Source organism: Drosophila virilis, chromosome 2, assembly GCF_030788295.1.
Source record: "Drosophila virilis strain 15010-1051.87 chromosome 2, Dvir_AGI_RSII-ME, whole genome shotgun sequence".
Taxonomy (NCBI): domain Eukaryota; kingdom Metazoa; phylum Arthropoda; class Insecta; order Diptera; family Drosophilidae; genus Drosophila; species Drosophila virilis.
The window spans coordinates 34,143,881-34,215,969 of NC_091544.1; the positions used below are offsets into that span (position 1 = coordinate 34,143,881).

Sequence of the window (72,089 nt, forward strand, 5' to 3'; positions counted from 1 at the left end):
GGGCGATCTGTCCTCAGGTTAGCCGAATGTAAGATCGACAACCATCCGAATGTAGATTTAAATATAATCAATGTGACCATTTAGTGGAATTTCCCGACACTACGTCTTAACATGCACCAACATCACATGAGGTAACTACAGTGAAAATTCCAGCGTTTTAGCTCTTACGGTTTGGGCCGTGCCTTAATCACCATCAGTCAGGACTGTTGCACGCAGCATAATGTCAAAACTATCTGGATCGGACCACTATATCATATACTTAGCTGCCATAGGAACGATCGGTCGAAAATTAAGTTTTTGTATGAAAAAACATTTTGTTTTTCAAGATATCTTGACCAAGTTTAGTTTTAGTTTACTCCTCATATGTATGCAAAATCCTATCAATATCGGAACACTGAACCAAATAACTGCCATAGGAACGATCGGTCGTAAATTAAGGTTTTGTATGACAAGACATTTTGTTTATCAAGATATCTTTACCAATCTTGGCATTTATTAGTTTTACTACACTTCTCATATATATGCAAAATCCTATTAAGATCGGACCACTATATCAAATAGCTGCCATAGGAACGATCGGTCGTAAATTAAGGTTTTGTATAAAAAGACACATTGTTTATCAAGATATCTTTACCAAACACGGCACTTATTAGTTTTACTATGCTCCTCTTATGTAAGCTAAGTCCTATGAATATCGGACCACTATATCATATAGCTGCCGTAGAAACGATCGGTAGAAATTTTAGTTGTTGTATGAAAAACATTTTTTTTCTAGATATCTTGATCAAACTCGGCATTTATTAGTTTTACTATACTCCCCATATGTATGCAAAATCCTATTAAGATCGGACCACTATATCAAATAGCTGCCATAGGAACGTTCGGTCAAAAACTTAGTTTTTGTAATAAAAACATTTTGTTTTTCAAGATATCTTGACCAAATTCGACATTTATTAGTTTTACTTTACTCCTCATATACAAGCAAAATCCTATTAAGATCGGACAACTACATCGTATAGCTGCCATAGGAACGATCGGTAGAAATTTTAGTTGTATGAAAAACATTTTGTTTTGTTTAAGATATCTTGATCAAACTCGAGATTTATTAGTTTTACTATACTCCTCATATGTATGCAAAATCATATTAGGATAGGACCACTATATCATATAGCTGCCATAGGAACGATCGGTCGAAAACTAAGTTGATGATTGAAAAAACATTTTTTTTCAAGATATCTTGATCAAACTCGGCATTTATTAGTTTTACTATATTCCTCATATATACGCAAAATCCTATCAAGATCCGATACCTATATCATATATCTGCTATGGGAACGATCGGTCCAAAATTAAGTTGTATTAAAAAACATTTTGATTTTCAAGATATTTTCACCACACTCGACAATTGTTAGTTTTACTATACTCCTCATATGTATGCAAAATTCTATTATGATCGGACCACTATATCATACATCTGCCATAGGAACAATCGGTCGAAAATTCAGTTGTTGCATGAAAAAACATTTTGATTTTCAAGATATCTTGACCAAGTTTAGTTTTAGTTTACTCCTCATATGTATGCAAAATCCTATCAATATCGGACCACTGAACCAAATAACTGCCATAGGAACGATCGGTCGTAAATTAAGGTTTTGTATGACAAGACATTTTGTTTATCAAGATATCTTTACCAAACTCGGCACTTATTAGTTTTACTATGCTCCTCATATATATGCTAAGTTCTATGAATATCGTACCACTATATCATATATCGCGTCTGACGCGAGCCCTTCTTTTTAATGATTTTGAATGAAATTTGAGTAAAAATAAATATCTTTAAAATATTAAAATATACCAAATTAAAAAAATAGAGGAGCGATTAGATATTTAAAGTTTTAATAATTTTGGTGATCAGTCACTTGACCTCCATATGCAGGTGCTTGCCAAAAGTTGACCCATTCGACCCAACGAACTGCTGCAGGTAATAAGGGGTCAACATTCATTCATCAAAATCTCAAAAAATAAGGCGCGCGTCAGACGCGTGCCAATAATGTATTTTCTTTTGCGCCCATGATCAGCCCATTCACAGACATTTGTATGTGTGTGTCTGTGTGTAGAGGTCCAAAATCACAAATCCCAAAATCTTGTTAAATTTGCGTCGGGGACAGGCAGGCAGGCAAGCAACAGGCACACAAGCGCATAAATGCTTCTATTCATACACAAAATATGCAAGTATGCGTGTATAGCGAGTCCAAAATATTCTAAATGCACACATGGCAACGCTTGGGTACCCTTACCAACGATAGCGAGCTAAAATGCAAGAATTTCGCATCGAAACCCTTTCTCTATTTCATATTAGCCGTGCCTTTAAAAGGGTAGAAATGCCTTAGCATTTGGGAAAAAATGAATTTGTGCGCAGTTTTGCTGGTCGGACAAATACACACACACACATTGAAACGATCCCTAAACATAGAGAGAGCATTGAGAGCTGAGAGTAAGTGCGAGCGAGATAAAAGTTAACAGCGTTGCCGTTCTATCACACAAATCATATGGAAGAGATTGCGCCAAGCAATTTCCTGTAGAGTAAGCGGTTCAAAAATACATCATATGTATATCTTACTCCCTTACTCGCGAGTTTGGACCAGATGCCACCGATACATTTTGTGTCTACTTCTGGTACTGTCTAGTCTATATGTTGTTTGGTTAGTGGTAGTACCAAAGACAATATCAGCACTAAGATGAATACCGCCCATACATTTGAATGAGACGCAAAATTGCTTGATGATGCTGACACGAGCTACGAAGTTGATCGCCAGCTTGCCTTCAGCAAAGCTGGTCGATGCTGCTTTGCGTCGCTTCGTTTTCGAAGAACATTGAGCGAAAAAGTTTAGAACTTACGATCGACGCAAAGTGTTTGTGCTTTATCCATGAAATACATGCTTTATTTAAATGATATATTACCCTAGATTTTTACGAATAATTTTACAGGAAAATTTAACAACTTATATAATTTTTACACAAGGCGCTTCTTGCGCAATAACTATGTTAAGAAAATAGCACACATTTCACTTGTATGCTTGAGAAAAGTTCATGTCTCAGCCAATTGCGTGAGTGCACCTTTTGTTGTATGCGTGAATTATGCATGCAAAAGTACATCAAAATATGTATATATGTGTTGTTATTCACTGCTCTGGCTTTAGCAGGCAAGAAATTAATTTTGTTAGTTTTCCAGCGCAGATCATGACCTATTCCAAATTTGTGTGGATATATGAATGCATTTTTTGTACTGAGGTTGGCTCCGTACAAAATATGTATTTTTAAATCGATGCAAATATTTACATAATTTCTTTAAATTAAATTAATATTATTTGTATTCTCCAATTAAGAAACAAAAGAATGCTAAAGACTACAATTACATAGTTATTTGTATAAATAAATATGACTTTTGATTCAATATTTGGGGTAGGTCGTGATCTGCGCTAAAAATCTAAGAAAATTTTTTGATTGCCAGCCAGAGACTTTTCCAGGGCAGTGGATAACAACACATTAAAATATGCTGTTATGTATGTATATTCACATGCATACAAACATAATTGCTTGCACGGCCCTCATAGAGCTGAAGCTGAGAGCAAATTCTATTTTTAGTTTTTTCGTTCTCTCGGCTGTGAGAGCGTAACGCTACAGATTTCGTTTTCGTTCTCAATTTTCAAGAAATCAAGCTACATTGTAGCATTTTGTTGTATGGCGTTACTCATCTTAGTGTTTATATTGTCTCTTGTGGAGGGGTCGACCAGATTGGAGACATGAATAAAAATGGATTCGCAGAGAGTAGGGAAAATTAGAAGAAATATAATATAAATTATAGAAAGAATATAAATTCGAATTGAAGTGGTTGGTGTTACCCCAGATGGTGTGCACTCAATCTTACAATCAAATGCTAGATCAAGAGGTAGAAAAAGTTAGAGAAGTAATAGAGGAAGGTCGCACTTTAGAATTGGATATTATAGATGAAATAATATACAAAGGAGATAGTGATGTCAAGTTAGGTATATATGTTCCAAAGTGAATGGAAGAGCAGGAAGGACAACTAGCGGCGGACAAGTGTGTTAATGACCTAAAAATAATATAGTGGTTCTCGTTAATGCGTAGTAAAGTATCACAGTTTATTAGAAATTGTGCATATTACACGCAATGCCCAAAACCATACATAATAAAACATTATATAGCATACCGAAATCAGAAGTATCCTTTTATACGTTACACATAGACCATCTAAGCCCTTTACCCAGTATCACATCAAGAAGAAAATATATTTTGGTAATCGTAGGTGCCTTCACAAAATTTGTGAAATTATTTCCAGTAAATAGTACCAGTACACGCGAAGCCAAAGACGCCTTAAGTAAATAATAATTCGAATTTTACTTGAATATGAATAATCTCGGACCGAGGCACAAATTGCGAATTTCTAGCAAGAACGCGGTATAGAGCATATCAAAGTTACCACTGGGGCACCACAGGCAAATATAATGTTGACAAATGTAATGTTGACACCGCAATAGGAGCTAATAAGAAATTCGCACCAAAATATCGTGGCCCATATAAGATAAGCAGAGCCATTGACAACGAAAATAAAAGAAGCAAGGGTAAGGCAAGGACTATTCCTATAATGGAATGTAATCTTTAATCGCATTTTGGATTCTTCACACAAACGTTATTCTCAATTTTTCGACACTTGCGAGTGGAATTTCCTAACACTCCGTCTTAACATGCACCAACCTCACATAAGGTAAGTACAATGAAAATTGCAGCGTTTTAGCTCTTACGGTTTGGGCCGTGCCTTAATCACGAAACAGTCAGTCAGTCAGGACAAACAGTTTTATATATAGAGATTTCCATTAACATAAAATTTGTATTAATTTTTTAATTTTACCAGTGAACGTTTGCTTCCAGCCAACTTGTTCTTAAACTGTATTAGAATACGACTGTAGTTGTTGGTTTGACTGAATTCTCCACTAGCGTGAAGTCATTACTGTCTAGTGTTCCTGTCTTAATTTAAGATAGGACCCTCTGGCTCTTCACAAATGACTAGACTAAACTTTTCTAAGTACTTCGTACTCTCCAATATGTTTTTTAACAATAAACAGCGTGGATGCAAAAACACTAAGAACGCTTCAAACAAACAAGCGACGTATGTCTATCGTTGCAAATTATGATAGGATACTAGGTCGGATTTAAATAATCTTAATATTTAAAAACGTCATTCATGTTTAGATCTCGTGCCTTTTAATGCAAGCTTTTTTGACAGCTAAAATTTGGATAGGATAATAGGTCGGATTTAAATAATCTAAATAGGGTCGTAACGGGGTTTCATTTCCTACTCATTTTCAGTTTCACGAATTCTATAGAGACGATTTTCACTTTTTAGCCATTTTGATTCAAAATGTATAAGTTTTTGGTAATTATTAGAAAGAGTCTAACAATTTAAATTTTACCACCCTTAATTACCTACAATTTTTTTGTATATTAACGAATTAAAAATTGCCCTTTCTTTCTTCCATAGTTTGGAACTTAATCGGCCCACATTATAGTATTAAATGTTAAACTTCGATGTGTTTATTGAAAAATGTACATTTATTGTGAAATATGTATAACATCATTCATAAGCTTAAAATATTTGTTCTTTTTAACTCGAGTTTTACCAAGGAATTAAGTACAGCCTTCAAAAGCTTGAGCGATTCTTTTGATTATTATAAAATAATCGCTTAATGCACGTGCTTCCAGCCAACTTGTTCCCAAACTGTGGAAGAAAGAGAGGGCAATTATTGATTTGTTAATATACAGAAAAATTTACTGTAATTAAGGGAGGTAAAATATAAATTTTAAGACTCTTTCTGACAAATGTAAATAAATAAACAAGAGGTTCTAGTCGGGAGCTCCTGACTAGGGAATACATTAAATCCTCTTACTCCAATACCAAGGACAGCTCGCGCAACGCGCTCGTATAAAGTAAGAAAGATAAATTAAAAACAAAAGCAGGGTTCGAACTTGCAACTGACTGTATTACTTGCTGACGACTCTATTCAACAGCCACAATAGCTAGAAAAGCAAAAAATTGTTTCTCCGGTAGGGCTCAAACTCGCAACAGAGCGCACCACTTGCTATGCCTCTACTCAACAGCCACACCAATAATTAAGTATTATTAAAATAACAGCACAGAAAACAGTCGCAATTACTATGCTGTTAGTATACGATAGAATGCAAAGAAGACGCGCATGAATGTGTGTATGTACATGTGTACAAAAAATCTTGAAGTATTCGCTAACTGTCCCATCCAATTGCGCAGTTACATATAACTTTGGTTTTTTCTTAGCCGAAGAATATTTGAGTAATCCCAAAAAGTCAATTGCATTTAAATTTTGGCTTAAATCGGTTGGTAATAAAAGTTGGGTTATTAGCTTGATTTAAAGCTGTGGGGTGGTAGCGGGGAGGTGGCGAACGGTATAAAACGAAAGATACTTGATATATATATAATATATAGCAAGATATTACCTTTGGTGGCTCTAGCTCTTAATATTTACCCACTTTGTTCACTAGGAGGACCCATATCTGAAATGTCATCTCTTGTCTCTAGCTCTTATAGGTTTTGATATCCTTGCGTTTATACATACGGACTGATGGACACACGGACGGACACGCCATTCATGTTTAGAGCTCGTGCGTTCTAATGCAAGCTCTTTTCGTTTATTTTTTTTTTTTCTATCAGACTAATTTTTGAACAATCGTACTAACATGCGTGCTTCATTATTTTTCAGAATCTTTTTACGCCCGATTGGTACTCATATTCATGATGACAATTTTAGCAATTTTAGTTGATTATGTCATGCCCGCTAACTAATTAATGCCAAGTTTGTTCAAGATATCTTGATAAACAAAATGTTTTTTCATACAAAAACTTAATTTTCGACCGATCGTTCATATAACAGCTATATGATATAGCGGTCCGATCTTAATAGGATTTTAAATTTATATGAGGAGTATAGTACAACTAATAAATGCCGTTTTTGATCAAGATATCTTGATAAACAAAATGTTTTTTATACAAATCCTTAATTTTCGACAGATCGTTCCTAAGGCAGCTATGTGATATAGTGGTCCGATCTTATGGGGATCTTGCATATATATGAGGAGTATAGTAAAAGTAATCAATGCCGAGTACGATCAAGATATCTTGATAAACAAAATGTTTTTTCATACAAAAACTTAATTTTGATCGATCGCTCCTATTATAGCTATATGATATAGTACTCCGAACCAGCTGGTTTAGACATATGTGCTGCGTGCAACACAAAGAGGGATTTCGGCAAAGTTTCATTAAGATAGCTTTAAGACTAAGAGACTAGTTCGCATAGAAACAGACAGACGGGCAGACAGTATGGCTATATCGATTCGGCTGATGAAAAATATATATACTATATGGGGTCGGAGATGCGTGCCAGTAATGATATGTATGTATTTTATTTTGCGCCCATGATCAGCCCATTCACAGACATTTGTATGTGTGTGTCTATGTGTAGAGGTCCAAAATCAGAAATCCTAAATCTTGTTAAATTTGCATCGGGGACAGGCAGGCAGGCAAGCAACAGGCACACAAGTGCATAAACGCTTCTATTCATACACAAAATATGGAAGTATGCGTGCATAGCGAGTCCAAAATATTTTAAATGCACACATGGCAACGCTTGGGTAAGTGCGTTGCCGTTCTATCGCACAAATCATATGGAAGAGAGTGCGCCAAGCACTTTCCTGTAGAGTAAGCGGTTCAAAAATACATCATATGTATATCTTACTCCCTTACTCGAGAGTTTGGACCAGATGCCTCCGATACATTCTGTGCCTACTTTCCGGTACTCATGTCCAGTCTATATGTTGTTTGGTTACTGCCATTACCCAGTAACACATCAGGAAGAAAATATATTTCGGTAACCGTAGGTGCCTTCACAAAATTTGTGAAATTATTTCCAGTAAATAGTACCAGTACACGCGAAGCCAAAGACGCCTTAAGTAAATAATAATTCGAATTTTACTTGAATATGAATAATCTCGGACCGAGGCACAAATTGCGAATTTCTAGCAAGAACGCGGTATAGAGCATATCAAAGTTACCACTGGGGCACCACAGGCAAATGGCCATGTTCATAGAGTTAATCGTGCTCTCACCCCCATGTTAATTAAACTCTCAGAGCCCATTCAGCAGGCAAATTGATATAGTTGATGAGCATGTCGAGCATGCCAAAAATAACGCTATTCATAGCAGCACGCAGAAAACACCCAGCATCCAATAGTTGATTTTAATTAACTGAATATTTAGAGGATAAAGTAAACATGGATAGAGAAATCTTAGTGCGGGGCGAGAGCAAGCTAGTGAAATTATTTTATGGTCACAATGTTGACACTGCAATAGGAGCTAATAAGAAATTCGCACCAAAATATCGTGGCCCATATAAGATAAGCAGAGCCATTGAAGACCGTTATGAAGTGGTTGATATTGAAGATTGCGGGAATGACTCAGATGGCATACTGTAGTATATTAGAGCCAGCTGGGCACAAGCCATGGGTTCAGTGTGTATTCGATACGATAGATGTATGTCGTTAACCTACATATATAGATATCCTAAGATCATGTAAATAAATTATACGTATTGGTACCCCAAATTTGTAAGATCGTGGGCGATCTGTCCTCAGGTTAGCCGAATGTAAGATCGACAACCATCCGAATGTAGATTTAAATATAATCAATGTGACCATTTAGTGGAATTTCCCGACACTACGTCTTAACATGCACCAACATCACATGAGGTAACTACAGTGAAAATTCCAGCGTTTTAGCTCTTACGGTTTGGGCCGTGCCTTAATCACCATCAGTCAGGACTGTTGCACGCAGCATAATGTCAAAACTATCTGGATCGGACCACTATATCATATACTTAGCTGCCATAGGAACGATCGGTCGAAAATTAAGTTTTTGTATGAAAAAACATTTTGTTTTTCAAGATATCTTGACCAAACTCGACATTTATTAGTTTTACTATACTGCTCATATATATGCAATATCCTATTAATATAGGTCCTCTATATCATATAACTGCCATAGAAACGATCGGTCGAAAATTAAGTTGTATGAAAAAACATTTTGTTTTCAAGATATTGATATCTTTGGCGCTCCGAAGATAGCCTTTCTTTCTCGTTTTATATGTACTAATTTTTAATCAATCGTTCTAGCATGCGTGCTCCTTTATTTTTCAGCAGCCAGGTTGGGACTTGAAATATTCATGATGACAATTTTAGTTGATTATGCCATGCCCGCTTGATTTTATGAAAGCAAAAGCAGAAATGTTTAAAGTATTGAATTTAAAGTATGAATTAAAATAAGATCGGTTAATGATGATTTTTGCAATTAATTTGGATTGATTCGTGGGTCTTACAAAACTGATTTACAATAATGTCTTAAGCGGTCTCGAAGCCAAAGCAAATCGCTGATTCCGCGCCTCGTGCCGTTATTCAGTGGCCATTCAGCGCTTGCTTGTGCGTGATCGGATTTTCAATGTAGGCTTGCCGTTGACCGGATGGCACTGTAGGGTCAGCGTCTTCCGCGGCAACTGTCGCAATATTGTTGCGATGCCATCCGGTTGCCCAATCGAATTAGCTGGAGATAGCTCCTCCCTCAGCTAAGTGAAGGGCGTCCTCTACAGCCTGAGTTTAAGTCGTTGACGAACCATGTAAATGGGAACCAGTCTTATGAGGATTAGGGCCAGTACTTATGATTGGTCTTGAGAGAAATGGCGAACTAGGATGTTCCCGGTACTCAGTAACATTATTCTGCGTGACGGCGAACATAACAGGCTTCTTTCTTATGACACCATAGCTACTGATAAAAATGGTCTTGGTAATCTCGATTTTGTAATGTAATTCCCAGATATGGATTGTTGTGGCCCAGCACTGTCAGTGATGGTGACGGTCGCATCAGTTTTGTATATATCACTATCTATTAATTGCGTTTGGCTAAAATTTATTTGTTAACCAAGGAGTGTAGTCAGTACTTCCCTGTAGTGTACCCAGGTAACTGTTATAGGTATGTAGTCGGAGAGTGTTCATGCATTACACCGAGTCTCAATTAGACTCTCAGTCAAATTTTATATTGTAAAAATCTGTAGACGGCTGCATAAAAAAGATAGCACAAACGTGGTCGCTCAAGATTTAATCTGACCTCGGCAAGGAAATATAATGTTAAAAATAAAAGGAGCAAGGGTAAGAAAAATAACATTTATGACTGCAGTCATCCGAGCAGTGCCGGAATTTCGGCACGCCAGGAACTAAGACCTTCGAGCAGTTCCGGAATAATGGCACGCCGAATTGCAATATGCCTAAACATTTAAGCGTCGAGTTGCCTCTAACAAATCACTCGTAACCTGAATCTAAAAAGGTCGCCAAATCAAACAAAAAGGGCAAGACGCACCTAAAATAATAACTTAAGGGTGGTATTCTGCGTTATTCCAAAGCCTAAGTGTACAAGCGGCACGCGCTGTGAAACCTTAAAACAAGAGCATCTAAATAACACTTACTTGCATCGTCTGAAGGCCAAGAAGCAGAAGAAGTCTAGCAAAGCCGAACAGAATCTAAGCACACAAACAGGAACACCATCAGGGCCCAGTCAATAAACCGGCTTGATAGTGTTAAAGTCGTTTAGAAACAATCTTTCGGTAATAATGGGACTTAAGATGCAGTTTGAGCTCTGTTATTGATAAGGATAAAGCTAATTTTTATTGTACGTTGAGGAGGAGTGTTTACTCAGTCTTCGCGCTATTATATGCAAACTTAACCGAAAAAGCCAAAAAAAAAAATGTCTTTCGTTTAAAATTTACAAAATTAAATAGTTGCTTAGGATTATGTGAAAATTGAAGGCATTTATTAGTTTTACTTTGCTCCTCATATATATAAGAAATCCTATTAAGATCGGACCACTATATCATATAGCTACCATAGGAACGATCGGTCGAAAATGAAATTGTTGTATAAAAAACAATTTTGTTTATCAAGATATCTGACCAAAATCGGCATTTATTGGTAATACTATGCTCTTCACATAAATTCAAAATCTTATAAAGATCGGTACACTATATCATGTAGCTGCCGTAGGAACGATCAGTTGAAAATTAAGCTGTTGTATTGAAAACTTTTTTGTCATTCAAGATATTTTGATTAAACACTGCATTTCAATAGTTCACTATGCTCCCTTCATATTTGACAGAAATCTTGTTTACATCGGACTACTATGTCATATATCTGCGATAGGAACAATCGGTAAAAAACTAGGCTTTTGATTAAAAACCTTTTTTGTTTATCAAGATATCTTGACCAAGATCGGCATTTACTATATTCCCTGTGCTTCTCAGATAAGGGCAAAGCATTATGAGCATTATGAAAAGGTTAGATCTGCAAGGGTATTTGACCTTTGGCGCGCCAAAGATATCCTTTCTTTTTCGTTAATCTCATAAGTTCACTTGAGAACCAGGCAGCCAGGCATGACATCAAAAATCGAGTACAGGGTATTATTAAATAGCTTAATGGCAACATCAATGTCTGCACAATTGTACAGGAGGGACCAGTCGACTTGAAGAATAAGATCATTCAGTTTATGAAAATCAGCCTTTCGGAAACAACGGGCACGTTCAGCCAATTCCGATTCCTTGTAAAGGGACTTTTGCTGGTAGATAAATGACCAGAGTTGGATAATAAGGGTCTTCAGGAAGTGTAAGCGGATTAATTCTGTGCTCAACACTGTCGAACTAATTCAACATGAAAATTACATCAAGAAATCTGTTTCTTGAATTGTGCATACGATTAACCAGCCGTAAGGACCATCAATAAATTCATTTGACGAAGACGGCAACAGAAAGTTTGAATCTGATGGCGGTGACAGTCGACATCAGGAAGATTAAAGGTAGATTCAATAGTATTAAGATGGGTTTGGTAAGTGTACACGTTAGATAGAAAAGGTAAACATGAACACGAAATAAAGATAGAAATACTTCAAAATACAACTCTTACAGCCACCAACTAATGTCAGGTGGGACCGCAATTTCGAAATCTGGGGAATGCGCAGCAAGGAGCACATCTGTCAGGATTTACCTAAGGAAAGTTAATTTGTACTGCAAAAGGAAAAAGTACGTTGAGAATTTCTCTAGCTCTTATACGTTTTGACGCTTTCATTTATACGGACAGACGGAGCAAGCGAGCTGTTTCTTGTTTAAGTAGAAGATTTTTTTTCCAAAACGGTTGCCCTCGACTACAGCACTCTTATTTGTTTCTAAGATATATCTGCAAAACTGGATTTGCAAATATCACTACGTAAACTATGGGGCTTTTACACAAAATAAAACTACTCACCTGTAAAGTATAAACCACATTCTTTGATAATTTTTTAATTTCGTGTTATCAATACCATATCCGCATAGAAGATGGAAATAATATTTATTATTGTTATTTTTCTTTTCACTTATGTATATGTTATCAAGTGTCTTTAACACAGTTTCAGTAAGTCGATTTACCTGAAAATACGTAAGTATATTTTATTATAAATATGTATACAGTACAATTTTTGTACGGACATTAGAAGCAGCTATCCTAAAAAGGCAGTTAAATTAATTTTGTGTTTTTTTTTTCCTAAAAGTGAATTGATTTCATATTAACCTCTACTTTTTTAGGTTGCACGGAGATCTATTTAACAGTACTATGTTTATTATTTTGTAGTTTTTATAAACTTTATGTATTAAAATTACATTTACATCAATTTCAGTACAGTTAATTGCACACATAAAAACAAATCAAAAATCAACACATCTGTATTCTTGAAAAGAATATCTCTTACATAAAGATTATTAATTAAGTAGTCATATTTTTCTAGCGACCATCGCATCACCATTCGTTGGCGAATTACCTTACGAAAGGTGTTGCATCAAGTCGTTGGTATAGGCTCGCCGCTTGACTTCAGCAGAACTACAGGGAAAGCATGGATGACTAGCCAACATTAGGAAGAAATAATCACCACACTTATTGTAAAAATGAGAAACCAAAAGCGGAAAATATTGTTCTTTATTATTGTTGCTCTGAACTAATCAATGCGTTTAGGCGAGAGTTAACCGAAGTTTGGAAGGGGGAAATTCGGTCAAAGAAAATGAGCCCAATCTGAAGAGGTGGGGTACGAACCACATATTAAATGGGACGAATATGTCAATGTCTGGATTGAGTAAATCGAATGAATATCTAATTGATTCTTTTTATACCCTGAACCCACTTAAAACGGGTTAAAAAGGTCATCAAGTATTTGTGCAAATGTATGTGACAGGCAGAAGGTAGCATCTCCGACCCCTTTAAGTATATATATTCTTGATCAGCATCAAAAGCCGAGCCGATTTAACTATGTCCGTCTGTCTGTCCCTTTGTTCGTCCGTCCGTATGTATGAACGCATCTTAGAATCTATAAAAGCTAGAGAAAGTTTAGCTAAAGGTCCTCCTAGTCAATGCGCAAATCAAGTTTCTCTCCGATAATCGATGTCTGAATCCGTTTTCAAGCAATCGATAAAAATCGTAATCGAAATCCTGTTCTTTTAGCGAATTGGGTATATACACTAACCAAACAACATATAGACTAGACATCACATAGAAACAACGTTGGCACAAAAAGCATCGGAGGAATCTGGTCCAAACTCGGGAGTAAGGGAGTAAGATATACATATGATGTATTTTTGAACAGCTTACTCTACAGGAAAGTGCTTGGCGCACTCTCTTCTATATGATTTGTGCGATAGAACGGCAACGCTGTTAACTTTTATCTCGCTCGCACTTACTCTCAGCTCTCAATGCTCTCTCTTTATCTCTTTTATGCCAAAAGTTGACCCATTCGGACCAACGGGCTGCTGCAGGTAATAAGGGGTCAACATTCATTCATCAAAATCTTAAAAAAGAAGGGGACAGGCAGGCAGGCAAGCAACAGTCTCACAAGCGCATAAATGCTTCTATTCATATACAAAATATGCAAGTACGCGTGAATAGCGAGTCCAAAATATTTTAAATGCACAGATGGCAACGCTTGGGTACCCTTACCAACGATAGCGAGCTAAAATGCAAGAATTTCGCATCGACGTGGCAAACCCTTTCTCTATTTCATATTAGCCGTGCCTTCAAAAGGGTAGAAATGCCTCAGCATTTGGGAAAAATTGAATTTTTGCGCAGTTTTGCTTGTCGGACACATACACACACACATAGAGAGAGTCTCGCAAAATGCTCACAAATGAGCTCGCATGTGAGCAGAAAACGAGTGGGATATATTTTTATCGCAAAACACTCGCACACGAGCAGTGAGTTCCTTGCGATAAAGATGCGTGCACATTAGAGGGAATGGTGTGTTGTTTTTGTTTCAAATGTTAATCGTGCTCAGAGAGTGCAACATTGTCATGAGAGCGAGAGAGAAAAACGACGTGGCATTCGGATGCTGTGTTGTTTTTGTTGTTTTTTATACCCTTGCAGACCGTATTATAATTTTGTCGTGAAATGTGTAACGCATAGAAGGAGACATCTCCGACTCCATAAAGTATATATATTCTTAATCAGCATCAACAGCCGAGTCGATATAGCCATCTGTCTGTTTCTATGCGAACTAGCCCCTCAGTTTTAAAGCTATCTTAATGAAACTTTGCAGAACTCCCTCTTTCTGTTGCACGCAGCACATATGTGAAAACCAGCTGGATCGGACCACTATATCATATAGCTGCCATAGGAACGATCGGTCGAAAATTAAGTTTTTGTATGAAAAAACATTTTGTTTTTCAAGATATCTTGACCAAACTATGAAACCGTTTATTGGTGGTTGAAAAACTCCTTTGTTCTCTTTTCTATTGTCCGCCTAAGCGAGCAGACACGTGGTCAAAGTGATAAGTGATTTATTAAAATTTGGATTTCCATAGAGAGGTAAGTAATTAACAAGTGTAAATTAATAACTAAACTATTTCCTTTCAATATATATTTAAATAAATATAAAAAAAATGACAACACTTAATGTGTTTTGTTTTAAATAGTTGTAAATAAAATTATTTTATTCACTTTTTATAATTATAGGATAGCTTTAAAAATGCCTTTTAATTTTAAGTTAAATTAAATGTTATTTATTTTAAAAATACAATTTGAATTAAAACGAATAATAAAAAGAAAAAAAAACAGCAACAAACATTTTTATGGGAACATAATGGGCATGGAACAAAAAATGTTTCGCAAATCATATTTCATGAGAGCCTTTGGCGATATCTTTTAAGGTAGTTTTTTAAAATACCACAAAACGCTCGCTAGTATTCTTGCGTCTTTCCTGCGACAGTCGTAAATGAAACTTTGACAGCCACAAACTGAACGACTTATGATTCATATTGCTATCGTTTCCCGATGTGTTTGCAAGAGTTTTGTCGCATTTTACCAATTTGCGATATCATTTGAGACAGTTTGGTCCGCTGGGTATGCTTAAGATGTGAATATGTTCATTTTATCACAAATGAATAGAAGCCCACGAAATATACCCCTTTAAGCACTGTCAACTTCACAAAAATGTATGCTATGAACAATTAATATTCCTCCAAATTTAAATTGCTTAAATTATGCGATAGTTTAGGAACACGAAATTGATAAAATCACATCACAGATTTTTGCGTGTTGTCGTGTGGCCCCCGCACCAATCGAGTGTGAGATATTTGACTTGCACGCGTAACTTCATGTACATTGTTCGTACATATGTATGTTTTTATGTATGTATGTACTTAGTGTGATTTCGTTTTGAACTATCTGCTGCTAGAGAAGAGACTTGTGAGACTTTTGGATCTTGCTCAGGACTGAATTTGTTTTACCATGTGGATCCCCATTTTAATTAAAATCACAAGTTCATTAATATAAATTTTATTTTTAAAGTCTTTTTGAAGACTATTCAAAGATTTAGTACCAACTTTTTATTTATTTCAGACATATTGCATAATAATAGATCTATTTATTTAGATAACTTTTTATTTAATTTAATATTTAATATTTATTATTTAAGACATATTACATAATAACAAATCCATTTATTTTTTATATTAATATTATATTATATGAAATTATAATATATATTGTAGAACCTGTACAGTCATAATTTAGTACCTTAACAACACATGGATAGAAAATGCAGCTTAGAGCCGAACTCCATAACGCAGTAGGAGGATTTTAAATGCGGGTGGTCTTACTGGCGCCCAATCTTCTTGGCAAAGCCTTGCCGTTTGAGTCGCCTTAAAGGTCGGGCAGGAAATAGTCCTCTTGCGAGCAGGCTGTGGTGTCTTAGCAATCTGTCACTGCATCTGATTGTGTGCTTTCCAATCTGTTCTTCAACTGTATGCACTTTGAGATCCTTACGGAGTGTGGAACCGCGTACGTACCAGCGACAGTTGGTTATCTGTCGTAGTACCCGATTCTGCAATACATGTAAACGATTATAATTGGATTTGTCTGCATTCCCCCAAATCTGCACTCTATAAAGCCATATCGGCAAGATACATTGCACGTGTGCAGCTCTCTTGCATTTTAGCGGTAAGGTGCTCCTTTTACTGTTCCAGTCTTTGACGACATTGTTTTACCGTAGGCTTAAGGTGTGGACCAATTGTTAAGCGCTTAACCAAGGAGCTGCCGAGATACTTAGCTTGTGGCGGCTGCTCCAGGCTAGCCCCCTCAAGATAGATGGGAGGGGTATGCATCCGCATTTTGAGGGCAGAGCGTGGCTTGTTGTTTTTTTCAAATTCCACCGGTTGCTCCAAGATGCAAGAGTATCCAGATACCCCTGAAGTCCATTACTTGCTTCCACGCAACTTTTGGAGTTATAAATGACTGCGATATCGTCTGCATATAGTCCTAGGGGGATCTTCCATATGTTGAGAGGTAGAGCAGGGTATATCTGAGGTATACAACGAGTAGAGCAGCGGACTAATAACACTGGCCTGTGGCACTACTGCTGGTTGTACGAGTTTGTGTCCCTTACCTTGACCTATAACTCTCGTACTTCCAGATATGACCTTAAAAGGCCATAGTACGGGCCAGGTAAAAGGTTTATTATTTTGCACAGTAATTCATCGTGCCACACCTTATCGATCGCTTGCTGCTTGTCAATTAAGACAGCGTTTGAGAACTCTAGGTCGTCAAACGCCTGCATGATGTATTTCACAACTCTGTTGACCTGTTCCACAGTGCCGTGTCCTTATCGAAATCCGAATTGGAGATTCGGCAAGATATTGCATTGGCTTGTAATGGCAGTAATCCGATTGGCAATAGCCCTATTCCATAATTTAGACAAGGAGAGTAAGAGACTTATGGATTAACTTCTAGTTTGCCTAGCTTGTGAATTATCAAAATTGCAGCTAGTCTCCATTGTTTTGGGAACACTTGGAGCCTGATAATATCATGACAAATTAACATTAACATTATATAGAAACGCTCTTGTAGGCAAGCCTTTCAACGTAGCATTACAAATCCTATCGATACCTGGAGCTTTATTTTTCTGCAATAGTTGGATCGCGTCAGTTATTTCTTCAATCCTTACAGGCTCAATAGGCAGGGAGATCTGCAGGGAGGTCTGCAGAGCCTGATAGGTCTGCCTAGCCTGCACTATCGTTACAAATTCAAAAAGACTGAAACGAGCCTCAAGATGATATCCGAAAGCATTAGCCTGTTCAAAAACGCACATATAAAAAAAACAGACAAAACTAAAATGAGGCAATTTTTGCGCTGTCAATTATTTCTTTGCAAAATGCATACTATTACTATATACATATACATAACTAAATCTAGGAAACTATAGCTATTGTGGTACTAATATTCAGTATATTGGCCATTAGCATCCATTACAGCCCGCAGACGACGAGACATTGACTGAATAAGGTTATTCAGGTCATACATTTCGGGTATTTTTACCATTCTTCTTGAATGGCCTTGATGAGAGCGTTTTTAATAATTGGGCTTCGTTTCCCTACGCGCTTCTTTAGGAAAGCCCACAAATTTTCAATTGGGCTTAAGTCAGGACTCTGGGCAGGGGTGTCAATGACTTTGCTGCAATTATACAGTAGCCAAGTCCTGCACAAAAACGATTCGTGTTAAACCTAATAAAGTTTGTACGTTTGTTTATTGGTGTTTTGGGGGTCTTCGAAGCCAAACTTTATTGCGCTCCTTGACAATTCATTCTTTAGAATGTCCAAGTAAAACTCTTTAGTCATCACATAATTGAAAATGCGCAGCTCACCGACACCTTTCGACGATATGCAGCCCCACACCATAACCGAAAGATTGCCACTTTACTGTTGGTATTATATTCTTCGGTTTCAGAGCTGTATTGGGCTTTCTCCAAACTTTGCTGGGTCCGTCATGATAATATAACATTATTTTTGTCTCGTCACAAAAAATAACGTCATCCCAGTACTCCACGGGCTTGTTGACATTGGCAATAGAAAAATTAAGTCGCCTCTGAATATTTACTGCGGACAGTAGTAGCTTCTTCCTAGCTATTTGCGAGGAGAATTTATGGACTTTTAGGACTTTACGAACTGTCTCGTGGCTCACTGTCTTATTGCCGTCATTTTTTAAGTCCGATGCCAATTGTCGAGGGCTAGCTTGAGGTTGATCGTTGATCTGATTTAAAATTTTTGCATGATCGCGTCTAGTGAGCTTCGCTGGTCTACCTCCGGAGTGCTTTAATTCCAATCTATTTTCTTTTTCGGCGCGGTTAATAATATTATAAATAGTTCTTAGCTTAATTGAGAACATTTCCGCCAATTTTTATCTTTAGCAGATTTCCCCTTGTGGTAGTGGAAACAAACTATTTGAATTAGATTTTCATTAATTCGTTGACCAGGCATTGCAAAAAGCTCTAAATTAGGCAAGATGTGAACTGTTAAAAACGCAAAATCGCTTAGAAGGTTCGCACGCTGTATATCAATGACTCACGCATTCAAATTTCTTCGAATTTGAAGTACCGTTAGGTAGCTTGGGCTCTATTTCGAATTGTGTTTGCATTTTGCAAAGAATTAATTGACAGCGCAAAAATTGTCTCATTTTAGTTTTGTCTGTTTTTTTTACGTTTGCGTTTTGAATTTTGCTATGTTTGTGCCTTATATCTATGAAGAATACTTAGAATAATAATAATATGCAAAAAAAAAATTAAGAAGAAATAATTAAATTCGGTAAAATATTAGTTTAAAAATGAATTTGTGTGCTGTTTTTCATTTTGCAAACAATTACTTGACAAACTGTATATTTTCAGTTAGAAAATCTACTGCAGTCCCAATGTCTACTCCAGGTTGGATTTAGTTGAATCGAGCATTCAAGATGTTGTCTGAAAGCCATGATGTCAGTACGGTTGGTAATTAATCGGTAGCTTGGCCTCTAATCATCTGCATGCAAATTTACAATGTCTATATGGTCAGAGTGGTGATCCTGTCTCGAGAATAATAGCTCCTCTGGCTGTAATGGCTTCGGCTAGTTCTCGGCCCCTGGGTGAACTGTAGGTATCTCCCCACAGCCAATGTCGCGCATTCCAGGCTCCACCAACCAGATACATTTGGCCGCGATGCCTTTCTTCAATTATATTCCTTGGTGGGTAGTATATGGCGCTATATTCCATGTCTACCTAACTTGTGGCAATTTTTATTGAAGTCATTTGTATGGTTCTCGTTTTAATACCGCCGCTTCTCAGACACCGTGATTGTGACGTGATGACTTATAAGGTATTTTGACTGTTTCTCCTCGGTTTAGTCTGATCACACTTAGATGGAGAATGTCGACATTGTTGTTGTGCGCGATGAGCTCAACTCCACTGGCTTTTCCTGCGATGCCATTAACATTCCAGATAAGGATCTTGAGTGGATTTATTGGGAGGCTGTGGCGTTGTTTTATCGTAGATTTATCCCCTGTCCATTGCTTTATCTTGCTGGCCATTTTATGAACCCTTTTTTCAAGCCGTTCTAGTCGTTGACTGTTTTGCTTGTTTTATTGTTGTTGTTCCCGTTGATGCTCCTGAAACCACTATAAAAATTGTTGTTGCTGTTGCTCAAATAGTGACTGAACGTCAACTGGATGCTGATGCTGCATGATATTTTCTTTTGCCTTTAGTAGCTGTTGTTGCGCTTGAAAACCATGTAGTCGGCGCTGTGTAGATTCGTTGCCGTTCCTTGCTATTGGGGCATAGGATTTGCCTCCAGTATTGACTCTAAGAGTGTTAGATATTTGTTGTGTTTGTTGCTGTTGAGTTGGTTGCTGCTGCTGCTGTTTCCGTTGTAAATTTTGCTGCTTAGGTCGATTTTGATTCCTCCTGATCTGTCTAGATGGTTGCGTGTGAGCCTCTTGCTTTATTCAAGAGACCCATTGATCGTCGAAGATAGTCCTGGTACCATTGGCAACATTTGTAGCCTTCCATATAATTCCTTCCACAGTGCAGACAGGAAGGCTGTTCATCTTGGGGACGTGCGCATAGCTTGGGAAGATGATCTTCACCACATCGTGCACAATTGGGATGACAGAGGCAGTACTTGGTTGCGTGACCGTATCGTGTGTATAGGGCAATTTCAGATGTTTTACGCATCCTTTCTATCCTCATTTTTTATATTTTTATATACCATAATTAATATATCATTAATTTTTACGCATAGCCTTTGTTAGTCCTTGGTCTTGGGTTATGTACCTGCATCAAATCCATTTTTTTAAATTGTCAATAATTTCGTTGTTTAAAAGGCTATGGCGAATCGCATTAACTACTATTTCGCATCTTTTCTCTTCGTTCAATTGATATCTATGAAACTCAATACCAATACCATCAAATTGATTAACAATTTCTCTGTAAGTGTGACTGTCTTGGGAAACAATCTGACCGTTTCTCCAAGGTTGACAGACTGCCAAATTATGTAAACTAGCGACCTTCATAATAAGTTCAAAGAGATCATTAAGGTTAGTAACACATACAACTATTTGCGGTGGTATTGGGGTACCGTGAAGCTAGTAGTTAGTATTGGTTGCGTTATGTTGTGGGCTGATGGCTGTGTCACATTAATACTGACGTTATTATTATTTTGCTAAGCAGTCTCCGAAGCGCAGATTAGGCCTTCATTTGAAGCTCTGTGACTTTCGTCAACATGGCTTTCGCTTGTTACGTCCATGTCCATGTCTAGCAAGGCAAACCTGTTGCCAAAGGTTGCCATGATTGTTGATGCTGAGGGCGAGACTAGCTTCAAATCTTTATTCGGCCTCTCAGAGCTAGTATTGGGATGTAATGATTTTTTCTCTTATTTTTCAAATTCTTTTGGGCTGCTACCAATTTTGTACCAGCATCACAAAGAACTAAGCAGCCTATTTTAGAAGCTCTTCTGATTGTTGGAGAAATACTGTCTGAGGGTAAAGCTAGCTTCATGGTTATCCATGATTCCTCTATGGCTCACACTGCTGGTTGCAACAGTTGCCGTGGAGTAAACAGAATTACTAGTGGCACTAGTAAATGTTAATGTTGTTGTTATCGTACTGATGCTCTGAGTATCAGTGCGTAACAGGCTATTAATAAATTTTGTCTTGATCTCCAATGGGGATTTTCCAGCTATTAATAAAGTCTCTCTTGATCTCCTATGGGGATTTTCCAGCTACTTGGTGAAATTTTCGATATGAGCTATTTTTAGCACACGTAAATTGCACAAGTAATCAACTCGTACTTTGTCTATGCGCGGCACAGCCGATCTCGATGAGAACAGATTAGCGACTTTTACATATTTAAATTTTTAATTTAAAATAAATTATTGTACTTAACTTAATTTTATCTAATTTAATTTAGTTAATTCAATTAAGAATTTCATTTTTATTGTTAATTAAATTAGATAGCTTTAACGCTCTTAAACACTATCTAGAAACAACTATTAACTTGGATATTTCGATAAAAACAGGAGATGAGGTAGACTCTTCTGTAGAGATCCTTACAAGTCGAACTTACAAAGCGAGCTATCTGCACACGTCACCTGCAGTTAGGCATCAACAATCTAGCCAGCCGTATCTTTCAGTTGACATCCGCCGACATATTTAGAATAAAAGATATTTGCGGAAATGATGACAAGAAAGCCGGCATCTTGCTAACAAAAGATTGTTTAATAAAGCCGCATCTGATCTAGAGCAATTGTTGGCTGATTTAAAAATGAATCTTTTGCTGCATGCCTCAGAAATCTAGGCCCTCATTCTTGCAACTATGAGCACAATCTTTGGAGAGCGACTAAATATCTCAGGCGCCCTGCCAAACGAAAAAAAAATTCGTAAGAGTAATGGATAATGCTGTAAGCCTGATGACGAGCAAGCTTAAGCATTTGGACAGCATTTGCACTCGGCACTTCAGACAATTGATATTGATGACACTCTAATAGAAAGGGAAGTAGAGAGTTTCCTTGACTCACTCTGTCAAATGAGCTTTTCAATTTGTCGCATTAGCAGCTCCAAAGAAGTTGAAACGGAGATTAAAAAATAAACAAGCAGCAAGTTAGAGGTCGGGAGCTCCCGATTAGGGGCTAGCCTGAACCCTCTTCTTTCAACATAAAATGCATATATATTCTATTTAGAAGCTATATGTCAAGTTTGCTGACTCTAACTCCTATTATTTACCAAAATTGCCCAAATCGATATTGATATCAATATATCGATTGCGTGGAAACGGAGTAAGTTATCGATTATCGGAAACAACCCCGATCTACGCAGACACTAGGAGCAACTACATCTAAAGTCTCTAGCTCTTTTAGGTTCTGAGATCCTTGCGTTCATACATGCTGACAGACGGACGGACGGACAGACGAACAGACAGACAGACGGACATGGCCCGGCTATTGGTGCTGATCAACAATATATAGACTTTATGGGGTCGGAGATGCTTCCTTCTGCCTGTTACATACAGTTGGATTTTGCACAAATACAACATACCCTTATACCCATTTTTAATGGGTTCAGGGTGTAAAAAGCACTAGGCTCTGACAAATGAATTGCTTTACCATAAAAAATCTTCCTCAAAAATGCACCAGTTTCGCAACTTTTATATTCAATGCAATACTGAGACTGGACCACTTCCCAAGTCAATGAAAAAGTGTCAATGAGAATGGCCTCACGTCGTACCGTATTAGCTATTAGCTCACTGTCAACATTTTCTAAAGTATTTAAAAAATATATTTAAAGAAAATGTTGCCAACTTTGGACGAACTTGCCAGGGGTTCCATGGCCTCTTCTCAATCCAAACTAATGTTCAGGGATATTAGAATATAAGATGCCATGGAACCCCTGGCAAGTTCGTCCAACCACAGAGTAGTAAGTGAAATAATTTAAGCTTTTAAAAACAAAAATATTGTACTGCAGCATTCCTGGACGTTCAACAAGCGTTTGACATAATACTATTTATTTGAACGTCGTATCAGGTTGAACGATACTTCTGTGTGCAGCAAAAAAGTAAGTCGTCGCACTGCAGGTGGTCCGCAAGGAACCACAGCTCTTCACGGCTGACATGCCAGTTTCCAATAACACGACTGTTGCAATATACGCGGACGACACAACCATTATAGCAACTAGCTCATCGGATTAAGCTTGCAACAACTGCAGTCAAAACCTGGTTTCTGTCAAAGTTCCTCCCTTGGAAAATAAAAGTAAACGTTCTAAAATCCGCCTAAATATCATTTATATTAATAAAGGGCGATTGGCAAGAAGTTTTATTTAACGGATCAGCAATTCCGCAAAGCAGCTCAGTGAAGTACCTTGGCTTGCATCTCTAACATTAAAGACACAACGAATGTCCTGGCTGTTAGGCCGAAATCTCAAACTAGCCTAGAAAATAAAGTTCGCCGATATAAAGCCATATTCAAGCCTTTGTGAACTTGTGATTTACAACTTTGGGGTATTGCTAGCAACTCCAATATTGAGATTATTCATCGATATCAGTCAAAAACATTGCGAACCATATGTAAAAGAAGAAATTAAAAAAAAAGAGTACAAACTACATTGATAGACTTGACAACGACCAAAATAGCCTAGCCACAATAGATAATAGTACCCCGAATAGATATTTTAAATAAATAGAACCTCAACCTTACATACAAAATAAGTAAAATATAATAGTGGGCTTCAATGGAAACTTTTTATTCCTGTTCATATTTAATTACCTAACTAACTTTACTTATTATTAAAATAATAATTAAACTTTGAAAGATTACATTTTTATTGTTATTAATATTGTATAGCTAGTAAAATGCCTAGGACAAAGAGTTGTCAACTTTAAATAGGTCTCAGAGACAACAAGCTAGAAATCAGATAAATAGGTATAATTCTGAATATGCTGAACAGGCGAGGATAAACAACATTGAGTCTCAACAAAAGGGCTATTGAAAGGAAGTGTAGGATGGAACATACCCATGATTTCATGGCTGAAAACATTTAGACTTCTTAAGTTGCTGATGCAATAAAATTTCTAGTCACCACCGAGCATTACTGTTAACGAACAGTGGTTGTCATCCTTTTCGTCTGACGAAGTTCCGTTTGTTGCATCTGCTGTCCCTGTCTTCGGAACGGAACTTGGTATCGCAGTTAGTGACATGATATAGAAGAAGACATTAATTCAGTAGGCCAGGAAGAATTTTTAGAAAATGTCCCTGCTGAAAATATTGCCATGCAAAGATTAGTTATAGCTCCTGGAGAGGGTCAGCGGCCTTTAGGCATGATCGAAGATTGTGATTTAGAGGAGCTGGCCTTCACAACTAGTTTTGCTGGCATAAACAGAAAATGCCCAGATAGTTTTACAACCATAGTTAGGCCAGAACTTTGAAACTTTGATAGGCAAGGTTGTAGACCATATAAATTATTTATTAATTTTAAAAAATTGGAAATGATTAATATAAGGAACATTTCTCCTATCGAAGTTAGGGCACGAAAAATATGTACATTTGGTATTCCATACCCTCCCATGCCCCAAACAGAAATTCTATTCCCATTAGAATACGATGCTGAAAATAGAGAAGTGTATCGCAAAAATTTCGAAAAGATTCAGGGAGTTTTAGAATCTCCTTTTGATCGTGAAACCATAAATTACCTTAGCGATTTCAATAACGTTTTGTGCTATATAAATGTCCTCATTTCGAGTATAAATAAGCCTCAAATATATTTAAAAGGATTATTCGCAGCGATTAAGCTTAGCGCTTCTAATACTCACGTCCTTCAACTCCAGCGAGCCAATATAGATATCCAGTTTATATTAGATCCCTATGCTTGTTGCAGCTACGTCGGTAATTAAATTAACTAGTCCCAGAGAGGTATTTCAAAGCTAATGCGTGAAGGTGTAAGTGAGATAAGCAGGGGCAATATAACTTTAATGCAAAGGTTACAGCATATAGGGCATAAGTTTACTTCGTGTACGGAAGTATCCTCCTAAAGCAGTAACGCAGTAGTTTTTTTTATTACCTCATTACCAAAGCATCGGGTCTGGTTAAGGAAGTCTAAGCAACACTTGCAAAACTTACCCGATGACTTAGTAGCAATATTTGAAATGGGACTTTTAGACCATTATGTTCACCGCCCCAACGCGTTATGGTTAGCTGTTTTTTCTAATTTTTACAGTTTTAATAAACGGCATAGTGGTACTCGCCAAAATATAGATGATGCTGATGGCATCGATACACACAGGGCTACCCAGCAATTAGTTCACTCACTTCGCGATAGTAGTGGGTTAATAAAGAAGAGGAACACTTCCATCATAATTAGCTATAGTTTATTTAAAATAAAAGCCGATAGAAGCTATTATTTTCGAGAGTTGGTTATGTTGTATGTCCCATGGAGGGATGAAATGTAGAACTAGTAGCAAGAGACTGCGTATCATTTTGCTGCACCAATCAGGAGTTAATTGAGAGTAATCGAGGGAAATATAATAGCTAAGATTACAGCGAGCTTCAGCATGCTCTTGAAAATGCAGTGCAGGCAGAAAATGAAGAAAATGTTCAAAATCAAGAAGTAGTAGATTTCGCGTATTAAATCGTCATTCAAATGCCTTAAGCATAAATGGAGATGACGAAAATCTAGCTTTAAAAGATAGCCATGCCAGATTAATAAAACTTCCAGCTATAGTCAGTTATAGCAATAACCAAACAAGACTGGACATGAGTGCAGGAAAGTAGGCACAAAAAGTATCGGTGGCATTGGGTCCAAAATCGCGAGTAAGGGAGTAAGATATACATATGATGTATTTTTGAACCGTTTACTCTACAGGAAAGTGCTTGGCGCACTCTCTTCCATATGATTTGAGCGATAGAACGGCAAAGCTGTTAACTTTTATCTCGCTCGCAATTACTCTCAGCTCTCAATGCTCTCTCTTTATGTTTAGGGATCGTTTAATTTCCTGTAGAGTAAGCGGTTCAAAAATACATCATATGTATATCTTACTCCCTTATATATTTTTTTATATATTTTTGCGCTTTTATTCTGCTTTTTATTTCAAAATTTTGCATTTTTCGGTGCTTTATTTAAGAAACTTTTATAAACTGTGCAAAGTGTTATCTGTTGTACAGCGTAAGCCTGTTAATTATTGCATTTTATAAAACACGGCGTCAGTTCCGTGTATGTTGTTATTGCCTGTTTTGATTCTTTTGCCTTGGTGCTCTCCTGTGCATCCACTTGTTTGTGCGTGTGTTCGCTGCCTACTTTCTGCTTGTGCATCGCGCTCTCGCAAATTTTTTTCTATTACTATTCGCACCAAACAATTTGTTTGTGTACGAATAATTGTTTTTTGAGTGTTTACTTGCTCTATCTTGTGCACCGTTTTGCTCTGCGCTCTCGCAAGCTGCTTACGCATTTAATAATTATGTCGTGCTGTAAGAGACCGTGCACGTTCAAGCAGGCTGACGATTCTGCACTGCCGCAATTTGTTCATTGCTGGCTGTGTGAGAATATGATGCATGCTAAATGTGCAGGTCTCACTGGGCGTGATTGCGACAAGATCGCTGCTATTGCCAAGAAAGGCTGCGGTGGCTTGCGTTGGTCGTGCCCAGAATGCATCGACAAGCAAATTGATTTCTCCAGAATGTATAATTCTGTGAGAAGTCAATTCTTAAAATTAAATAATGTGGCTAAGCAGCTCTCGAGTAATTTTGACTCGAGTTTCGAGTTGCTTGGCAAATATAAATTTGAGTCCCCAACCAATCGCCGGTTGGAGCCTCAACTTTTGCAATTGCCCTCTACGTCTGCTCAGACACCTACGACTTTCTTGTCCCTTCCTAGCAACTTGGAGGTATCTCCAATGTTGTCCTTATCGCCTTCTCCAAGCGACTGTCCAATTACCCCTGTTTCAACCCCTATACTATTCCCAGTAGAGCCCGTACCTGATCCCGTCCCAATTAATCAAACTGCCTCAGCCCCGTCAGCTCCTGGCCGCAAAGGTAGACCTGCGCGCAATCTTGCACAGATTGTTAAAAACAATCATTGTGCCTCGTTAGCTCCTCCAACTCCTGTATTACCTACAGCCCCATCAGCGCCTACTTTAACGTAGTTGCCCCTCGTAGGCAAGTTTTTGTGTCTCGACTTTCGTCGGACACCACTTCTGAGTCGTTGGCAGCCTATATTGCTAGCAAATCTTCTGCTAGCATGTCAATAACCAAATTTAATTTCTCCACCCCTCGTGAAATATCATCATTCAAAATAAATGTTTCACATGATATATTCCCCAATCATTTGTGATCCCAAATTTTGGCCACCACACATGATTGTTCATGAGTTCAAGCCTAAAAAGCGTAACCAGCCTCACTCTCACCCTTCCAGTCCCTTCAATACAGGGTACCATTTCTGCCCCAAAAAACTAGCTTCATCTTCTGAACAAATCTTTATTCATTATCAGAATGTCAGAGGTCTTATTTCAAAGCTTAAAAATCTTTTCATGGCCAGCACTTCCTTCGGTTCGGATATAATAGCATTTTCAGAAACATGGTTAAACTCAACCATATCTGATTTTGAGATTTTACCGAATAACTTTATTTTGTTTAGAAATTATCGGCCGACTCGAGGTGGTGGGGTGTTAATTGCCGTTAAAGCCACTCTCCAGTCTGAACTATTCTCTTTTAGTACGCCTACTGACGCTGAGATTGTCGCAGTTAAGTTGTCTTTTCCTACACGGAATATCTATGTAAGATGCTCTTATGTCCCACCTTCTTCTGATATTCATTGTATTTGTCTATGTAAGATGCTCTTATGTCCCACCTTCTTCTGATATTCAAGTTTATATGAATCATAATACTTGTATTAAAGAAGTTTCTTCACACGTGCGTGATAATGACTTATTAATGGTGTTGGGTGATTTTAATTTGCCGAACATCTCTTGGTCATTATTCACTGCTTTATCTAGTGCCCTCAGCACAGCACGATTTTATAGACTGCATGCTTGATCTTTCGTTGTTTCAAATCAATTCAATTTTTAATCATATGAATAGAACACTTGCCATTGTATTTGTTAACGACTACCTTATTTCTAATGTGTCTAGGTCCCCTCCTTTATCTCTTCCTGAGGATGTCTATTATCCTACTTTAGAGATTGCAATGCTAAATTGTAATCCTTTCATTTCGTGCTCATCACTCAATAAGCCCCGCTACTGCTTTCGCAAAGGAAATTATTCTTTCCTGAATCAGCTTATTTATTCAACCGATTGGTCTTTCTTATGACTCAGTTGATATGAATACACCCAATAATTTTTTTTATATTACCCTAAACTCCCTCTTAGATGTGTGTATTCCTAAGTCAATTCCTTCAACTACTTTTTCAAAACCACCCTGGCTTACTCCCAGATTATCACATCTAAAAAATGTAAAATCCAAATATTTTAAAAAGTTTCAAAAGTCTGGTTCGTGTACAGACTTGGCTAAATATTCCATAGCCAAGTCGAACTTCTTTCTTCTTAATTTTCAATGCTATGAGAATTATCTAATTCGTTGTAAAAGGCAATTCGCCCAAAATCCGAGACAGTTTTATAATTTTGTAAACTTGAAGCGTAAATCTTCAAGTTAGCCATCTTCCTTTTTTCTTGGGATGGATAAAGCTAGCAATGACACTGATTCTGCTAACCTCTTTGCTAATTTTTTCCAATCAACTTACTCTTCAGTCTGTCCTAATACTAATTCTTACCCTTACACTATTTCTTCCGCTAGTTCTATACCTCCCCCCATTATTTCACACTCCTCTCTCCTATTAGCTATAAACTCTTTAAAATCTTCTTACTCTCCTGGGCCGGACAATATTCCTAGTTGTCTACTCAAGGAGTATAGTTCTTCCCTTTTTTATCCATTGCTAAAGCTTTTTAATCTATCCCTTGAAACTTCTGTCTTTCCATTTCTTTGGAAAGAATCTTATATCATTCCTCTTCACAAGAAAGGTGGGATTTTCCTTGGTAAATGATGCTTTCCTTTCGAAAATGCAAACTGATGTCATTTACACTGACTTCAGTAAAGCGTTTGACTCTGTGTACCATGACATTTTACTTTTTAAACTTGACCGAATAGGTTTCCCTCTGTCCCTTTTACTTTGGATTAATTCTTATTTAAAAGGTACGACCCAAAGAGTAATACTGAGGTTGACTACCTTTAAAAGGGTTCACGTTACTTCTGGTGTTCCTCAAGGTAGTCATCTTGGACCTTTACTCTTTACTCTTTTTATAAATGATCTTCCCTCTGTTATATCACATGCCCGTGTACTCATGTATGCGGACGATGTCAAACTTTTTGTATCATACACTAACCCCTTACATCATTTTCGTCTACAAGACGGCTTGAACGCCATGCAACTTTGATGTTCGGCCAATATATTGTATCTAAATTGTTCAAAGTGTATGTTTATGACTTTTAATCGTACTACACCTTATCTTGTCAGTTATACAATCGACAATATCCCTTTGCAACGTATACTAACAGTTAAGGATCTAGGCGTTATTTTTGATTCTAAGCTCTGTTTCAATCTTCACATAGATACCATTGTTAATGAGGCAAAAGGTGTACTTGGATTCATTAAACGATGGTCTAAAGAGTTTAACGATCCTTTTATAACAAAACTTCTGTACATCTCTCTTGTTCGCCCTATCCTTGAATACTGCTCTTGCATCTGGTCCCCACAGTATAACAATAGCCAGGATCGTATTGAATCTGTTCAGAAGCAATTTCTGCTTTTTGCCTTACGAGGTTTAAATTGGGACCCTAATCTTCGGTTGCCGTCCTACTCCAGCAGACTGATTCTTCTCAACCTTCCGTCGTTAACCAACCATAGGACGATTCTCGGTGTTGTCCTTCTACATAAGTTGATTATTGGCGACATAGATTCTCCTTTTCTGCTAGGGCGTCGTCAATTCCTTGTTTCGGCTAGACCAACCAGAAATTATCGCCCCTTATTACTATCTACGTGCACAACAGATTACGCTATGCACAATTCTTTTCGCGTGCTATGTAAAAATTATAAAACTTTGCATCACGTTTTCTCTACCGAACTGTCTCTACCCCTAATAAAATCGTTGCTTTCAGGATAACTTCGGGAAGTCGCTGACCATTCCCAGCTATGAGCAGGGGCATAGCTTGCCGGACAGGCTGAAAAATTTTCCCCGGTGATTTCCCATTACTTTTCTCTTTGTCCTATCTACTTAACACTCTTTATCTAACTTACATTGCTTTACTTTATTAACAATCTTCTTACATTCTTTTTTCCTATTTATTGTATTTTCTTTATTAATATAGCAAATTAAGATTATTTTTAATTTTACTTGAGATCACTTTTTTCCTACTTACAACCTTTTGCTTAGATGTAGGCTCTAATATCGTCACTGACAAAATTAGCTGTGAAAAGGGGCACAGCTGGCCGGACTGGCAAATTAGAAAATTGTATCTTTTAACTAGGCTTTTAGCATATAATTCTATTGTACAATCTTTTGAATAATGAGGAAGACACTCGTTTTGTCGACCATTAATAAATAAATAACAAGTGCTGATAAGCCAGTCACTGCTCGTGACAGTGCTGACATTTTCCAGTCACCGTTTCACATTATGTTCACCAGTTACTTTTTACAGAAATGCTGGTAGCTATTGTATCTAATTGCAGATTTTTTTATTTTGGATATTAATTGGTACTAATGGCGTCCAACAACCATAATTATCCTTATTACGACCATCCATATATAGACTGGACATGGCATGGAAGGAAAGTGCGCACAAGAATGTCGGTGACATCTGGTCCAAAATCGCGAGCAAGGAATTAAGATATACATATGACGTATTTTTATTCGATAACACTACAGAAAACTGCTTGGCTGACTCTTTTCAATATAAGTTTTTTATTTTTATCCGTTTAGTTTTATCTCGCTCGTTTAAATGTGCGTGTATGTAAATGCCCGACAAGCAAAAATGTGACTACTTAAATTTTTCTCAAATGTCGGAGGCAGAGAGATTTATTAGCTGAGGTTTTAATATATTTTTTCAATCCTGCTTTTTATTTCAAAATGTTGCATTTTATTTGCTTTGATTAAAAAGCTTTATAATTGAGCAACGTGATATTCTGTTGTTGCAGCGTAAGTCTGTTAATTATTGCATTTGTTGGACGCGGCGTCAGTTCCGTGTTGTTTTTATTGCCTGATTTGATTCTTTTGCTTAGGTGCTCCCCTGTCACTGACCATTCCCAGCTTTGAGCAGCGACATTGCTTGCCGAACTGGCTATAAATTTTGCCCCCACCGTCGGTGATTTCCCATTACTATCTCTCTATCGTATCGTAACTGATTTCCACAGGGTAAGCGCTTGGCAAGCATCTGCACTTTGATAATCACTTAAATAATTGTATGACCAGCGGATATGTGCAAAAACAAAATCTTTCAATATACTAAATACAACAAGTAAGAGTAAGTCGGGGGTGTCAAACTATAAAATACCCTGAATCCAAGTATAAGAGTCCAAAAATACTTTTAAATATTATTATAAGGTATATATTTACTTATTTTTATTCCTAAAATAGTTTAAGTTTAAATTAAACGGCAGTTTAAATTAAACGGATTTTAATTATAAAGACATATTGTATATAGAAACTTAATTTACCCTCTTTTGAACACATAAAGAGATACCGCTGTGGTGACTTGGAACTGTCTCGGGTGTTCTAGCGCTGACTTCCACACTGGACAGATTTGAAAAAGCCCCATCAATGTGAGAGTCACAATTGGTAGTGGCCGTTTTTAAGTCTAATATACACCTAAATCCATTCCTGAGCAATTCATTGTAAAGGCTATCATCTATTAATTTGCAATGATGCAACTGTCCTTTAAAAATGAATGGTGCTGAAAGAAATCATCAAATTCTGCTTTAAACAAACCAAGCAGATATGACAGACTTTTGTAAATAACTAAAAAACCTACAGACCTTTAACGAAATATTGCATACTGAAAAACGACTGATCCAGATATTTTCCTACCGCTTAAGCAATTAGATATGTATATTGTTCAAGATTGCATTCCTAATATAAATGACGATTCCCCTCTAAGGTCGCAGAGAGTCATTTGAGAATGAATAGAACAGACGACTGAAGCATTAACTTATCTGATCGAACATCTTCAATATGACAGTTAATGCTTTCAGCTATGAAAGAAAATGTCCCTGAATTTTGTGAATAGTTATACCTTCTGCAAGCACAACTGGAAACTGCCTACGGTCAATAGAAACTTGCCCATTTTTTCTACATTAAAAACTCTTAGCTTATTTTTTAATTGAGGTCCAGAAAGCTTCTGTACGAAGTGTACACTGTGAGCAAGCCAGTACTCCTATGGTATCATATGGAAATTTTATCCATAAAGTTATTGGAGAGCTGGATGCATCGAAATCTATTTGCATTACCATGCCTGTTGCCCCAATAAATAATCCATCCCCAGTACTTAGCGTGATCATACATTTGACAGTAGTTTTAAGAAAAAGGGATACACACAATCCCTGTGTTTCGGACGACCTAACTCTCCTAAGGGTTTGTAAAATTCGCTGTCTACAAGCCGCAGCTGCTGTAATAAAATCATCAGCGGTAGAAATAAACTGATCAGTCGGAATTGAGCTAAGCTTTAACTATCCGTTGCCGCATTTGTGCTAAATAGATTATTGGCATCATCGGGCACATACGATTGCTGACATATGCGGGATCCGACAAGACTAATATTATCGGCTGTCATTTATTTATTTATTTATTTTTTAATGGTCGACAAAACGAGTGTCTTCCTCATTATTCAAAAGATTGTACAGTAGAATTATATGCCAAAAGCCTAGTTAAAGGAAACAATTTTCTAAATAGCATCACCGACCGATGGAGGTGTTTTATTTGCCAGTCCGGCCAGCTGTGCCCCTTTTCACAGCTAATTTTGTCAGTGACGTTATTACAGCCTACATCTAAGCAGAAGGTTGTAAGTAGAAAAAAAGTGATCTCAAGTAAAATTAAAAATAATCTTAATTTGCTATATTAATAAAGAAAATACAATAAATAGGAAAAAAAAGTAAGAAGATTGTTAATAAAGTAAAGCAATGTAAGCTAGATAAAGAGTGTTAAGTAGATAGGACAAAAAAAAAAATAATGGGAAATCACCGACCCGGTAACTGTTAGTATACGTTGTAAGGGGATATTGTCGATTGTATAACCAAAGACAATATAAACACTAAGATGAGTAACGCCATACAACAAAATGATACTATGCAGCTTGATTGAATGTGTTGTTATCCACTGCCCTGGCAAAGTCTCTGGCTTTCAAAGATACAATTTTCTTAGTTTTTTAGCGCAGATTACGATCTACCCAAAATTTCTGTTGATATATGAATGCATTTTGTATACTGAGGTTAGCTCCGTACAAAAAAATTTCTATTATTAAGTCGATGCAAATATTTATGTAATTTTCTATGTTTGAAATTTTTAATTAAATTATTATTATTTTTAAGTTATACAAAATAACTGAAGGAAATAAAAGTGCAAAATTGTTGTTTTCAAAGATACATTTAATTACCATTTATTTTTTTTTTATTTTATTATTTTTTGTTCGAATTATAAAGAACAAACCACTCTTTTATTTCTTAATTGGAGAGTAAAAATAATATTAATTTAATTTAAAGAAATTATGTAAATATTTGCATCGACTAGAAATACATATTTTCTGCGGAGCCAACCTCAGTACACAAAATGCATTCATATATCAACACAAATTTGGGATAGGTCATGATCTGCGTAAGAAAACTTACAAAATTAATTTCTTACCAGGTAAAGCCAGAGCTGTGAATAACAACACATATAATTCACGCATACAACGATGGGTGCACGCACGCTATTGGCTGAGACAAGAACTCTTTTCGAGCATACACTGTCCAAAAAGAAAAGTGAAATCAATCTATGTGTGCTGTTTTCTTAACATAGTTATTGCGCAAGAAGCGCCTTGTGTAAAAATTATATAAGTTGTTAAATTTTCCTGTAAAATTATTCGTAAAAATCTAGGGTAATATATCATTTAAATAAAGCATGTATTTCATGGATAAAGCACAAACACTTTGCGTCGATCGTAAGTTCTAAACTTTTTCGCTCAATGTACTTCGAAAACGAAGCGACGCAAAGCAGCATCGACCAGCTTTGCTGAAGGCAGGCTTGCGACTAACTTCGTAGCTCGTGTCAGCATCAGCAAGCCGCGACTTCGGCATTCGTTCGTCGCATTCAAATGTATGGGCGTTACTCATCTTAGTGTTTATATTGTCTTTGGTATAACTGACAAGATAAGGTGTAGTACGATTAAATGAAAAAAAAATTAAATTAATAAACATACACTTTGAACAATTTAGATGCAATTGATTGGCCGAACACCAAAGTTGCATAGCGTTCAAATCGTCTTGTAGACGAGAATGATGTAGGGGGTTAGTGTATGATAGAAAAAGTTTGACATCGTCCGCATATATGAGTACACGGGCATGTGATATAACAGAGGGAAGATCATTTATAAAAAGTGTAAAGAGTAAAGGGCCAAGATGACTACCTTGAGAAACACCAGAAGTAACGTGAACCCTTTTAGAGGTAGTCAACCTCAGTATTACTCTTTGGGTCCTACCTTTTAAATAAGAATTAATCCATGCATCCAAGCATCATTTATCAAGGAAGTAAACTCAAGCAGATTGGCCGTAGTTGACCGATTCTTTACGAATCCATGCTGAACAGGGGAAACAACTGATTTGCAGAAATGCTGCAAATTCGAAGTGATTATTTTTCAAATAATTTAGGAATAGCGGACAGTTTTGCAATGCCCCTGTAATTTTGTATATCAGACTTCCCACCTTTCTTGTGAAAAGGAAGATTCTTTCCAAAGAGATAGAAAGACGGAAGTTTCAAGGGATAGATTAAAAAGCTTTAGCAATGGATAAAAAAGGGAAGAACTATACTCCTTGAGTAGACAACTAGGAATATTGTCCGGCCCAGGAGAGTAAGAAGATTTTAAAGAGTTTATAGCTCATAGGAGAGAGGAGTGTGAAATAATGGGGGGAGGTATAGAACTAGCGGAAGAAATAGTATAAGGCTAAGAATTAGTATTAGGACAGACTGGAGAGTAAGTTGATTGGAAAAAATTAGCAAAAAGGTTAGCAGAATCAGTGTCATTGCTAGCTTTATCCATCCCAAGAAAAAAAAAAGATGGCAAACTTGAAGATTTACGCTTCAAGCTTACAAAATTATAAAACTGTCTCGGATTTCGGGCGAATTGCCTTTTACTACCAATTAGATAATTCTCATAGCATTGAGAATTAATAAGAAAGAAGTTCGGCTTGGCTATGGAATATTTAGCCAAGTCTGTACACGAACAAGACTTTTTAAACTTTTTAAAATATTTGGATTTTACATTTTTTAGATGTGATAATCTGGGAGTAAGCCAGGGTGGTTTTGAAAAAGTAGTTGAAGGAATTGACTTAGGAATACACACATCTAAGAGGGAGTTTAGGGTAATATAAAAAAAATTATTGGGTGTATTCATATCAACTGAGTCATAAGAAAGACCAATCGGTTGAATAAATAAGCTGATTCAGCAAAGAATAATTTCCTTTGCGAAAGCAATAGCGGGGCTTAATGACTGATGAGCACGAAATGAAAGGATTACAAGTTAGCATTGCAATCTCTAAAGTAGGATAATAGACATCCTCAGGAAGAGATAAAGGAGGGGATCTAGACACATTAGAAATAAGGTAGTCGTTAACAAATACAATGTCAAGTGTTCCACTCATATGATTAAAAATTGAATTGATTTGAAACAACGAAAGATCAAGCATGCAGTCTATAAAATCGTGCTGTGCTGAGGGCACTAGATAAAGCAGTGAATAATGACCAAGAGATGTTCGGCAAATTAAAATCACCCAACACCATTAATAAGTCATTATCACGCACGTGTGAAGAAACTTCTTTAATACAAGTATTATGATTCATATAAACTTGAATATCAGAAGAAGGTGGGACATAAGAGCATCTTACATAGACAAATACAATGAATATCAGAAGACGGTGGGACATAAGAGCATCTTACATAGATATTCCGTGTAGGAAAAGACACCTTAACTGAGACAATCTCAGCGTCAGTAGGCGTACTAAAACAGAATAGTTCAGACTGGAGAGTGGCTTTAACGGCAATTAACACCCCACCACCTCGAGTCGGCCGATCATTTCTAAACAAAATAAAGTTATTCGGTAAAATCTCATAATCAGATATGGTTGAGTTTAACCATTTTTCTGAAAATGCTATTATATCCGAATCGAAGGAAGTGCTGGCCATGAAAAGATTTTTAAGCTTTGAAATGAGACCTCTGACATTCTGATAATGAATAAAGATTTGGTCAAAAGATGAAGCTAGTTTTTTGGGGCAGAAATGGTACCCTGTATTGAAGGGACTGGAAGGGTGACAGGCTGGTTACGCTTTTTAGGCTCACTCATGAACAATCATGTGTGGTGGCCAAAATTTGGGATCACAAATGATTGGGAACATATCATGTGAAACATTTATTTTGAATGATGATATTTCACGAGGGGTGGAGAAATTAAATTTGGTTATTGACATGCTAGCAGAAGATTTGCTAGCAATATAGGCTGCCAACGACTCAGAAGTGGCGTCCGACGAAAGTCGAGACACAAAAACTTGCCTACGAGGGGCAACTACCGTTACAGTAGGCGCTGATGGCGCTGTAGGTAATACAGGAGTTGGAGGAGCTAACGAGGCACAATGATTGTTTTTAACAATCTGGGCAAGATTGCGCGCAGGTCTACCTTTGCGGCCAGGAGCTGACGGGGCTGAGGCAGTTTGATTAATTGGGACGGGATAAGGTACGGGCTCTACTGGGACTAGTACAGGGGTTGAAACAGTGGTATGCTTATGCTCCTATTTGTATGTGCGTTGATAGTGTTCCATAGAGTAATAAACAGATACAGAGAGGCTTTTGGATCAAAAGCTTTCTTTTTAAATACTTGGTGCACGATACCTAGGCTGCAAAACAAATTGCAGACACAACCCCCGGCTGTCTTCAGTTACTTCTGCCGATACGCACAATTCAATGACAACTTCAAAACATTTTCCATCAGAACCAACAATAACCAAAATCGAAACAAACGACTCGACAATGAAAAAAGCACACACCAATTCTGTCCTTGCTATCCCTTTTTTTGTTTGAAGCCATTAAGTAATGAAGAGAAAGAGCTGAACTGACATTCTGAGCTTTATTAACCGTTTTAAAAACCACGAGACATAGATCGGGTTGGTCCGCAAACGCAAAATCAAACCAAAAAAAAGCTCATTTACCATAGGAAGCAACAACAAATCACTTGCAAAACAACAACAGTGCGTACGAAACCCAATTTGTTCTTAAGCCCCCGTTTTATCGACAATAGGTTTGTGAGCCATAATAAGGACATAGGAAACTCAGTGAAAGGGGAAAAAATGCCACTGAGTTTGCTGCTGGCTTCTCTGTCGTTCCTATAATGCAGCGCGTAGAAACAGCAACAACGCAATGCGGGTACTAAATTGTTGTTGCAAAGCCGAGTGACGGCTCAAGTAGGTAGAAAATTTGAATGCCTGCAGGCCATGGCATTCAGATCAAAGGGCTGGGCGCACGGCACACCATCATATATTATGACGTCACATTCAATAGAATTTTATTTCTTGTGATATTTTTCTACCTTTATTACTTACATTTAAATAACTTGTGAATGGTGTCTTTTATAGCAAATAATTTGTTGACATATGTAATCATTTTATATAGGAAATCATCGCACATAAAAAGCCTTGGGCTGTGACGTCATGTGCGCAACAGAACGTTGCAATCTTCTTAAATTCAAAGACTTCCCTTGGCTTGGCGGACACATACATATATGCAGTTTTGCACCAATATGTGTAAGATGAAACACATATACAACAACTATTAGGCGGGTAGCGGCATTGATACGCTTTTTTATAAGAATGGTATATAATTTAGAAAGAAAACAATTATTATTAACTGTACTAATAGTTGCATACTAAATACAAAGTTATATTTTTTATAGACATTAAATAAAAATATATGTATAAGATGGTTTGTGCTATTTGGTACATTGCTTATGAATAGTTAAAATACCCTATTTTGAAAAAAAGGTGCCTTGCTGGTCGAAAAATATAAAAATATGACGATCTGCTTGAAATTGTCATTGAATTGTGGGCATCGGCAGAAGTAGCTGCAGACAGCCGGGTGTTGTGTTTGCAATTTTTGTTTGCAACCTCGTTTTCGCTCAGGAAGTATTTCTAAAAAGAGCTTTTGATCCAAACGATCTTTATTACTCAATGATATGAACACATACATTCATATAGGTGCCATTTTGGAATTCTTTAAATAGAATTGTGAAATTATTGTATGTCATTCAGTTTGTTTGAGTTGCTATTTAAATTCTGGTGCAAATTCTAGATACATATGTACATATGTTAGAGCACTCTTGGCTTATATTAGTTTTTCGGAAAACAGACAAAGTTTGGCCTGCAATGACACTTAATATTGCAGTTTTATTTTAAATGATTAAATTTTATAAATATCTTTGCAAATATCTAGGCATATGACAAGTTTATGCCAGCTTAATTCTTTCTTATAGCTTGCACAAAAAGTATGAGAGTGAGCTAAATGAAGCTTAAAGTAAAAGCAATCAATTAAATAATAAATAACAGTATAAGAAACAATACTTTTTGTTATATTAATATTGCCATTAATACATACTCCTATTAATGTTGTGGGACTTTGTTGAATAGACCGTTTTCTTCGCCGTATTTCTTCAGTACCATCATTTGTGTCAACTGGTTCAGTAGCTTCCATGGGTAGCATCATCAAATTATTAGTTTCTTCTTTACTCTGAAAATACACCAAATTTAGAATCGGCACAGTCGAAGAAGTCAGACATATATTTATTATCATATTAATATACATATATTTTAATATATTTGTATTTATGTATACTATGTAGCCCGGCCTTGCCCGTGGCACGCATAAAATAAATGTTCTCAAAAATCTTTGAAAATGATTTTGAAATTGATCGGAACAACTATCATACAAACGTTTTCCGTCAATATACCACTGTTGCGGTGGGAATTTTTCAAATCGTTAAAACACGTATTTATTAAGTTCTTATGTATAGCTTAAAAAATAAATTTTGATGCAAATCGGAAAAAAAAAAACAGAAAATGAATTTGAGGGCGAAATGTCATCCACCAAATCTTTGACCTTCATTTCCACCAAGGAGGGATACATTTAAAGAAAAGTGTGAAACAGCCCTCAAATGAATTTAAACAAAGAACTTTGAAATTTAGTTTGAGTCCGATCGGATGGTAAACAAAAATGTTTCATACAAACGTTTTTCGATTTTTCCATACTTACGGGATTTTCTCGAAACCCCGCATTAGGATGCAGCTAACGTTGGCCATCAATCAGTAAGTCAGGACAAAGGGTTTTATTTATATAGATATGTCACCATCTCTTGTTACATTAATTAAAATATACTCAATTTTGCACTTGCCCTTATTTTAAGAATATCCTTGCAGATATCTGTCATTTTTTTATTTTTAAGTAAATTGGTTATAATACTAAAGACTAAGCCTCGCAGTAGACCAATTGGTTTAAACAATGGTAAACAACTGTCTCTACGTAAATCAACGGTTGATAGGGGGAAAGGAGAATCGGTTTGACCTACATTATTACGTTATCCTTGAATCCGATGTTGTCGCGGCTTTTCCACCACAAGGGTAAGTCAATTTCCTAACCACCTTTCTGGAACTCACCCATTGCTGATTAAATAACTGTACATTGCGTTTCTATATTAAATGATTTTTTATCTCCTCACTAGAAATAGTGAGTCCACATGTCAGGAGAATATTAGGAGCCGGCTACACAACCGCGCTTTGGTCCACTCCCTGGAAATGATTACCCGGCGACTGCACTGCAGGCATCCAGAGGTACTATTTATTATTTTTATTTTCATCAAATGTGTAGTCCCCAGAGATCCATTATCCACATGACCTGATAACCCAAAACCAGGCAATACAATACATAGATAAGAAAAGCAAAAAATTATAACATAGCCCTAGAGAGACTTGATTTGACATCAACCCTTTCGAAGTTCGTTACCATACTTTAAATATCTTGTTCACCTTTATATAAATATCTAATTAGAAATACTTAAAATTCTATAGAAAATCTCAAAAGTGAGAGTTATTTACCATAGTTATGCACATAAGGACCTGCAAAATAAACATTCCGAAAGATAAAAATGCTAGTGTGGTCAAAGCAACATCTGTGATATCTTTAAGGCTGATTTCCTTAAGTTGTTTCGTTGGCTGAGATATTGCATTTGACAGCTCTGATGGAGTTTGATGGATCCCATAGTCTTCCAAAACAGTTTCGTAACCTGCAAAACTTAATATTATCATATAACTCACAATAAATAAAAAGAATCTTACCAATTTTGTTAATTTGCTTAGTTTTAACACCAAGCTGTGGACTTTTAAATAATAATCGGGGCATCTGCTTTACCTTATGTGAAACCTATAAGAGTAAATTAAACATATATTTTACTTTGGGTTTTTGATTTAAAATCCGTTCAACATATATATTTTCACGAAACTGCTATAAAATTATATTTGTATTAAATTTCTTTTAAATGGTTTGAATTTGATTTTTCAATATATATCAAGTAAATACTAAAAATGAATCGACACATGGATCGCATCAAAAGGCGAACTATTCTTCTGAACTGGTATCCGAAAATTGACAGAAAGATGGGAAAAAGTAGTGGCTAGCGATGGACAATACTTTGAATAATCGATTTGTAACCGTTTTTGCTGAACAAAGCCTCAATTTTCGAAAAAACAACCTTTATTTTATTAGTTTGCTAAGCCAAAAACATTTACCGTTATTTCCTTGACTAATTTCTTGACTAATTGATGATCCCGATTGCGGATCAATGCAGTCTGTTCAACTGTTTTGACCTTTACAACTTGCTACACAGGCTAATAACTCACAAAAATGAACTAGACGTTTCTCTTACCAGGGCGCTTAGGAGTCATCGCCTGAAAGGAATCTGTCCGAAACGTAACTGGACACATGGTGCACTCCTCTATGGACAAACGCACACCAGTGTCAGTCCTGGTCTCTATTGTCTCACGCCGTCAAAAACAGTCCTTTAACTTATTACCGCAAACATTGGCCAGAATAAAAAAAAATCGATTTAAATTGTAGCACAGAAAAAAATTACAATGTTTGTTGATAGAAAGCGAAGCAGACGCGCTTGAACTCATGTGTGTACATGTATACAGAAATTCTTGCAATTTGCGCTGGTGCCGCAAACACATGTTTCTTAACCGATCTTCATGAAATTTTCTACAGAATATCTTATTGTACCAAAAAAAATTTGTGTATTCTCAAAAAGTCAATTGCATTTAAATTGTGGCTTGACCTAAAGCTCTGCGGAGTTGGCGGGGAGGTGGCGATATATATAAAATGAAAGGTACTTGATATATATAAATTAAGTGTCTTTTGAGTGTATTGATTAAGTTACATTCATTTGTTGCCCGTTTGGCAATTATGTTTTACGGCTTGGTGCCGGAGTACCGACGTGTTGAACTAACGACGTTTATTTCAGAGCTTAAAACATGCGATACAATTCTTAGGGCTTAAAGGTAACAGAATATGATTCTTAAACTATTTCTTCGATCATAGCGGCCACGCAAATATGCTGTGTCTGCCGGCTATGCAATTGTGGTCGGAGTCATATTCTAGCCAACCGTTCGTTGACTCCGCCCAACTACTCCCCCTTTAAGACCAAGGCCGCCCTCGGCCGACCCTATTTCTGCGATCACTTCTCTTAAGTGTAGCGCAGACTTTCTGGCGCTGGTGATTCGCCAAAACGCAAGTCCGACGCCGATGAGCAAAACGCATACCACTCCCACGATACATATTATCTGGTATACTACTTTGCTACTCAGGTCCTTTTTGAATTTCTGGATCTCCTCCAGGTTACTTTCACTCAGTTATCTGGCCATCTACGAAAGTGATAGCGTCTAAATTTCTTGGTTGGATTTCGCAATTCGCTATCGCGCCTGCGTGGAGCTCTCTGACGCATGATGCTAGATGACAAAATCTGGCCCCCGGAGAGGCGGTGCAATTTTCGAGAGCATGCGTTTTCCCATCGCAATCTGCCACGACGTTATTCATCATGCGTAGTATGAAATTCTTATGTATGACCGGGAAAATCGTGACCTTTTTGCAAGGAAATTTAATTTTTGGAATTTTAATAATAAAATAAAGGATGTTAATGGACTGTAAAACTTTCACGGACGCAACGGACATAACATTCCCTATGGGAGTGTTAGTGGGTTCCTCCAGCCAAACTGATGCCAAATCTGAATGATCGAGAATGTTTGGGCTAACAATGTTAACCTTTGCAAGAATTATTGCCAGCATTAGATTTCGCAACTCCATCATTAACATTCGATTTCTGGCTAGCAATGTCTCATATAAATGGCCAGTATCGGCTTGAGTGTCTTTAGTTGTTTTGAGAATTTTATTGACTGTAGAAATAATTTGATTAATTTGTACCTGGATTCTTGTGTTAATTTCTACTTGCTTATTGTTTGAATTAATTATTTGTGCCTCAACGAACCGAGTTTTTTCTAAATCGCCGGCAACCGGTGTGCCTGGCCACTCTGTGGTGCGCGCCCAACGCCTCTAGTAAATCTCGGAGGTGATCTGCATCCACGCTCAGAAGCTTTTCCATATGCGACTGTGGGAACATGTCATTCAATTTGACCGTTTCTTCTACCACACGCATATATTCTGAGAGATTCGCTGAATGTTTAACGTAGGCGTATTATTCCCATCAACAATGGGGATGAATTTGGACTGAGAGTAGTCCGTGACGCGTGCCGAAGTCAAGGACAGGAAGAAGGGAAGGACAAATCCAAACCTGTGGAGTGAAGTTTTCGTTGTTATCTATTTTTAGTTTTGTGAAGCCATATCCTACCACCAAAAAGCGACTTAATATAAAATGTAATGAAACTTATACTAAATAAGAATTGCGCCAAGTGACTTTTAAAAGTATAAAAAATGTATGCAAGACTCGTTTGCTGGAATTATTTCAAATTATTATTACCATCCTCCCATTAATGAGGACCGTGGTCCCCAGGTCCGCTTGTATAGTTCTTGCCTCGCACAATGGCGTAAGTTTATTTCCAAGCCTTCGGTTGGACTTGACTAAAACCTTTTCACCGACCTCAAAGACTCTATTCAACCGGTAGGCGTTCTCTTTAGTTCTGAGCGCGATCTTGTATTTCTTGTTGAGGCTCAATCGGATGTGCTTGAACAACGTCAACTGATCTTTTATTAATGACCGAGTGGACTGACTTGTACTCAGTATTTGCCAGTAAAATTAACTCATTGGTGTCGCTTATGTTCTTGTCGATTTTTAAACATCTGGAAAGCTCTAACAACGTGCTATGAAAGCGCTCTAATTGTCCATTCGACACACTATGCAAGGGTGGCGCGTTTGACATACTCACTCCAAACTTATTGGACAGCAAGGTTGAAATAGTCCGTGAATACAATGCTGGTTCATTGTCACAGTGTATCGATTTCGCTTTTACAAAAAAGTTCATGAGCTGAAGCAATGCTGGCTTCAGGTCCTCAATGGTCATTGATGAGATTGGCTGTACGACAGCAAATTTTGAAAACTTGCCGCTGCAAGTAAGGAAAAATTTGTTGTCAGTCGAGAAGATATCTACGTATAGCATCTCTCCAACATGCGACGGGATTGGTGTTTCACCCAACTCTTGTTTTCTAGGGTGTCTATCGTATTTGGCCTTAGCGCACGTTTTGCAGTTTTGCACAATTCCGTTCGCTAGTTCGGCCATTTTCGGGAAGTAGTATTCAGAGATAACCTGTTTCAAGTTCTCTTGAGTAGACCTGTGTGCCCTATTGTGCTCAGCTGTGAGTCAGTCGGGATACCTCAGCATGACATCTTCTGATGGCAAAATATTACATAGTTTTTGAAACGCACGTTGTTGCGTTTCGGAGAACTGCACCTGGATGTTCCGCGATCTATGCCTACTGATTGTTCCATTTTCCCCTTTTAGAATTAACAGCCATTGCTATTGCTGCGAAGTCTTTTATGAAACATCTATAATAACTTGCGAGACTCAGAAATGACCTAACTTCGAAAAGCGTTTTCGGCTCTAGGAAGTCCTGTATGGCTTTCACCTTTTCCGGGTCTGTTGTCGCGCCGTTGCAAGTGACTATAAACCCAAGAAAGTTCACACTTTTTTTAAAAAAGCGTGATTTTTCTTCTGACACCCTTGTTCAGCAGGTTTTGAATCTCTTTATTGACGAAGTCATCTGCCCCCATAGGATATGGGCAAGGTTTTGCATAAATGGGTTCCTCATTTATTGTTCTTATAGTGGCCACCGCCGACGTATTGTATGGTAAGGCCTCATTGGGGTCTTCAAAGGCCTTTTCCTGTCTTTTAGCAGTTTCAGGAATTTGTCCTTTACTAAAGTAGGTGCATCTGAGCAATCTACGTCAGTGAAATTGACATTAGTGTTCAATTTCTGAACCCCATTTAAGCTGACCTGACGCTAAGCAAAGCGATGCCCCTGCCTGTGTTAACAGGTCGAGGCCTTTTATTCCATCGAAAGTTGACAGGTCCGATAAATGAAAAAATGTTGCCTTTATGTTGAACATTGAGACAAAACATTTTTGCGTGATTCTAGTTGTGCCATGAATCGAGTGGATTGTGAATGGACAATCAACTGGTCGGAAGCCTTTTAACCCTTCATGTGGTCTGATAAAGACGCACCCGTGTCTATGAGGAATTTCATATCGGCCCTGCAACTCTTCGCCCGATGACGGGTAACAGGGATCTACCCCTAAAAAATAAACAGCATCTTAATCATAGCTAGCGCTCACGTCATCCTCAATTTGCGCCTCTGCGCTAGAGGCGGCATTAGCATACGTTCGCGATCCTTGTTCCGCGTCCTGCGTTACATGATTCACCCTTTGTTGCCTTTTTTGAAAGCCCGTGTGATCAGATGATGCCTGTTTTCTATTCAGATACCCCGGTGCCTGTGTGAGTTGGAGGATCCTTGAAAATGAAGGATCTACCTTCATGGGTTCCTGTCCACCATTTTTTTTTTGCTGCCGACCACTTCGTTGATCGGACTGACCCTGTTTTTTCTGCTGTTCAGAATGTCTATCTTGCTGTCAGCCCTGTGTCTTTGTATTCGGCCTACGCTCTTTTTCTTTTTGGCGTTTGGCAAAATTAGCCGCCAGAGCAAATCTTTCGTGGTTTGATTCCACCTCCTGAGCAAGCGCCAGTGCCGAAGGCAGATCTCTAGGCTTGGCTGCGAAGAGCACATCCGTGAGATTGCGCTAAAGCCCCGATACGAAAATGCGCAACTCGTCATCACGGAGCTTCTCACAAAGACCTTTTGCCATAAGACATATTGACCATGTTGGTCAGTAGGGTTAGTTTTTTCTCCACTTCGTCAAAATATTGGAGTAGGGGCAAGCCGCCCTGCCTCAAGGTGCCTAACTCTTGTTCAATTACATGGATCGGCCTTTTGTCACTATATGTGAAATCAAGGCGATTTATTATCGCATCGAAATTTATCACAGTGCCAAATGAGGCCAGCACTGCATCCGTGGGGCTCCTTATTTTTCTTCTTATAATTATAACGGCCTGATAATGCCGAGAACTGCCATTATATGGCTTGAAAATGTGGTAGGCGGCTTATGCCGCTTGCCTCCAAGAAACATAAGATTCCTGTATTCCTGCAAACTCAGGTAAGCATTTGACGGCGTCTAGTGGCTCGTCGCAGCGAATGTCATTTATAATCTCAATAGCAGCATACGCTACTACTTATGGGGCAGCAACGTTTGCTGCAGCCATTTGTTAGGATAATTCATTAATTCTCTGCACTAATAGCTGCTCTCTTTGCTGGTTTGCATTGGCTTGTTCTGTTAGGGCATTGCTTATGGCCGTTTGAATTATCTCTCTAAGTTGTTCTGGATCCATTTTGTTCGAAGTTGGGGGGACTGTAGGGGCAAGTCGTAGAGCTGGGATTCTGATGCGGTTGTCACAGTCAGAATCCGAGTCGCTAGAGTTCTTGCGGGGGGTCCTATACTGACCGAAAGAGTATTTCATGGGCATTAAAAGCAAAAACAAATAAATGCACGCGCGGTCTAGCGGATACAAAAACAAAACAGAAAGTCGAAAGATGGGTCGAATTACGCCTCAGCTCTCAACCACGAGAATCGCATAAGCAAGAAAGTATGTACCGTTGCAGCACAATTTTTAGAGCGGCATAAAAAGTAACACAAAGTAATTTTTTTTTTTTTATAAAATTTGTTTACTGCTGTCAAATCGAATTCTCTTGTGTTCTTAGTCTAGCAGATAATTTGTTGCAAAATATAACGCATGCAAGATTTCTCCTCTCCTTGTTTCTTTTGTTTTTTTTTTTTTTTTTTAATTCGATCAGCTTTAATAACAGATTTGGCTAAAGTGCCCACTTACATGATTTTTATGATTTATTTTAGTCACTACACCAGCCACGTTTGCGGGTCCAACGCCGCAGTCACGCACTTGTTATTCGTAGTCGCTCCCTTCGCCACAGTCTCCGCTGCCCGAAGAGCTCCAGCGGCTTCGGTGTAAAAATATATGTAAATCGCACTGCGCTTGAGCGCACCTTTGTGAATCACAAGATTATGATCGCTAATTCACTGTAACTGCAGCTTATTGATTCTTGTTGTAGTGTTCACTGCGCAACTACATTTGTTAACTCACTGTCATTATTATTATTATTAGTGATTAGCTTATTATTTTTATTATTTTATTTTTGTAATGTTCATTGCGCGGCACTGTTGGTGTGACCGCGAATTAATGTTCGCTTTGTAAGAATTTTTTTTTTTTGCAATCGCGTGGGTAATCGTAACTACCACTAGTTGGTCGCCAATTAAGTGTCTTTTGAGTGTATTGATTAAGTGACATTCATTTTTTGCCCGTTTGGCAATTATGTTTTATGGCTTGGTTCCCGAATTCCGGACATGTTGAACTAACGACGTTTATTTCAGAACTAAAAACATGCGATACAATTCTTAGTGCTTAAAGCTAACAGAATATGATTCTTAAATTATTTCTTCGTTCATAGCGGCCACGCAAATATGCTGTGTCTGCCGGCTATGCTGCGACATCCGGCCCAATGCTTATTAAGCAATTGTGGTCGGAGTTATATTCTGGCCAACCGTTCGTTGACTACGCTTAACTTATATAATATTCTAGAAGTTTGGTGTTTGGTGACGCTAGGTCTTTTTCATTGCTCAAAAAACAGGATGTTGATATCGATTTTTATCGATTCCTTGGAAACGGAGTAAGTCATCGATTTTTGGAAACAAACTCGACCTGCGCAGGCACTAGGGACCTACGGCTAAAGATTCAAGTCTCTAACTCTTAAAGGTTCTGATATTCTTCTGTTCACACATATGGACAGACGGACGGACAGACAGACAGACCGCCGGGCATGGCTAGATCGACTCGGCTATTGATGCCGATCTAGAATATATATACTATATGCTTCCTTCTGCCTGTTACATACATTTACATGTTGCACAAATACAATATACCCTTTTTACCCATTTTTAATGGGCTCAGTGTATAAAAAGATTATATATGAAAGTAAAAAAAAATTGGTGGGCCACCCTTTCTGTTTTATAACAGCCTCTAAACGTTTCGGCATAGAATTAATCAATTTTTTGGTCGTTTCCACCCCAATATTTGGCCATTCTTCCAATAAACCCGTTTTCCTGACTTTTGTTGGAAATGGCCCGTTTTTTTATTCTTCTATACAGTTCCTCCTATAAATGTTCAATTGGGTTTACATCAGAAGATTATGGCGGATACACACCGTGTGACTGTTTTCGCAGGGTTTTTTTTTTCGAAGGCAGTATTTCGCTGGCGCCACACGGTAATTTTGTCATCTGAGCGAAAGATAGTAAATTTGCTTCCATCAGAAAACAATACTTCGTCCAGAAAACAAATGGCTGACTTTTATAATTTGCGTACTCCAAACGATTAATTTTATTGGCAGAAGAAACAAGTGTTTTACGTTAGCAACTCGTGCTTTGTAATTGACCTCATGCAGTCATTGAGTGTACTTTTGTTCCAAATTAATTTTGAGCCTCAGCAGTTTTTTGTGGAGAATTATTTTGCGCTGATGTTCCGTGGTTTCTTTTTGTTTCGGACTAATATTTGACTTTTTTTATTGTTTAGGACAAAATTCAATTCTAAATTCGACAAATATCTACGATTTTAAATAACGGTAGGTTGCAACATATATTCTTGCTAATAGGGTTGCCAGATGGGTAAAAGCATGAAGATAAATCTACTAAAAACAAAAGGAAGCCTATATTCTTGTTTCAGAAAAATTTTCAATTTAAAAAAAAAAAAATTTAATAAAATTACTGTTATGTTTTTGGTACAAAACTTAAACTGATTCTTGTAGGAAAATAGCTGGTTTATACAGGAAAATTAATTCGGATGTATGTTTGTTACCAAAGAGGGATGCACAATGGGTGGAAAGTAGAAAATGCTTGCTGTGCCAATACTTCTGTGAATATGCATATGAACTTTAAATAGAAAGCAAGTTTGGCTGATTCTAATATTTTACTAAGCTAATATCAAATAAGTACTTATTTAAAATTATAACACTGCAAAGTTACACACATTTTTTATGTCAATACATTGCTCCATTATTAATTTAGATTAGCAGCCAATAAAATGGTTAATTAGAAAATATATTTAAGTTATAAACAAATTTTAAAGAAAAAGAAGAATTAAAAAATTCAATAAAAAATTAATTTTGAAAGGTACAATTTATTAATTGAACAAAAGTTTAAAATTTATCATTTATTTATCTATATGCCATTGAAAAATAAATCAATACACGAGCCTGATTGTGTTTTTTTAATTCTTGTAAAGTAAAAAAAGGCAATTGTGGTTGATTTAAATTTGTACGCATTAAACACTGATAAGCCGATTTCACATGTCAAGGTAACACAACTGGTAAGCTGAGCCCAACAAAATTATGGGCCCGATTCAAATCCAAGCTTTAATTGAAACCACAGTTGCCCATACCTTGCGGCAACAAGATCCTATATTCCAGCTGCAGTTAAATCAAATGAAGGCACAGGTTAACAGCTTACGTATAGAGGCCCCCCTTGTTGAAACCTGTCAGAAAATATCTGTTTGGCCAGGTGTAACGTGCAATATACCGTTCGATATAGTAAAATCGGTACCCGACTTTAATGGTGTTGCTGACGAATAGCAGCATGGAGGCAATCCGCCACAGATGCTTACGAGCCTTTCAAACCATACGATGGCAGTAGTGGCCATTACCAAGTCGTTAAAACAAAATTCGAGGACCAGCAAGAGCATTACTAGTTTCTCGCAATACGGTAGTAAGCTACAGCAAAGCTAGGTTAGACTGTACCTATGCTAATAAGACATCACAACGCCTTCTGCGACAGGGGCTAGAGATGGTCAGATAAGGTGATTTAGGACTCATGGATTATTACAATGAAGCTGAACAAATGTCGACATAAGTAAACAATAAAATTGTCATGTCCCACGAAACTGTAAAAAAAATCCCTAAAAGTAATTTTTTTTATGGCACAGTCAAAAGACTTGCCAATCCGCTCTGGCTCTGGTCAAAGAAGCGGAGGCCAGCATTGAGCGAAGCGCATTCTCAGCTTCCTTTGTCAGGGTTATTGAAGAGAAAGCGCAAGCAACCGAAAATAATAAGAATTGCTTGCAATTAATCAAGAATATAATGGGAATGAAGGTCAAGAACGCAAGAACCGATGGAGGCTGATTCTTCGCCTAAACGTAGACAGTGATCAAGGAATATCCCAAAGCATTGGGACACAGGCACAAAAAAGACACAACACGTCAGACTGCGCAACAGGGCCAAGATGCCAGTGGGTCAACAACATGGCTTAAATCATCCCTGCTGACCAAAAACAGAGCTGTGGGGAGACAGAGTCGAAAGCTATAGCCAGTATAGCAATGATAAAGAGTCCATTAGCTACAATGACTCGTTGCATTTTTCAGAGAACGTTCGCGACTATCGTTTATTAAATGACAGTTGGCTATGAGAATTTTCAAAATTTTGGTAAACAGGCGGGCGGCTAAAAACTACGTTAGGTGCATAAATGAGTAAAGAGAGTAGTGTCAGCCGATAAGCCCTTCACTGTGAACTCAGTTCACGGCGACAGTAAAATTCTAAACAAATGCCTTTTGAAGATATTTGGCCAGGATTCTTTCTGCAAGACAGGTTAAGGAACCCATCAAGATTGTAGTAAAAAGTTAGAGTACCTCAGCTGTGAAAGTGTAAGCTTTACTAATGCCAATGACGTTGTGGTGCCAACCTCAGTCAAAACAAAGTTTACAGATATGATTCTAATAGCCTCTGTCCACTGAACACATTCGAAAATTTCATATTATTACAAAATGTGGCCACGTTTCCCCATAAGAAAAGATAATTAAATTCGAACATTACGTGTTTTTGCGAAGATTAATCGAGATTTCTATCGACGTTCTGAAAAATGTGAAAGTATCGTAACCATAACAGCTGATATATCAAAGAAGGCAATCGGCAACTTTAAATAAGTAATTTAAAATTAGAATAATCCCACTGTTTTTTAGTTTAAACATGGCGAAATGTCATAAAGAGTATCTAAAATGGAGCCCTTACTTCAAAGGCACAATTCTCGAATTTATGTAAATTAAAGCAATTCGATCAGCTGTTTTTTTTTTAAAGAAGCGTTACTTTTGCGACTCACATGTTACCGACAACCGGTGGAACATAATATGAGAAACATGAAAATGTGACATTTCTTAAGCCAGTGGACAGAGGCTATAAAGAGGAAATGCGTTTTTGTTTGCTCAATTCGAGAAATAGATAATGAAGCAGTCTACTCAAAATTGTACCCACACCCCATGGGAGAGTCGACCTTCATAAGCAATGACAGCAATGAACCTATTGCTAAGCGATGACATTATCAGGTCGCCATACAACAACCAACAGAGAGAGTACTTAAGTGAGAGTGATGGACTTGTTTTACTTGTGCTCCAAGATTTTTATATATTTTTGCGCTTTAATCCTGGTTTTTATTTCAAAATTTTGCATTTTTCGGTGCTTTATTTAAAAAGCTTTTATAAATTGTGCAAAGTGTTATCTATCGTGCAGCGTAAATCTGTTAATTATTGCAGTGTCAGTTCCGTGCTGTTGTTATTGCCTGTTTTGATTCTGTTGCTCCCCTGTGCATGCACTTGTGCTTGTGCATCACGCTCTCGCAAATTTGTTCTATTGTTTTTTGCTCCAAACAATTTGTTTGTGTACGAATAATTGTTTTTTGACTATTTACTTGCTCTATCTTGTGGACCGTTTTCGTTTTGCTCTACGCTCTCGCAACTTGCATCCGCATTATGCATTAATAATTATGTCGTGCTGTAAGAAACCGTGCACGTTCAAGTAGGCTAATTCTGCACTGCCGCAATTTGTTAATTGCTGGCTGTGTGAGAATATGATGCATGCTAAATGTGCAGGTCTCACTGGGCGGGATTGCGACAAGATCGCTGCAATTGCCAAGAAGGGCTGCGGCGGCTTCCGTTCGTGTCCAGATTGCATCGACAAGCAAATTGATTTCTTCAGAATGTATAATTCTGTGAGAAATCAATTCTTAAAATTGAATAATGTGGCTAAGCAACTATCGAGTAATTTAGAGTCGGGTTTTGAGTTGCGAATTCGAATCACCAACAAATCGCCGGTTGGAGCCTCAACTTTTGCAATTGCCCTCTACGTCTGTTCAGACACCTACGCCTCTCTTGTACCTTCCAAGCAACTTGGATGTATCTCCAATGTTGTCTTTATCGCCTTATCTAAGCGACTGTCCAACTACCCTTGTTTCAACCCCTTTAGTAGTCCCAGTAGAGCCCGTACCTGATCCCGTCCCAGTTAATCAAACTGCCTCAGCCGCGTCAGCTCCTGCGCGCAATCTTTCCCAGATTGTTATAAGCAATCATTGTGCCTCGTTAGCTCCTCCAACTCCTGTATTACCTTCAGCACCATCAGCGCCTACTTTAACGGAAGTTGCCCTTCGTAGGCAAGTTTTTGTGTCTCGTCTTTCGTCGGACACCACTTCTGAGTCATTGGCAGCCTATATTGCTAGCAAATCTTCTGCTAGCGTGTCAATAACCAAATTTAATTGCTCCACCCCTCGTGAAATATCATCATTCAAAATAGATGTTTCACATGATATGTTCCCAATCATTTGTGATCCCAAATTTTGGCCTCCACACATGATTGTTCACGAGTTCAAGCCTAAAAAGCGTAACCAGCCTGTCACCCTTCCAGTCCCTTCATTACAGGGTACCATTTCGGCCCCAAAAAACTAGCTTCATCTTCTGACCAAATCTTTATTCATCATCAGAATGTTAGAGGTCTCATTTCAGAGCTTAAAATTCTTTTCATGGCCAGCACTTCCTTCGATTCGGATATAATAGCATTTTCAACAACATGGATAAACTCAACCATATCTGATTTTGAAATTTTACCGAATAACTTTATTTTGTTTAGAAATGATCGGCCGACTCGAGGTGGTGGGGTGTTAATTGCCGTTAAAGCCACTCTCCAGTCTGAACTATTCTGTTTTAGTACGCCTACTGACGCTGAGATTGTCTCAGTTATGGTGTCTTTTCCTACACGGAATATCTATATGACATGCTCTTATGTCCCTCCTTCTTCTGATATTCAAGTTTATATGAAACATATTACTTGTATTTAAGGGGTTTCATCACACGTGCGGGATGATGACCATAAATATGGTGTTGGGTGATTTTAATTAGCCGAATATCTCTTGGTCATTATTCATATTATCTAGTTCCCGCAGGACACCAAGATTTTATAGATTGCATGCTAGTTGTTTCAAATAAATCCAATGTCTAATCATTTGGATAGATTACTTGATCTTGTTTCTGTTAACGATTACCTTACCAAATGTGTATCATCCTACATTAGAGATTCCTATGTTCATAAGCTACCTCCAAGCCCCGCCGTTGTTTTCGCTAAGGAAATTCTTCCTCGCTTAATCAAAGTATCCATGCAACCAATTGGTCTGTTTTATATGACGCGGTTGATAAGAATGTTACTATTAAATTTTTATATAATACCCTGAACTTCATTATGACATAACATATTATTCTCACTGCCACAAGAGTTATCTTTCTCGTTGCAAAAAACTATTTATTCAAAACCCGAAAAGGTTTTATAATTTTGTAAACTTAAAGAGTAAAGCTTCAAGTTTTCCAACTTCTTTTTCTCTCGGGTTAGATAAAGTTAGCAATGATTCTGACTCTGATTTTTCCACCTTACACCTTCCATCATCACCTTACTCTTCCGTCTGTCCTAATAACAATTCTTACTATTACAATATTACTTCATCCGCTTCTGTACCTGCTCCTTTTATATCCCAATCTTCTCTTCTTTCTGCTATAAATTCTTTAAAATTTTCTTACTCTCCTGGACCTGACAATGTTCCTAGTTGTCTACTCAAGGAGTGTAATTCTTCCCTTCTTCGCCCATTGCTTAAGCTTTTTAATCTATCCTATCTTCTGTCTTTCCATCTCTTTGGAAATAATCTTATATCAAATCTCTCCACAAGAAAGGTGGGAAGTCTGATATACAAAATTACAATGGCATTGCAAAACTGTCTGCTATTCTTAAATTATTTGAAGAAATAATTACTTCGAATTTGCATATTTTTTTTTATTTTTGCGAATCAGTTGCCCTGCTCAACATGGATTCGTAAAGAATCAGTCAACTACGACCAATCTACTAGAGTTGGCTTCCTTGGCTTAGTTCCTTGCTTTGCATACGTTCTTATTTAAAATTCAGGACCCAAGGAGTAATGCTGAACCACACTCCCTCTAAGCAGGTTCACGTTACTTCTGGTTTTCCTCGTTCCTTCCGTTCCTCCGTTCGCTTTGATTCTAAGCTCAGCTTCAATCTGCATAAAGACACCATCGTTAATGGGGCAAAAGGTGTACTTGGATTCATTAAACGATGGCCTTAAGAGTTTAACGGTCTTTTTAAATCGAAACTACATCCCTCTTGCTCGCCCTATCCTTAAATACTGCTCTTGTACCTAGTCTTCGCAGTTTAACGATAGCCAGGATCGTATTTAATCGGCTTCGATTCTCTGTTCCGTCCAGCCCAACCAGAAATTATCGCCCCTTATTCCTATCTATGTGCAGAACAGACTACGCTATGCACAATCCCTTTGGCGTGCATCACGTTTTTCCTACCCCTAATAAAATCGTTGCTTTCAAGATACCTTCGGGTAGTCACCATTCCTATCTTTGAGCAGGGGCATAGCTTGCCGGACATTCTACAAATTTTCCCCAACCGGGTGATTTCCCATTACTATTTCTCTATCCTATTTACATAAAATTCTACATATCCTGTTTAATTCCATTTCTTTATTAATAACTCCTCTCTTTCTTTTATCCTATATACTGTATTTTATTAATTAATATAGTAAATAAAGATTATTTTTAAGTTTTACTAAAAAACATTATTTTCTCTACTAATACCCTTCTTCTTAGCTGTAGGCTCTAATTGCGTCACTGACAAAATTAGCTGCGAATATAAGCATGGCTGGCCGGACTTGCTAATAAAACACCTCCATCGGTTGGTGATATATGTATATTGTATTGAATAATTCGAAATCCACTTGTTTCGTCGATCATTAATAAATAAATAAAATAAATAAATACAATAAAATGATTTTTTCGCTGCCTTTATAACTCTATTTGTTGGGAATCAATTATATTTTGGTTGCCGAAAAATATATCTTTTTGTTTTCCTTTTACTGTTACCTAATTATACAGGTTAACTGCTTTGAACATAAGATCCTTGAAATTAACGAGACCCTCTTTTTTTTTATAACGCGCAATTTCGGTTAATGTTGAATGGAATCGCTCAACCTGACCCTTACTGGTAAAAGTGTATTGTGGTGTCGTATAGACTGTTGCCTTTACCTGGGCTTGCAGAAGAAATTTAATAGATGATGCGTTCAAAGCTTTTTCGTTATCCATGACAACTAGTTTCGGCAAACCGAATGATTTCGCGTAGGGGTGTTTTAAATCTTCAGCTGCCTTTGGTTAGAGTATTTTAACTTGAGCGTATTTTGAATATTTGTCGATGGCAGTGAGTGCTAGATTCTTATGAGTTGTGAACAAGGCGATATAGATTATCTGACCTGGCTTCGCATGCTTTTACGAGTGCTTCCGTTTTCCTTTTAACATGTGGGAAAAACAATCTACTTAAGATCTGTATTTTGTTTTTTTTTTATGGTGTTTCTATGTGCTGTTGTGTGTTCGTTCATCAAACCCTTTTCAATTTTATTGGGTCAAGTCGTTTCCTAAAAATTTTTATTCAATTTTTTTCTGAAAAATGTTTTTTTTTTAATTATATGTCTTTGGTAGGATGGAAAAGGTATACTAAACTCGTATGATTCCTCGTTGGAGGTTAAATAAAAAAACTTGGTTTTTAAATATGTTTTTTGGTACTTCCATAACAGGTTTAAGGTTGTGCGAGCAACTCTCGTCTCTGTGCACAGTGGTACTGGTGCTATTTATTTGTTGATCTATAGGATTTCTAGACAAGGCATCTGTGTGATTGAACTTTTCGAGGTAACTCTTCCTCCTCTTGAGTTTACCATTATGGGTTTTCTTACTAAGAGCAAGGTCAAAGGCTGGTTGTTAGTATATATGACTAGTTTGGCAGTACCGTATATGTACATTCGCAAGCAGTGGAGAGCAAAAACTATGGCCAGCATTCTTTCTCATTTCCGGCATAATTTTCTTTGGCTTTTGAAAGAGTCCGGGAAAATAAATTAATCGGACTGCCGTTCTGCTCGAGTAATGCTTCAATAGTGAAGTTCGAAGCATCGGTTGTCAATTGGAATTCTTTACCAAAGTCGGGGTATGCTTGCGAAGCTAGTTTTCGTTTAATCTTGTCAAATGAGTCTAACGCTAGATTATCCAGAGGAATTTTAATTCTAGCAGATATGTTCTTTGAACTGTTTTCTCCCCTGACAAGGGTACTAAGGGGCATTGCTATTTTGGCGTAGTCCCATATGTATCTACGATAATAACTTGATAAGCCCAGAAAAGATCGAAAGTCTTTCAGAATTTTCATTAGAGGGAACGCTTCGAAAGCTTTAACTTTCTCGACGTTGGCTTTAATGCCATTTTGAAGATACATATAGTGAAACCCAAGAAAACAACCTCCGTCTTATAAAATTCGCATTTATCGATTTGGATCTTATGTTAGTTGTATGCAAGGTTGCGTAACCTACATCCGAATGTAATCTAGAGCTCTTTGAAATATGGAAGGGTAATTCTTTTAACCGTAAGGCAGCTTAGTGAATTCGATTTTTTCCCCGCTTACGGCGAAAAAATTTTTGTCAATAGCTCTTTCTTTGAGTTGGATTTGATGGAAACCGCTCTTTAAATCGATGACAGAAATACTTGTTTTACCGCAATTGTGCGATTATTTCTCCGATTTCGGGTATTGGGTATCGATCTGAAACAGTTACGTGATTCAATTTTTTATAATCGATAACCATGCTGCACTTTTTTCTCTAGAGGCATACATTTATTTTGGTACCAACCAAATGAGTTCATTGTATGGCGACCGTGAAGGTCAGATAAGCAGTCTCTCAGCTAATTTTGTATCTCTTTCTATTTCTAATTTTAATGATGCGGGATAAGGGTAATATTTACAATATACTGGGTTATCCGACATAGTTCTTATATCACCCTCTAGTACATGTAAGTTTCATGTCAGGGTCGACGAATAGTGGGTTTCCGCCAGTTGGTCGATATATTGCTTCTGAGTTTAGGACATCTGATCTGTTCTAACTCTTATATTGTTAATTGCCTGTGTCTCTAGTTGCTTTATGTTAATTCTGTAATTTCTATTTATTATGAGTATGTTGTTCCGTACGTCTATGATAATGTTCAGCTGTCTAGCGTATCTGTACCCACCTTCAATACCATGGAAAGTTTTGAGTGTTGGTTAAGGAAAGAATTAAAGAGGAAAGTTTTTTAAACTAAAAAGCTTAAGACGAGTATGATGGGTAACCTTCGTTTGCCCATCAACGGAAAAGGCGAAGAAGGGTTGTTCGTTGAGTTTGGGGTTCTGAACTAAATCGAACTGAATATAGTTTTGATTGGATCCTGTGTCAATTAAAAATCTAAATGTCATGCCGATCCCCGCTTTTTACTGAACTATTTAATCTAAAAAATAAACGTCTGAGGCATCTGCCGATACGGGCATGTATTCTTGTTCATATTCCTCTTGATATTGACTAGGGAGTTCGGCACCTCGCTCTTGTTATATATTCTATAGTTTTGAAGTATCCTTGTTTCTCCACACCGATGGGATGGGGTCATTGCTATTGGTTCATTGGAGCAGGCCATAGGCTTTGCATTTCATGGTTTGCGTTCGATCGGATTTGCGGTGTGTAGTATAACCTGCGATCATAGGTATTTGCTTGACCAACCATATTATTTAACACTGATCTTTGCGCTTGGTGTCTTGTTACTATTTGATTTGGGACTTGCCTAGGTGGTAGGTGGTGCCTGCTGTTTATATTTCGGAATGAATGCGTTCCTATGCTCCTGAGAGACAGCTAGTGGTAGACTGCCTAATGGAACTCATTTAAGTCTTTTGACTTTGTACCAAAGAAAACATTTGGTATTCGAGGGTCTTGGCCTTGTGTTTGATATATTGGACAACATATCTACCCTGTTAGGGTTGTCCATTGCTTGTCTTATCAGATCTTCACCTTCGGGGGTCTCTCGGATTAAATTTATTATAACATCCCTAAATTCTGGACTGGCAACATATGTGATGATAGCTGGTTGCCCGGCCCTCGCTGGTGGTGGTGGCTGGCGGTGAGACGGTGGGAAAGGTAGTTCTTAGCCTCTGACAATTCGCCTTGCATCTTGTTCGGTTTTTAGCGTTTGAATGTAGACAACACAAACAATTCTGCTAATTAATCATTTCGATGGAAAACGAAACATTTACCCAGAGAGTTTCAAATTCCACCAACTACGCCAGGAACCAGAGGAGTCAGTAGCAGCTTTTGTTCTTGACAGAATGTTTAGACAGAATGCTAAAAAATGCTTTTTGGCATGCAAAATCGCTGCACTTGTGATGAGGTCATCGCAAAACAGCCAACCAGCTTTGCAGACGCATACGAGGCTGTATATTTTTTAATAATTTTCTACTACGATCAGCAAACACGTTTAATGACAACCAAGCTGCAGATACAGAGCCTACAGGAGGAACAGGTCAAGCGGAATGAAGCAGGAAAGCAAATGCTAGGGATGTGGAGTCCAACACTTTAGCAAAGATTGTAAATGCAAAAACGAGAAATGCCACGTGTGTGGTAAGTAAGGTATGTAAAGTCAATCCGAAACAGATCTCCGAGACAACAGTAATAGTCAGTAGATAGAAAAATCATAACAATGAAGATTGATGGAATAAAAATACCAATGGAACTGGACACAGGTGCTCCGTGCAGTGAATAAAGAGAACCTTCGAAAAAGAAAATTGACCGCAAATTTTCGAGTTATACAGGTGACAGGATGAACTGCTGTGGACGGGCAGTTAATAACGTGACTTATGGAGAGACTATTCGTAAATTTAATCTGCATGTAGTAGAAGGAAACCTGGAAACACACTGTGGGCGAGAATCGATCTCCCAATTTGCAAAGTTTGCATTTGATTTTACTGGGATCCTTACAATATAATTCTGTCAATGCAAACGTTATATATCTGGAAATGTTCTCGGCAAAGGAAGTGCGGTCAAAACAACAGCAGTACAAGCTGCTGGACTGACTACGAGTAAGAGGGCTCAACTTGAGGAAATACTAACAAAATTTGATTCGATATTTGAGTCTGCGGCAGGAGCCTTCAGATGACCAGCTTTTTGGGTGCACCTAAAACCGGAAACGTAACAAATTTTTGCTCGCTCAAGAGATATAACATTCGCGGAGCCTGATGCCTATGCAAAAAAGATCGAGGTAAAAATTGCTGAAGGCCTCTACAAATGAATTGATTACTCAGAATGGGCATCCATAACACATGTGGTAACGAAGAAAACGGGAGGTATACGAATCACTAGCAACTACAAACTTGTTACTGCTCAAATGAGCACTGATGAGCATCCGATTCCGAGGACAGAGTATATATTCAATCAGATGAAAGGATGCACAGAGTTCGCGCACTTGGATGTGACTGATGCATATTCATATTTGCGCATTAATGACGAATTCGCACACATACTGAGTTTGAATACGGATTCATTCGACCGACTCGTGCAATGTATGGAGCAGCGAACATACAAGCAATTTGGTCGAGAACAATGAAGGATAATATTTGCAAAAGATGTGGACGAGTTGCTAAGAATCTTAGAAGCAATATTTGAAAAAGTTCAGAGCCTGGGATTTAAATTGAACAAATAAAAATGTGTAATCGTCGCATCTTCGCATATTGAAGCAATCTTAAAAGCACCGAAACCATCTACAATCGAGCACGTCCAACTGTTTCTTGGGAAAACAGCTTACTACACAAACGTTATACCAAATCTGTCAATTTTGGAAAGACTGCCGCGCTACACGACATTTCTACTGGACAGAAGAGACGGAATTAGCTTACAACAGAATCAAACAAATTCTCGTTTCATAGCAGGAACTGATGCCTTATGACCTAAAAATTCCATTAGTGCTTGTAAAAATGCTACTGGCCGGGGTAAAACTCTCAGTCTTACCAGGTCTAGCGGCTTAAAACATATTTATAATTTCGCTGGGAGGGATGGCTTAAGGGGGAGGGGGGTGAGTATCAAGACCAGACCAAGCCTAGCTCTATTTCTGCACGCCTACACTACCGGGCCGTGGCCCCGCACCAACTCCACTACCCAAACTCTCTATCGGGCCGTGGCCTCGTACTACTACTCTATCGGACCGTGGCCTCGTACCACTACTCTATCAGGCCGGAGCCTCGTGGCAACTCCACTACCCAAACTCTCTATCGGGCCGTGGCCTCGTACCACTACTCTATCGGGCCGTGGCCTCGTACCACTACTCTATCGGGCCGGAGCCCCGCGCCAACTCCACTACCCAAACTCTTTATCGGGCCGTGGCCTTGTACCACTACTCTATCGAAACACCAACCGGTTATGCCGACTCCGGGGCCACAATTTCGTACCACATGCTCCTGATCGAGGTTAGGTCGAACACCAGATAGTTCCGATGTTAAGGTAAGCCAGGTTACCAGAAAACAAAGACTTATCCGGTTTCTTCTTGATAATTATAACATATGCACTTTATTCACTCCACGCTTATTGCTACTTTATAGTACCTCACGAGCTAAACCCTGCCGCACTGTTTTCTGTAGCCCTAGCGCTCCGCTGTACACGTCTGCACGTCTGCTCACCCTTAGCGTTCGTTCCAAAGTCCCGGTGCGATCGCCGGCAAGCCAAGCGCTTGCCTCGGCCGCTCAACTTCGCCGCGAGCTTTCGTAACTTCGCTCGGAGCTTTCGCTCTTCGCCGTCGAATTGGAGTTGAGCTCTCGAATGCGGTGTTGAGCAACCGATCAACAACGCACGGTTGCAGCGGCGTCCGGTGGTTAAATTCAAATTCGCTCTTATAATTATCGTGGCTCCTTGCCTCTTCACTCACTAATATAATTGATGATTATAATATAATTAATATACTGCGGTTTATAATATTGTCGGCTCCTTGCCTCTTATATAACCATTACAATTGCTACTTGTAACATTGGCGGCTTCTTGCCTCTTATATAACTAATCCCGCCAGCGGCTTCTCGCCGTGATTTGGCCATGGGAATAATGCCTCCTCGCCAAGAAAACTGTGGGGCGGCAGACCTTCTTGGTTAACTTACTCGTTACTTATTTGTTAGTGCCCTATCCTCTCAGTGCGGCTCACATTTTACTAGGCCTGTTGCGCTATTGAGCTTTTTCAATAGTTTTCACAAATAGAAATAATTAACTATTTATTTTTTGTGTTCAAAATAGTTTTATATTTCTTAAAGTTACGAAAAGCAGGCAGACCCGAATCGGTCTGTGCTTATTATTTAAGAACAATAGTTTGTATATAGGCAAGCGAACCCGAATTAGTACGTGCCAATTTTAGCGAAGAGAAAATTATTAGTTATAATTTTGAGTAATGCAAGTGGCCGATGCGTACCAAATGCATGAAGCGAACGAACTTAACTAACTCGATGCGCAGCATCGAGGCCTTCGCATAAGTAAAGCTAGGGCAATAAAACGATCGTTGCAGCGAAGAGCGGCAGCTATATGTAAATGAATTCTTAAGAGCGAAATTTAGGCACTTGCTTTGCAGAGCGAGTATTATAAGATAAAATTAAGATGCTGCTCTTATCAGTTGCGAGGTCGCTCCAGTTGTTTTGGCTGCGTAACAAGACATTCTGCCCCCGTTGGAAGGCATGGGCTTTCAACAGATTCCCTGATGGGCAATAGGCATAGCTTGTTTGCAGCTCTTCTCGTTTTCCCTATTGCGGTGCGCAAAATGGCTACACGAGCGACTCCATCCTTTCCCACGATTAAATCTGTGATTCTCGCCAGTGGCCACCTTAGAGGCGGCAGATTTTCATCCTTTACGAGGACTATGTCGTTGACGCATAGGCCTGGTTTCGGAGTACGCCATTTGGAGCGCTGCTGAAGCAGTGTTAAGTATTCTTCACGCCAGCGAGACCGAAACAGTTGTTGGAGGTACGTTACGCGTTGCCAACCATCCAGACGATTGAATTGAAGGTGCGTCACATCAGGTTCAAAGAACGATGAGCTGGGTCCACCAATCAAGAAATGAGCTGGAGTGAGCACATCTAGATCTGCTGGATCTTCTGAAAGAGGAAACAATGGCCTGGAATTAATTATCGATGCTATGTGGCAGACTAGGGTGCGAAACTCTTCGAAGTTGAGAACACAAGATCCAACAGCACGATAAAAATGATGATTCGCTGTCTTCACTGCTGCTTCCCAAAGGCCGCCAAAATGCGGTGAACGAGGAGGTATAAATTTCCAATCAATGGAATCAGCCATGCAAAAATTATGCACTGACTCAATATGATTACGACTTGTAAATAGACGAGAGATCCAGAAGCTCGTTTTTGGCGCCGACAAAGTTGGTAGCGTTATCCGACCATATCTGAGATGGCCTGCCTCGAGTCGATATAAACCTCTTAAGCGCATTCAAGAAAGAAGCTGTCGACAGATCCTTGAACAGTTCCAGGTGAACCGCGTTAGTCGCGAAGCATACGAAGACAGCCATGTAACATTTGACTGGAGCTTTATTTCGTACGTCTGGCTTATAGAAAAATGGTCCACAATAGTCAACACCAGAGACTTCAAAGGCTCGACCAGCAGTCAAACGTTCTTTGGGCAGATCACCCATTATATGCTCTATTAATCGAGGCTTGGCACGAAAGCATCTCACACATTTTTCAACCACCTTGGATACGGTCTTCCTTCCACCAATCGGCCAATACTGCAACCGAATATGAACAAGAAGTGCCTGTGGACCAGCGTGTAAGTCCCGATTGTGAAACCGTGTGATGACTGAGTTTGTGATGGGTGCTGACACGGGAGAATTATTGGATGGCGAGCGTCGAAATCCAGCGAAGAGTTTTTCAAGCGCCCATCAACTCTAAGAATTCCGAAATCCTCCAAAAAAGGGTTAAGTGATGCGATACAACTGGACGGTTTAACAACTCTTCTCGATTGCAATGATTTGATCTCATCCCACAGGTGTGCTCTCTGGACGAGCCTTAGAAAGAGTTGGGTCCCATGTTGTATATCAGACACTGTTAGTCCAGGATGCCTGCTTCTGTGTATAAATTTATAAATATATCCGAATATACGCTGCATTGTATCAAATGAGTTGATGTACTTACAAGTGACAGTTATATCAACGAAGGGAGATGACGCAATAAGGACCCTTTTTTAAGTTCGAGTTCTGACCTTTCTGACAAGCAAGAAGCAGGCCAGTCCAATTTGTTTTTAACTAGAAATTCTGGGCCGTTGAACCACAGTGACGATTGATCTAATTCACTGGGCGTAGATCCTCTCGAGAGTATATCTGCCGGGTTGAGTGAAGTAGGCACGTAACGCCATTCCATGCCAATGGTTAGCTCTTGAGCTGCTGTGACGCGATTAGCCACAAACACATTGAGCTTGCAGGGCTCGGTCCTTATCCAGGAAAGGCATACAAAAGAATCCGACCAACAGTAGAATTTTCCATCAAACAGATTCATTTTAGATATCTCACGCATGAGATTAGATAATAGCACGGCACCACAGAGCTCTAGCTTTGGAACTGTGATTGTTTTCAGAGGAGCTACGCGCGATTTGGAATACAACAGCTGACAACTGGCTGATGTTCGTCGAGAAAGGACATAGACACAGGCCCCATATGCTTCGATGCTGGCGTCGCAGAAACCGTGAACTTCTAACTCTGCTGCAGGTATTGACACAAGATGAGGAAATTTAAGAAACTGTGCCTTCTCAAAACTGCAGCAAAGATCATGCCAAGCTGTTGCCAGTGATGATGGCAAGCTCTCGTCCCACTCAAGCTTCTCCTTCCAGATCTGCTGCATAAAGATTTTAGCCTTGGCAATTATCGGCCCTATCAGTCCAAGCGGGTCATACAAGCGAGCTATGGTCGATAGTATTGACCTTTTTGATGGCTTAGATCTCTGCTGAATGGACGAAAACGAAAACAACAATCGATCCGACGCTGAGTCCCAAGCGAGTCCAAGAGTTTTGGTGATGTCGCTACCATCATCAAACTTCAGGGAAGATTCTCTGTCCTCTACGGGTATCCCTTTCAGTACAGCAGAATTGTTTGAGCACCACTTTCGCAACTTGAAGCCGCCACTTGCCATGATTCCAGCCGACTGATTAAGAAGTTCCTTTGCTTCTTGAATTGAATCACCCCCTGAAATGAGGTCGTCAACGTCGCCGCAAAATCCGAGATCCAATTGGAAAATTAGTTTCCTCATCCATAGACAGCTGATGCATAGCACGGATAGAGAGGAATGAAGCTGGCTTTGTTCCGTATGTAACCAGCTTAAAAATCTTTATATCCTGTTCTGGCGAGTCTCGCCACAGAATGCATTGGAGAAAATCATCCGGTGCTGAAACGCGTACGCAGCGATACATATTTCCAATATCTCCTGTTAGGGCGATCGGGAAATTACGAAAGCGAAGAAGGATATGAAACAGCGAGCTTTGAATAACAGGTCCAGCCATCAATAGTTCATTTAATGAATAACCTGACGAGGTAGCTGCTGAGCCGTCGAAAACGACTCGCAATTTTGTCGTTAAGCTGTCTTCTTTAAAGACACTGTGATGAGGAAGAAAGTATTGACAAAGTCCTATAGACTCTGGAGCAACAGGCGACATATGAGCAAGATCCAAATATTCCCTTAGAAAGTTTGAATATTGAATCTTCAGATCTGGACGATTTTGTAGTTTGCGTTCCAGGGTCTGGAACCGACGAAAGGCTTGTTGGTATGACGTCCCCAGACATTCCAAACTTCGCTTGAAGGGTAAACGAACTGAATATTGGCCACTAGGCAATCTGATATGAGTCTTTACGAAATGTTCTTCACAGATGTTTTCTTCCTTTGAAGTGGTAGGTGTACTTTCCAAGCAGGATTCTATCTCCCAAAATCTTCGAACCAATTCATCAGCACGTTCTTCAGAACTTGACTCAAGTTTGTCCGCAGTATGCTTTGCCATTAACATAGAACGACTCAAGCGGGGTCCGCCTCCAGAAACTACCCAACCAAGCCGTGTTTTTTGAAGACACGGTAGTCCTGGGAGAAGCCTTATCTGGCCGACGCTGAGAAGGTCGTAAAACAGGCTAGCTCCAAGTAGCAAGTCCACGCGTTGAGGTTTAAAGAAAGACGGATCTGCAAGTTTTATGTTATCGGGAATGTTCCAATTCGTCGTGTTGATAGTAAAACTCGGTTGACTATCAGTTATGTTAGGCGCTACCAGAGCTGTAAGGCATGTTGAGTATTCAGAGACTTGAGACTGTATTGTGATAGTGACCGTGTTTCCTTCTGTTTCAAAACGAGAATCTCCTAGACCAGAGACAATGGCTGAGGACTTGTGCTTCTTTAGCTGAAGCTGTTGAGCAAGGCGCGACGTTATAAGGTGAAGCTGAGAACCAGAATCCAAAAGGACACGACAAGGTATCAAAGTGCCGGAGCGATTTCTTAAAAAGATCATAGCCGTAGCCAAGACGACAACATCACTACTGAAATACTGGGCAACAAGAGATGTGGAGGTAGATGGCGAGGACTTAGCGAAAGAGGCATGGGCTATCGGCGATGAATTTGCAGGCTCAGTCAGCTGACCAGACGGAGATACAGAATTGTTTAAATGCAGCAGAGAATGCTGTTTCGACCCGCAGGTCCGACAGCATCCAGAGCTGCATGATCGCAATTGATGACCTTTCTTTAGGCAATTCAAGCACAATGCAACTCGTTTTACCTCCCTAAGCCGTAATGAAGGGGTCAAATTTCCAAATCGAGAACAATTATATATACTATGACCAGGGCTGTCACAAAAGACGCAGACAGGGGCGTCGTGGTTAGTGGCGATAAATGACGATCTACTGGTGTTAATTGCTCTAGTTTTTCCCACCTGATGGCTAGGGGCATAGCTTGCCATAGCAAAATTTATGGTTTCCATTGTTCGGCATCTCTGCTCTAGAAACGTAGCCATATGCTCCCATGATGGTATTTAATTAACGAACGACGAATCCTCTAGCCTTTCTTCCCATTTGGCTTGTGATATTGGGTCCAGCTTTTGTAAAATAATCTGCACAATGATGCATCCAGCGATTTGTTCGGAGTTGCCCATGCTCTTTAACGCGCGAAAATGTGCGTTAAATTTGTCGGATAGCTCCCTTAGCGACACGGCCGATCCACCTGCCACCCTCTTGAGCCCCAAAAGCTCAAGTATGTGTGCCTGAAAAACCAAACGTCTATTATTAAACCTTTTCTCCAATAAATTAAGTGCTATGGCATAATTATCGTTTGTTATTTCCAATGATCGAATCGCGTCCAGCGCTGTATCCTTCAGGCACGATCGAAGATGCTGCAGCTTTTCGATATCTGCTAGATCAGGATGATTTTCTATGACGGTTGTGAACATAGAATAAAAGTCAGCCCATTCTGTGTAACCACCACTGAACGTAGGCAACTTTATTGAGGGCAGTGTTGGCGGTGCCTTAGCTCTAACTGTTTGCGAGGGCAGCACAGATTGGTCGCAAAATGTTGAGCAGGGCAATATTGAGACACGTTTCGCAATTTCACTCCGAACCGAAATTTCCATAGAAACTGCTAACTCGTCGAAGTCCTCACGCAATTGGTTACCGATTTCATCAAAGTCTAGTTCTTCGAGGCTAGTGTGAGTAATATCAAATGAGGTCTGAAGCCGCTCGATTTGCTTCAGCCTAACACTAAGACCGCACTCATCAATTGCACTAAGTGGCTAATTAGTTAGAGCATTTCGAAGTGTTTGCAAACTGTCATAAATTGAAATGGCTTTGCGCTTCAGAAAGGTCACCCTGTTTGCAGAGGGCACTGCACTAGAGGCATTATTTTCGGTTGCCATTAGAAGCGCGATAGAAAGCGCGTGCGAAACTAGCTGAGTAACTAACAACGGTGATCGCTAGTACATGCAAACCGTTCAAAAAACAATAGTTGTACAATAAGAACTTCGGCGAACGCAAGTGTCAAGCTATGTAATGAAGCAACGGCAATAGCTTTTACATAAGTACCGTACGAATGAGCAGAGACTTTAAGCGACCGAGAGAGTAGGCAAAGCGACGGCGATAAGTATGTATGTATATAAAGTGCACAAAACGAAATGCCAGGTGGTGCCTTTTAAGATTATTGCTTTAATGTAAAGCAAATAATCTTACAACAACAAAAATAAAAATCACGTCGGGGTCACCAAATGTTGCGCTATTGAGCTTTTTCAATAGCTTTCACAAATAGAAATAATTAACTATTTATTTTTTGTGTTCAAAATTGTTTTATATTTCTTAAAGTTACGAGAAGCAGGCAGACCCGAATTGGTCTGTGCTTATTATTTAAGAACAATAGTCTGTATATAGGCAAGCGAACCCGAATTATTACGTGCCAATTTTAGCGTAGAGACAATTATTAGTTATAATTTTGAGTAATGCAAGTGGCCGATGCGTACCAAATGCATGAAGCGAACGAACTTAACTAACTCGATGCGCAGCATCGAGGCCTTCGCATAAGTAAATCTAGGGCAATAAAACGATCGTTACAGCGAAGAGCGGCAGCTCTATGTAAATGAATTCTTAAGAGCGAAATTTAGGCACTTGCTTTGCAGAGCGAGTATTATAAGATAAAATTAAGATGCTGCTCTTATCAGTTGCGAGGTCGCTCCAGTTGTTTTGGCTGCGTAACCAGCCAAGGCCTATTTTCAATTATGTTATTAGTGTTAGTCTTATCTAAACTTAATTATAATGGTTTCGTTGGGCGACGGGTGTTGCTCTCATCCTTCGCCCACTCGTGGGCATTTACGTGCCCTGGATCTTCGTCTTCGTAGAATGGTAGAATTCTATCTTTCTCTCTACCTTTTGGTAGAATGGTTTCAACTGTGAATTGTTGGCCACCCTCTTCTTATGCTCGCCTGATTTCATCAGCCGTACAATATTGGGGGACATGAATTGACGACCCTGTAGGGGCCGTCAAATTTGGGTGCCAACTTTGCGGCGAAACCTTCGGACAACTGGTGCTGCCTCAAGAGGACCATCGAATCCAGCGAAGGCCGCCACTCTCGTCTTCGCAAGTTGTAATACCGGCCCTGGTCCTTTGATGCGCGCTGGAGGTTGCTGTGAACGATATCAAAAATTTCGTTTAGCCTATCCGCCTTTGTCCTAGGGTCGAGCGCACTAGTTGCGGACCCCGGAGTCACCTGATCGTACAGAGCTGCGGGTAACCGAGGTGCCCTGCCCTGCATCAGGAAAGCGGGACTAAAGCCTGTTGAATCTGCCACGCTCTTGTTGACCGCCAGCTAGATCTCGGGCAAGAGTTCGTCCCATGAACTCTGGTGGCCCTCAATAAATTGCGCTATCATGGTCTTTACAGTCCTGTTGGTTCTCTCAGTGCGATTCTCTTGCGGACAGTACGGGCGGTATACTGAATCTCTACACCCAGGGACCCCAAAAACGACTTGAAGCTCCGGCTCGTAAACTGTATCCCGTTGTCGCACAAACTTTCTAGGTATCCCGAACCTACTTAGAATCCTCTCTCGAAACGCAGTCTGCAGGTGTGCTGCTGTGGCTCTCCTGAGAGGGACCAATTCCAACCACTTCAAGAAAGCGTCATGGAACACCAGTAGCATCATGTCTCGACCGTGGAAGGGGTCCGACGAAGGTCGCGCAAAGTACCGCCATCGGCTCTGCCACCTCCCTCGTCAGCATGCGACCAGCCGGTTTGAGTTGCTCACTCTTTAATTTTTGACAGTCTTCGCAACATCTCACGTATCTGGCGGTATCACGGAACATACCCGGCAAGTAGTACCGCTGGGCTAACCTCGACACCGTTTTCCTGACACCTTGATGTCCGGGCGTGGGAGCATCATGACATTCCCTCAGTACCCTCTGGCGTTGACCTCTGCCTACGCATAGTTTCTAGGGGATGTAGTCTTCATCGTTTACCCGGTGACCCAAATGCCTGTATAGCTTCTTGGCTTCCCTCGTCGATAATGGACGTCAAATTGGTACTATTGCAGTTCTAACGCCCATCGCGCGAATCTTTCGGACGGACTCTCGATCGAGTTGAGCCACTTGAGTGCTAGATGGTCAGTTATCACGTCGAACCGGTACCCTTCTAAGTAGCAGCGCAACTTCCGGATCGACCACACTATTGCCAGGCACTCTATATATAGTTCACCTCGGCTTTCAGCAACTTCCGGTTCGCATACGCTATCACTCGCTCTTGGCATCAATCGTCTGCGTTGGCACTGCGCCGAGGACATACTCACTCGCGTCAGTCTGCAAGACGAACTTGGCGGAAAGTCGGGGCAAGCCAACACAGGGGCAGTCGTCAAGCTATCCTTCAATTGACGCAATGCCTCCTCCTGTTCTTGCTCCCATGGCCATTTCTGCCCCTTTAGCCACTCCGCTGTGAGTGGCTGTACTTACTTCGCCAAGCTAGGGACGAAGGGCTTGTACCATGACGCCATCCCGAGACACTGCCGCAGGTCTTTGCAATTTGTCGGGCCCTCAGGCTACGTATCGCCTCCACTTTCTCCGGATCAGTACGTATTCCTTCCCCGCAAATCACATGTCCTAGGTAGACTAACCTATCCCGGAAGAAGCTGCATTTTTTTGCCATTTAACCTGAGATTGTCCGCCCTTAGCCGGCGGAATACCTCCCTCAAATTCTGGACATACTGTTCTTTCGTTGTTCCTATTACCACGATGTCTTCTAGGTAGGCGAACGCATGGGGCTCCATTTCCGGTCCTATTACTGTATCCAATGCTCGCTGAAAGGTCGCACACGCCGAGTGTAGACCAAAAGCCCCACGAAAAGAGCCAGCTCTGACTCCAGGAACTCCCTCAAATCTGGATCCAGATCCGCTGGCGACTCCGCCTCTTCGATGCCGATCTCGCCCCCTCCTGGCACCACTTCGACTCCAGACAGAACTCCATGTGCGCTTGATTCTGGCAGTCGCTCCTGCCCCCCTGTGTCCGTGTGGTTCTGGCCATTGCTCCTACTCCGTCCCTTCCCTGACACGTCTCCGCCGTGCCGCTTCCGTAGCCAACGGAAGTCTGCCTTTGCAGCTCTAAGCGCCGCCTCTTGGGTTCGATTTGAGCCGGACTTTACTTCGCTTTTCCTGACCTTTTCCATCGGGTGCCGAGCAGGTGCTCCCTCCCATTAACTGGGAGGCCTTCCTCCGACTCCCTCTGTCGCCAAACAGGTGCTCCCTTTTTTTGACCTGGGTGGCCTTCCTCCGGCTCCCTCTGTAGCCGAGCAGGTGCTCCCATTTTACGAGTGGCTCCAGTATCGATCGTGGCAGGCATCGTTCGTCCGCCAATCTCTACCGTAGCGATGATCCGGCCACCGTCCACCTTCAGCGGGTGTCCTACTACTGCGTTCTGCGTGTATCGGCGCCGACCTGATCCTGGTCCGGGCGCGGAACGGATTGAGATGTCCCCCCGGGGACCGTCCTCGCACATTCTGCACCATTCGAACTCGAGACACCCGGGGCTACGGGTTGGCTGCCTGAGTACTTCGCCCTCTGCCTCACGACGGTCTCGTATTCCACGGCCAGTTGAGTTAGCTGGGAAAGGGTAGAGAAGTCTTGCCGTCGCACATAGAGCCTGTATTCCGGAGCGGCGTTCACGTAGCTTCGGTGCAGCTCTTGTGCCGGCTCGTATCTATCGTGATGCATAAGAGCCCTCAGCCAAAGACAATATATACACTAAGATGAGTAACGCCATACAACAAAATGCTACTATGCAGCTTAATTTTTGAAAATTGAGAACGAAAACGACGTCTGTAGCATTGCGCTCTCACAGCCAAAGCTAAAAATAGAATTTGCTCTCAGCTTCGGTTCTATGAGGGCCGTGCAAGCGATTATGTTTGTATGCGTGTGAATATACATACATAACAGCATATTTGAATGTGTTGTTATCTACTGCTCTGGCAAAGTCTCTGGCTGGCAGAGAAACAATTTTCTTAGTTTTTTAGCGCAAATCACGACGTACCCAAAATTTCTGTTGATATATGAGTGCATTTTGTGTACTGAGGTTGACTCCGTACAAAATATGTATTTTTAAGATGACAATATATGTCTTTGCCTCAGCTCTATTAAATATTCTTTGGACTCTTCGCCTACGCGCTGCCTCCGGGATCGGATCTCGTCCTCAAGCCTCTAGAAGTAACGAGGGGGTAAGAAAAACTCCAAACACCCCTCCTATGCACGGCCCACGGCACATCTCTTAGCCTACTGCTCAGAAACCAACGAGCAGCCCTATCACAGAACACTTCGCTCATTGCCCTGGGCATGCGGTCGAGGGCAATACCATAGGTGATGACACGCTCCTCGAGGTCCTCTAAAAGCCCAAGGGGTTCGGAACGGCCATCATATCTCATACCGAACTTACTCCGGGACATTGGGAAGTGGCCTCGCCTCCGGGTGATGGTATGGTCTAGTGTGGTAGGGATC

General features: G+C 39.1%; 1 non-coding gene across 1 annotated transcript; it reads right to left on the reverse strand.

Annotated features, from left to right (window-relative positions):
• Positions 1 to 5,649: 5,649 nt before the first annotated feature.
• LOC26530726 (uncharacterized) lies at positions 5,650 to 41,409 on the reverse strand. The gene is made up of 6 exons (XR_011416228.1): positions 41,342 to 41,409; positions 41,101 to 41,185; positions 40,861 to 41,048; positions 39,368 to 39,499; positions 12,445 to 12,605; positions 5,650 to 5,797 (listed from the first exon to the last, which is right to left on the reverse strand). It is a non-coding gene; the product is annotated as an uncharacterized protein (transcript).
• Positions 41,410 to 72,089: the final 30,680 nt, after the last annotated feature.